This window comes from Hippopotamus amphibius, chromosome 1 (assembly GCF_030028045.1).
Source record: "Hippopotamus amphibius kiboko isolate mHipAmp2 chromosome 1, mHipAmp2.hap2, whole genome shotgun sequence".
Lineage (NCBI taxonomy): Eukaryota > Metazoa > Chordata > Mammalia > Artiodactyla > Hippopotamidae > Hippopotamus > Hippopotamus amphibius.
In genome coordinates, this window is record NC_080186.1 from 104,904,584 (window position 1) to 104,975,083 (window position 70,500).

General features: G+C 47.5%; 2 protein-coding genes across 3 annotated transcripts; one reads left to right on the plus strand and one right to left on the minus strand.

The window, feature by feature from the left end:
- Positions 1 to 2,717: 2,717 nt before the first annotated feature.
- On the plus strand, positions 2,718 to 33,674 carry PHGDH (phosphoglycerate dehydrogenase). Its single transcript, XM_057720764.1, has 12 exons — positions 2,718 to 2,994; positions 8,981 to 9,132; positions 11,710 to 11,775; positions 14,995 to 15,049; positions 15,138 to 15,236; positions 23,909 to 24,041; positions 24,546 to 24,694; positions 26,573 to 26,725; positions 29,953 to 30,085; positions 31,306 to 31,436; positions 32,311 to 32,548; positions 33,369 to 33,674. Exons 1-12 carry the CDS (start codon positions 2,857 to 2,859, stop codon positions 33,521 to 33,523), a joined length of 1,602 nt encoding a protein of 533 aa, XP_057576747.1. The 5' UTR covers positions 2,718 to 2,856; the 3' UTR covers positions 33,524 to 33,674.
- Positions 33,675 to 37,682: 4,008 nt separating this feature from the next.
- Positions 37,683 to 55,790, minus strand: HMGCS2 (3-hydroxy-3-methylglutaryl-CoA synthase 2). Of its 2 annotated transcripts, none has more exons than XM_057720779.1 (10): positions 55,637 to 55,790; positions 51,894 to 52,348; positions 47,854 to 47,979; positions 47,104 to 47,268; positions 45,571 to 45,736; positions 43,151 to 43,321; positions 41,970 to 42,076; positions 41,260 to 41,385; positions 39,915 to 40,026; positions 37,683 to 38,137 (listed from the first exon to the last, which is right to left on the minus strand). In XM_057720779.1, exons 1-9 carry the CDS (start codon positions 55,738 to 55,740, stop codon positions 39,920 to 39,922), a joined length of 1,527 nt encoding a protein of 508 aa, XP_057576762.1. In that variant the 5' UTR covers positions 55,741 to 55,790; the 3' UTR covers positions 37,683 to 38,137; positions 39,915 to 39,919. The 2 variants fall into 2 exon arrangements, with proteins under 2 accessions (XP_057576762.1, XP_057576755.1); XM_057720772.1 differs by having other exon boundaries at positions 39,918 to 40,026; positions 55,637 to 55,768.
- Between the last annotated feature and the right edge of the window lie 14,710 nt (positions 55,791 to 70,500).

Below are 70,500 nucleotides of genomic sequence, written 5' to 3' on the forward strand. Positions count from 1 at the left end.
GCAGTATTGAAGCTCAGCTCAGCGAGCTCATTTAATCATAGCCCTTCTAAAAATGGGCTCAGCACCTCTGTACTACCAAGTCAAGTTTAAACCTCTTCTCAGGACGAGGCCTTTCACTCCTGGCCCCTCTGTAGTCTCATCTGCTCCCCGGCACCTCCCATAGCCAGCGCCCCTGGAGAAGCCATTATGAACATCTTGTAATTCTTCACCTCTCTGGGCTTTTGTAAATGTTATTTCTCTTCTACCTGGATGCTCTCTGTTCTATACATCCTGTATGCTTTCAAGATTAGGTAATTGACCATGAGCAGCTTGAAGGCAGAATAGGTTGTACTCATCTCTGTATCTTTGGACCTCTCAGCATGGCTGCTTTCAATGAACACGGTGGTTAACTGGGCTGGATATGTCTATAACACTGAATTCAAAGTGTTAGCTCAAAGGCAACCTTTCTAGAATCCTACATGCTGCCCCTAGTTTGTGCTGGGGGGTCTCCTTCTTGCCCCCAAAGCACTTCAGCACATCTCTATCTATCTTTCCAATGCTACACTTTAAGTGTTGCTTTTTCTTTTTTTCTGGGGAAAGGGGTGTGACTTGTGCATCACTGCATCCCCAGTGTTAAGCTGCGGTACCTGGCACATAGTAGGTGCTTGATATAAATTAATTTTCAATGAAATGTCTTCTGAATCTCCAACATGGAAAGCACTGTGCTAGGCACTATTAGAGGCATATAAAGTTGTGTCTCTGATCCTGGGGGGAGAATGAGACACAGAATGTTCATATATATGTTGTACAAGGCACTGTGGGATAACTTGAGGATAATACTATAGAAATTTAAGGAGGAACATTTTGACTTGTTTTAGGGTAAAAATTATTACACACCCTCCTTTCTACCTGGAAATGGACTCTCATCTGTTGACTATTTTCCTTTTATTTTAAATAGTTTTTTAAAAATTTTATTTATTTATTTATTTATTGGCTCTGTTGGGTCTTTGTTGCTGCCAGCAAGGCTTTCTCTAGTTGTGGTGAGTGGGGGCAACTCTTAGTTGTGGTGTGCAGGCTTCTCAGTGCAGTGGCTTCTCTGGTTGTGGAGCATGGGCTCTAGGTGCGCAGGCTTCAGTAGTTGCAGCATGCAGGCTCAGTAGTTGTGGCTCTCGGGCTCTAGAACACAGGCTCAGTAGTTGTGGCACACGGGCTTAGTTGCTCCGAGGCACATGGGATCGAACCCGTGTCCCCTGCATTGGCAGGCGAATTCTTAACCACTGCGCCACCAGGGAAGTCCCTGTTGACTATTTTCTTAATGGGCTTAGAAGCATCTTTTGCATGTCATTTTGAAAGTATGTGGGGCATAAATAATAAAGGAAGAAAATAATCCCCAGGTGACAGGTGTGGAAGGGCCTCTGGTTGTGAGTTCAACACCATCTGAGAAGTTTGACTTGGGGTAAAGTGGTGGGGTTACCCTTTAGAGACACCAGGCTTTAGATTCTACACTGAATGGAAGCAGAGGGTGAGTCCTGGAAGTGGCTGAGTGAAAGTGGTAACCAAAATGGGTGCTTTCCACATCGCTTTGTTAGCCTCTGGGGCCAGATGGACTGTCTGCTCCCAGGACCCCCAAGGCTGCTGGGCACCTCCTGAGAGGAAGAGAAATGGAATACTCATGAGTGCTGGAATGTGGGACCAAGAAATCATCCAAACCAGTAAACAGGATAGCCAAATTATCTTATTCTCCACTGGGGGCATTTGGTCTAACTTCTGATTTGTGTCTAGGAATTATCTGTCCCAAGTTTCATTACATTAGAGTGTTGACGTTGCCTAGTTCTATAGGATAAGGATCTAGCGCTTTTGAGTTTTGTGAATGGTGCAGGACATAGAACACAAAGGTTAACTGGGCAGGATATGTCCTAACACTGAATTCTAATTTATCTGTGAGCATCCCTGATTCTGCTTCTGATCCTAGGTGGCCTTAAATAATCCAAAATGGAATTTTCCAATATTCTATAAGGTGGGGCATGGAAGAGCATGTTTGTTGTGGTGTTTAAACACAAAAGAGTTATGAGCTGGGAAGTGCCTCCTTGGTCAATATACAAATTAGGCCAGACTGACATCTCACTTTCCTTTTTTTCTTTTTTTATAATCAGAGAGGAAGTAGAGGAAGAGGAGAATATTGAACTTGAACAAACATTTTGGTTGGTCCAAATGCACCAGGCCCTTGCTCTCTTTTAAGGTCAAAATTCTCACTGCACCATTCATTTGGAATTAATCACTGCCTTGCCAGGTCTCAGAAATAATTTCCTATTGCTTTTCATTATTTAACTTTCCGCGTCTGTGTCTTTGGTATCGTCGATGTTAGGCCACCAGAGGAAAGGGGCTGCGTCTTTTTGATGTTCGAGCCCCTTCAGCATCCAGCATCCAGCCTTGCACATAGTAGGTGCGTTCAGTATACGCTTGTTAAGAAATTAGCGAAGGAGGAAAGAAGCGAAGATGAAACGTTTCTCTCACAGTGAGAATGAATAGTTCTCATTTTATTTCAGATATGAATCAGCTACTCAGCGTAAACTGTGCTTCTATATGCTCACCAGGTGTAGAGAAATGCTTTGACTGAGACAGAAGTTCATCTCCCTGGAGTAATGAAGTGGGCGTGGTCTGAAGGCGCCGAACCGCGAGGAGGGGGCGGAGCCACAGAGAGTTGGAGCGTTTCTGTCCAATCAAAAGGAGACGGTAGGAGCGGGAGGGGGAGATGAAGGAGGAGCGGGAGATCGCGAATCCTGCCCAGTTACACCAGCCCGCCAGCCGCAGCAGCCGCTTCTCGGTTTAGGTGTTTCTGCCCAGGGAAAGCTGCCGATTCCGAGGCCGACCCCAGCAATGGCCTTTGCAAATCTACGGAAAGTGCTTATCAGTGATAGCCTGGACCCTTGCTGCCGGAAGATCCTGCAAGATGGAGGGCTGCAGGTGGTGGAGAAGCAGAACCTGAGCAAAGAGGAGCTGATAGCCGAGCTGCAGGTTAGGCGAGCGCGAGAAAGACGAGGGTGCCTGGCTTCCTCCGCGGACACTAGATGGCCTCTCCTGGCCCAGGGCGCCCCGCCCCTACCCCCTCCCTGGTGTCAGTCAGTCTTGGGGTCTCCCGAGACTGGGGGCTGGGACGGCGGCTGGGGAGGGAGGAGAAGGAGGGAGGAACAAACGGCGGCGAGCTGCAGGATGCAAACTTTCCGCTCAGTTTGCAACCGCGTGTTTCACGTGGGCATGCCTCCCGCCAGCATTGCAAAGTGCATGCTGCTCTAACTCGTCCTGCAGGCTGCCTGCAGGATGCCAGCGCGGCTTCCCAGCGCCTCTGCGCCCCGTGGCCCTGGCAGCCTGGCGCCGCCTCTCCTCGCTTCGCGTGGGGGCGCCGGGGGAGGGGCGCCAAAGTGGCTTCCCTGCTTGGAACTCAGGGACCGGCAATCCTTCCTCTGCCAAGCCCTGGCTCGCCCAGCCAAGTCCTGCCTTCCCTGGGGGAGTGGGGGGAGCTGGCGGAGTCCCAGCCTGTCCCGTGGCTGCTGGCGAAGCAGCAGGGAAGGCGGCCCGGCTGGGGCGGCAAAGGCCATACCCGCCTTTCGTCTGATGCAAGACTGCTGAGAGTTTTCACCGCCCCTCGGCCGCCTGGGAGCGCTCGGAGGAAAGAGGAGCGGGCGCGGGCCGCCCGAGATCCCCGCGCCGCGGGCCACGGGCGCAGGCTTCGTCTCCATCAGTGACCTCGGCGGATGGCCTCATCTTTGGTCTTATTGTGGTCAGGAATGGCCAGATCCGACACGAATCCGATCCCAAAGCCCTCAGGAACCGTATATTTCTTAGCAAATCTTTCTCAGGAATGTATTCCCGTTTGTTGTGCTATATAATTAGTGCAGTCTACTTCAGATATTTACCTTGTTTCTAAAAATCCTGCGAGATTTGGTAGCCTCGTCCAGGCTTATAGCATTTATTTTGTGAACCTTCACTCCAGTTTCTGCACTTCTTGCTTCTGTACTGCACCCAGCTCCCAGGTGTCTCTACCCTACGCATCTGGATGTATTCTTCCCTATCCTCAACTCCCACACCCCGCAGTGTAGCCTCCCGCCAGCATCAACCAGCCTCAGCGCGAATCCACCCCCTCCACGCTTCTCTCCTCCGAGAGTCATTAAATCAAACCACGGAGGTGACTGCTGTTGCTGTAGCTGGGAGTCGATCGCATGGTCTTCATAACTGCCTTTGTACCTGCTGCCGTGTTTCTCCATGGAACCCCTGCCTGCTTCTCCCCCGTGGTACTGTCTCCAGCCCCTGTCCTGTACTCAGAGAAGTTTCTGGCTGGTCCCTGTCTTCAAGAAGCTTGTCAGCTAGTTAGGAAGCCTGGCCAACACACGGTGAGACAAGTGGCCAGATGACACAGTACTTGAGTGCTTAATGAGAACTCCAGCAGCCTAGCTGCTACCTGCTCTGCTGCGGCACAGGTGTAGAGAAGGGGTCGATCAGCCTGGACTCCAAGGGCCAAGAGCTTAGGACCTGATCCTTGGAGCATCCAGGACTGGATGGGAGGCAGGCGCCTCACACTTGTCACCTCCTCTTTTGTGCAGATGGTATCAATGGCATTGACTCTGGGTGGCCAGAGGGCAGTGGCCAGAAGGCAGTGGAGTGGTCTCTAGACTAGCTTCTGACCCTCACCTTCACCAGACCACTAGGTTGGGAAGAGTGGCCTGGACTTGGCTTTCCAGCTTTCTTATGAAAATTAAAATCCTATATCCCTGGGGGTAGGGTGGGGTGAAGAAGTGGTAAGTAAGTGCGGAATTGACAAGAATAGGAGGCTTTGGTCACTAGTGGAGGCGTTCCATGATGTTGGGAGGTTGGCTGGGTGGGTGCTGGGAATCTGGGGCTGGAACTTGGAGGTTGTTTTAAAGGCACTGAAATCTCCTGGCAGGAGAGGAGGGGTGTTTGTTGGCTACACTGTTGGGTGGTTTGGGAATTTCCAGTTTTCATGTCTGTCTTTGTGAAAAACACTGGGTTCAGAATGCTGGTTAGTGTCCTTGGGCCACTGGAGGGTCCTCGTATATGCACTGCCTCTTGTTATTCTGCATGGAGAGGTGTCTGGGTTAGTGCCCCTGCCTTCCCCTGTTTAAACCTTTTTATTTTTTTATAAATTTATTTATTTTATTTATTTATTGGCTGCATTGGGTCTTTGTTGCTGCTTGAGGGCTTTCTCTAGTTCTGGCAAGCATGTTCATTGTGGTGCGTGGGCTCCTCATTGTGGTGGCAACTCTTGTTGCAGAGCACAGGCTCTAGGCAAGCAAGCTTCAGTAGCTGTGGCACATGGGCTCAATAGTTGTGGCCCATGGGCTCTAAAGCGCAGGGTCAATAGTTGTGATGCACGGTGCTCTGTGGCATGGGGGATTTTCCTGGCTCAGGGATCGAACCCGTGTCCCCTGCATTGGCAGGCGGATTCTTAACCACTGCACCACCAGGGAAGTCCCTAAATCTCTTTAATACTGAAAGAAACTGGAGCACATTGCCTGAACCAGGCGCAGCCTCCGTCCCCACTGCTTGGTATTCTGGGCAGGCACAATTTACTCTTTCTCACTCTGTGGTCAGGAAGTACAATCATTCCCCAGAACCATGCTTTTCAGACTTGAAGCTCATTAGTGGGTAATGAAGTCCGTTTATTGGGTTGTGATTAGCATTTAAAAAAACGAAATAAGAAATATCAGAGAGCAGTGCAGATAGTAAGGCTAAATATTGTGTCACGAAATTTGTTTCAATTATGTGTGTGGTCGTGGTGTGTGTGGTATGTGAGTATAAAATCACAACTTAAACGTGTTTTTTACTGTGGGCCTTAGTCAAAAGCTTGGAAAACACGCTTGGAATAATAAAGCATCTTGTTTGGAACTCAACAAAACTCTCTCTTAGACTGTGTACCCCTCTTCTGTCAGCAGTTGTCACATCTTAAATAAACCTAATATGCAGGAACATTTAAATCTTAGCATGTATCAGTGGCTTTGAAGCTTTGACCGTGACCCACAATAGGAAATTCATTTCCCACCCTAATTCAGTGAACACACACATATGTGTACACACATACACTAAAGTTTCATGGAAGAATACCTTTACTGCATATGCTGCGTTCTGACATTTTCTTCTGTTTCATTAAACAGCAATGCTGGTCAGAATCCACGAAACGCTTGCTGGTAATGCATTTGATTTACCGAAGCACTTTTATATCTTTATCTCAGAATTTTAAGAAAGGAAAAGAAGGGAATAAATTTCCATGCAAGGAAGGCTCTTTAAAAATAGCAAATTTCCAGCCTTTACGCTAGGATTTGGTTTGCAAAAGTTAAGTAGCCATCTTCTTAATCAGGATCACTCATATCGTGCCACACAGTGCCTACCTGCATTCTCTATAGCTGGGGAACGTGATCTGGAGAGTCTCTTTGACTTCCCCTATGATGTAAGTCAGAGGCAAGAGCAATGCTAGAATCACTCCCGAGGCGAAGCCTGTCCTCCTTGGGAAAGGAAGCATGTGTGAACTTGAGGAATGCGAATGGGTTTCCACTGCTGAGCTGGCATAGTTTGTCCGGGACAGCCATAAGTCCAGCAGAACAGTGGCCTGCTGTTTTTCAGCTCTGAGGCAGCTGAGGGACTGGGAGTGGGAGGGAAACCAAGTGTAGCAAATGTCTGTTCCAGCCGGCACTCACACACAGACAGAGGACACACAGAGCAGAGAACAGTAGACAGCAGAGTGGGTGCAGTGTTGAGATTCCCACTGCGGCGGTGCCAGAGAGGACCTTGGGATGCTGCAGAAGAAAGTTATAATCCCAGCAAACTGCAGGGAGGAGGTGGGCGGATTTGCAAATGGGTAGTTTTCATAAGTAGAGGAGAGTCTCAGAAGGATGACATGGGGCCTGAGAAGGCGGTGCCTGGGAGTGCAGGGGTTTTGAAGGATCAGCAGGAGATAGGTTGGCACGCAGGCTCTCAGTAAATGTGTGCTGATTGAATGAATTCTCTCTCTCTTTTTTTTTTTTTTTTTTTTTTGGCCACACCGTGTGGCTTGCGGGATCTTAGTTCCCTGGCCAGGAATTGAACCCGTGCCCTCAGCAGTGAAAGTGCAGAGTCTTAACTACTGGACCACCAGGGAATTCCCTTGAATGAATTAATTGATGATGTGTTTGAATGAACAGAAACAGAGGTAGTTGAAGGTGTAAGAGGTCTTGAAAGCTCGTGAACTCTGGCCACAGGGATACCTGGATCGTGTGGGACCAGCGTCAGCTGAACGGGAGTCTGCAAAGGCAGAGTCCCACTTGGGATGGGCGAGCTCTGCATGTACATCTGTGCTGGTCTGACTGGAGGCTCCTCGGACTTCTTGGCTTCAAAGAAAGCTGGGACACACCCTTGGGGGAAAAGGAGAGAGAGACTGCAGAATAAATCTCCATAAGGGAGATTCTTCCGAGAGAGGCTGTGCTTGTTAAAGAAAAACTCCTTGCTGTTTCTGTGCTTGTCCTCAGGGTCTGCAGGAATGGGGTGGACTCCTGGAGAGTCTGCATCCTCTTCTGCAGCCAGTCTGTCCTGTGAGAAGGAGATTCCCAAGGTTTGGGGAAGGGCAGGCAGCTTTGGAGCGTGCATCCAAGGAGCATTCGATTTCAGAACCACAGACACAAAAGGGCTCAGAGTGGCCATGAAGGGTCCTCCATCCAGCTGTCTGTGGTCTGGCACAGTCCTCCTGCCAGGGGGGATGCATGAAGCCTCCACACCTCCAGAGAAGTAATTCTGCAGCCTCTCTTGGGCAATGGTCCCAGTGTTGAGACGCCCTCCAGATCTAACTGGGCTGCAGCGTAAGCTTCATTCCTCTTCTCCTGTCCGGTGGAGAGAAGATAACTCTCTGCTCTCTCTGCATGTGACTTGTCCAAACTCGTTCCAAGGCTCTGGGCTTGCTCACAGTAAACACAGTGTGGGCCCTCGCCCTAGGAGTCAGATGCCCACGGCCTTTCTCTGTCTCTGGAATCTGTGTGGTGGGGAGGGAAGAGAGAGGTTCTCATGGGATCCAGCTGAGTGCTCCACTGGGGAAGTGCAGTGTGACTTACGGGTGTCAGATCAGACATGGGAGGGATCCCAGGGGCCATCTGTTCCTATGCTCTTACGTTACAGAAGGAGACCGGGGCGGGGGTGACATGACTTGGCACAGGGACCTGACTTGTCATCGCCAGCCCTAGGCCTAGAAGCCCAGGCTCTTGCTGCATATGCAGGGACCCTTGCTGCTTGCACACCAGCCTGGGATGGCCAACTCGGGGCAGAGTGTACATTTGCTCACCTGCTCCATTTCCTGGGGATTCTCATTGGGTGTTTGGCAACAGCATCCTCATTCTGCAGAAGATGCAGCTGGATTCTGGATGAGCCGAAGGAAGATTGTCCTGGGGTCTGGCTTAGCCTGAGTAAAATGGCTATGATGAAGCCAGAAATTCTAATTTTTCACATATGTATATTTTTAGTCTAATATTGCTTGGTTCTCCGAGTAACTATGGACCAGTTTAATTATTCTCTCCCCTTACCCTTACTTTGGTTTCTATTTTAGGAAATTTTTTTTCTTTTAACAATTTGTCTTTTATGCGTTTATTTGTTTATTGAGTGCCTTCTGTGTACCAGGCATAGGGGCTTACAAAGCAGAATCAAGTCCCACCTCTCCCATCAGTAGCTCCATGTCCGATGGAGGAAGTGCTATCCATTGAGCTGCCAGATATCATGCCAGGGGTTGTACCTTCCTGTCTTGAGGAGGCCGAAGCTCAGAGTCATAGCTTGTTAGGGCTGGAGCTTGGATTTGAATCCAAGCCTGACTGATAGAGGAGACTTTCAGATGTGTGTGCATACACACGCCTTCCTTTCCTTGAATATATCCAAAGTCAGCTAGCCTGCAGGAACTCCCACTTTGGATAAAGGGGGCTCTACGAGGTCTCGAAGACCAACTCTGTGGATCCAGGTGTTTCTTCTTCTGCCTCAGGACTGCGAGGGCCTTATTGTCCGCTCGGCTACCAAGGTGACTTCTGACATCATCAACGCGGCCAAGAAGCTGCAGGTGGTGGGCAGGGCTGGCACGGGCGTGGACAACGTGGACCTGGAGGCCGCAACAAGGAAGGGCATCCTGGTCATGAAGTATGTCATGGAGGTGGTGGGGGTGGGTGGGTGTGGGGACTGAGCTCGAGGAGGGAGGAAACGCCTGTAGAAAAAGCCGGGTGAGAATGAGAAGGGCTTCCCAGAGGTCCCCTGCTGGTTCCCCGGGTTTTTGACACGGAGGCTCTCTTGGTCACCTCCAAATGCTTCACAAACCCGCCCTACAGATTCTCGCACACCTGCAGCCTGGCTGGGGAATCAGAAGGATGTTGGTGGATTTGTCTCAGTCCCTGCTGCAGCCCTGCCCTCCCCCACCAACTGCTCCACCTGGAAACAGGTTCTGTTGGTTCTGCATGACTGTGGTCTCCCTTGTGCAGATGCACAACCTTTGCTAGTAGACGGACTCTTCCAACTCTTTCTCTTCCTCACTTCCCTGCACCCTTCTGGGCCCGGGGCCCCAGTTTCGCTTTCACACTCCAGGGCAAGGAGAGAAAGGGTCCCCGTCACAGCTGTTTTTGCATAAACCCAGGGCAAACATCATGGCAGCTTGCCAGCGCTAGGCAACACTCATTTCTGGCTCCCGTCTGGCATGTAGATGGTGTGGCAAGGTTAACCTCGTCCACTTCTCTGTCCTCGAGCCTTTTCTCTTCCCTCGGGAGCCTCATTGTCCTGGAGACTCTCCCCTCCCTTCCCTCCACTTCCCTCTATAGGGTAGGGGTTAACTGACCGGATCTTCTGCCTGACGTCAATAGCCAACAGAAGAAATGTTAACCAGTATCCATCCTCCAATCTTGTCCTGGACCCAGAGGCAGCAGTCCCCTGGTCCCCACACCTCTTCCCGTATGCCGTATAGCCTGGGCATTCGCTGGGGGCCACAGGAAGCCAGGTGTTCTTATGGAAAGACAGACTCTGAGAATCCTTTCATTTTTCTGTTTAATTTTTTAAAAAATAGAATCTCTTAATCTTTTTTCTCCTCACAACCTTCATTTCCAGAGAAGAAAAGACCCAGTAGAGGGAAAGGAGGGTGAATACGTGTGTTAATAAGTTATTCCAAAAATAACAAGAAAAAGCCTTTAAGAAAAGAAAAATAGTTTCATGGGTTTTATCTCTGTTTTCCTTCCTGAAAGACGGGTAGAGTCAACATTGCCCTCTGATTTAACATGTGAGGATGCTTTCTCAGTGCAGAACTTGTTGAGAAATAGGAAGAGAAGTCAAACAGGAGGAGATAAAAATATTAGCTTTGTTACTAGTAAAAGCCAGGTTGGGCAACTTGATAAAGATCTGTGGGCAAAGTGCTGACCTCTGCATGTGTCACTGGTACAGCCTCTGGAAGACTGATGGCATGAAACTAACACAAGAGTGTAAATCAACTATACTCCAATAAAAATTAAAAAAAAAAAAAAGATTGATGGCGTGGAGCAGCAGGGATTTGTGCTTTCTGTAGGCAGATAGATCCTGAAGTAAGAGGAGGGAGAAAAGGGCTGAGCCACATGCCTCTCTCCCAGTCTAGTGAGATGCTTCTCTGCCTGTGCGGAAGTGAGTTTGGGGAGAGAGAGGCCAGGTGTGTTTCTCAAATGGAGGTCCCTCTGCAGGAAAACATAAAGCCAGGGAAAAGAGGTTTTCTTCCAGCCCTGGGGTCAGAGCAGGAGTCCATCAGAGGATCTAGGGCAGTGGCGTAGCATTAGGGGTTTGCATTAAGAACAGGTAAGTTCAAAATGTTGGTGAGGATGTGGAGAAACAGGAACCCGTATACACTGTTAGTGGGGACGTAAATTGGTGCAGCCACTGTGGAGAACAGTTACGGAGGTCCCTCACAAAACTGAAAATAGAACTACCACGTGACCCAGCAGTTTCACTCCTGCATATACATCTGAGAAAACAAAAACGCTAATTCGAAAAGATAGGTGCCCCCCCAGGGTTCATAGCAGCATTATTTACAATTACCAAGATACGGAAGCAATCTGAGTATCCATCGACAGATGACTGGATGAAGAAGACGTGATATGTATATACACAATGGAATACTACTCAGCCATAAAAAGAATGAAATTTTGCCATTTGTAGCAACATGGATGGTTTTGCAGGGCATTATGCTAAGTGAAATAAGCCAGACATAGAAAGACAAATGCTGTATGATATCACTTACATATGGAATCTAAAAAGTATAGCAAACTAGTAAATATGAGAAAAAAGAAACAGACTCACAGATGTAGAGGACAATCTAGTGGTTACCAGTGGGGAGGGAGAGGGGCGATATAGGGGTAGGAGGTTAAGAGGTACAAACTATTAGGTATGAAATAAGCTACAAGGATATATTGTACAACATGGAGAATATAGACAATATTTTGTAATAACTATAAATGGAGTATAACCTTTAAAAATTGTGAATCACTATATTGTACACCTGTAATTTATGTAATATTGTACAGCAACTATACTTCAATTTTAAAGAACGTAAAAAAGAAAAGAACCTATGAAACTACGTAAGACGAAAAAAAGAACGGGTAAGCTCACGGAGCAGGAGAGAGGGCACAGCATGCGCTAGAGGCTTTCCACTGGGACAGCAGTGGGAATCCTGGGTCTGGCCGACTGACGTCCCCCCTCTTCTTCCATCTTTAGCACCCCCAATGGGAATAGCCTCAGCGCCGCGGAGCTCACCTGTGGGATGATCATGTGCCTGGCCAGGTAAGTCCCTGACTTCTGAGCAGAGTCGCTCTCTGTGGTCTGTCAATTATTACAACTCCCTAAGCACACTGACCCCGAGAAACTTGGAAACACTTCAGTCTGGCAACATGCAGGCTAAGAACCTTCAAGGCCGTCAGTCCTCAACTGAACCTTCATTACGCTGATTCTGGCACACCGAGGTCGGGGGGCTTCTCAGGTTGTTTGCAAATGGGGAGAGGGGAGGTGTTACAGGGCTGCTGCTCGTTGCCTGGGAGCAGGCTCGCTGGGAGAATCAGTGTGTGTGTGATCTTCTGTTTCTCCTTACTCATTAGCACTCTCCACATCCATCCTCGGTGCTCGTCACAGCAGTCGGTTTCCACGCACATAATGTCTTCTTTAACCTCTAAGCCTCACAAATGCTGTTTCTGCTGCCTGGAGCATCCTTCCCCGTCATTCTTCAAGATTAAGCTCTAGTGTTAATTCATCCAAGAAGCTCTCTCTGGATTTCCCAGCTGGGCTGTGTCCCTCACTAATTCCCTTAGGGTTTACCTCTGTCACTGTCTTCGCAGATCTGTATGTAACAGAATGGAATAGAAAGCTGCCCTGGGATCCCTGTGCTGACCTGTGGGTTCATAACACAAGGGATCTCAAGTGGTCAAATCTCTTGAGGAGACGGGGCAGCCGAGGGGCCAATGGATATTGGATGGAATGTGCGTGAGTCTTTCTGTGTTGGGTGGTAAAGCGACTGTGTGAGCACTGCTGTTGAACAGGCAGTGGGTCAGTGGGGAGGGCAAGAAGTGAATGGACGGGTAGGGAGATGCTCTGGGTCTCTTTGCAGATCCACAGATTCTTAAACCAGGGAACCCGGGCGGCTAAGACCCCTTACTTCTCTACTCAGGCCTGAAACCTTCTGGGACTGAGAAATGACTCTTTTCCCTCCTCAAGACCTGTTCTCCCTCCTGCTGGGAGAGGATCTGGGGGAGTTCACCTTTGTTCTAACTCTTCCCCAAGGTTTCTACCTGAGATCTTAGGTATTCACTGATATTCACTGGTCAGTGAAGAGGAGAGGAGGTTGGAGGAAGGGAAAAACAGGGAGGATTGCACAGCAGAAGGGACCCAGCCCGGAAAGGGTCCCTGAGTTGGCTCTCTGAATTGCCTAGAACGTTTGGAGAAATGTTGAGGCCTGATGCCCTGGTGTCACTTGTGCTATTAAATTCGGTGATTTTTTTGGGGGTGGGGTGGGGTGAGGGAGGGGTCCCAGTGCAGCTTTCTAATTCTCTCACATTTTATCTGGAGGTGGTGTTTCCCTTGGGAGTCAGGTATAATTTTCCTCCTATTCCAATACCAGCTTTACTTAAAGGAGTAGGCAGAGTGGCATGATTTAGGGGAAGTGCCCTGTTGGCAACCACTCATCATGTCCTCACTCATCAAAGGTTCATCAACACTGAGAAATAAGCACCCTCTAGGAAGGAGTCACCAGTCTCTCATAGCCCACTGTGTGCTGGTGTAGTCAGTACAGGGGATGGGAGGTGTGGACGGTAAAGTTGAGATCACCGGGTAATATGGGTGGAGGACAGGTCTGAATGGGCCTCATGGTGGGGAACTGTGAACAGATGCCTGTTCCTGAGGTGCTGGAGAAGAACAAGGACATGGGAAGAAAGAGAGGAGAACACAACAAATGTAGATTTCACCGTTCTGCCTGCTTTACTCTCTCTTGTAAGTCAGGCTGGTCTCTTGGGAGGTCCCTTGCCCATGTCATGGTCCTCCCCAGACTGGCCTGGTGAGGACCCCAAAATGTTGAAACCTGGGCAGGTGCCATGGCCAGCTGGGCGGAGCACCCAGAGGGAGGGAGTGAGGGTTTCCTGTGCTCCGTGGTGCTACACACACACCTCTTAGACGGCACCATGCAGCCGGGTGGGCAGAGGTCGGGAGGTGAGAGGACAGAGAAGGAGGCAGGCAGGGGCTGTCTCACTTGGTCAGAGGCGTTTGATCAGGCTGGCTTTGCTGAGGAGGGGGCACTTTCTCAAGGCAACTCACTGTCCTCTGTGGCATCCCTGAAGTGAGGCCTGGTGGGCCAGAGCAGTGAGATGGAGCTTCTTCCATGAACTTGTTATGTAAGCTTTGCTGAGTTTATCCATGAGTTCATGGGACTCGGATCGTAGAACAGATTCCCTGTCACCTTACCCTTGGAGTCTGTGTCCTGGTAACGTGTAGACAGGAAAGATGCTTTTTATAAGTCAGTGAAGTGGAAATACAGGAACAGCTATCTTGGAATCTCTCTTTTCTCTCTCACACACGCAGACATACACACACCTCTGAATTTCGTGGCCGGCAGGAAAGCCTGCATTTAAATACTTAGGAGGCTGACTGGTGGGGATGTCTTCCTTGGCTTTTGAATCGATTCTGCTACTTCGAGTTGAGTGATGCTGGGCGAGGTGTTTAACCCCCAGTGGCCACCCCCAACCTTGTGAACGTTAAATGAGCTGAGGTTTAAACACTGTTCCCTATCTCTTCCTTTCTCGCTTCCGGAGCAGCCTGGAGGACCATGTCCCATATGACATATCTTGCCCTCCAACCTCTCATATTGCCCTAACGTCCTTTGTCCTCTCTGGAAAACACATAGAGACTCAGACCTCCGTGTTGACCAGGAGCAGATAGGCTGTGGAGTGTGTGTGTGTGGTGGTGGTGGTGGGACAGGAGGTGGTATGGATGCTGGAAGTGTCTGGACTACAGCACTTGCCTACCCCATTCTAACCTAACTCTCAAGAGAGAATAAGTATTTAGCTATCCCTTGATACAGTGGAAGATGTTGTAGGATGTGGGTCTGGATGAAATAGGAGAATAAAAATTTTTGAATTTCTGGAACATTTGATGTTATCAAAGTTCCCCAATACCCCATTTCATTATCCGTACAAACCCTGGAGGATTAGGTATTGCTTTTTCATGGCCAGAGTCCCTCAGGCTGATACTCCAGCAGCTGAGAGAATCCGAACCTCTTCTCAGACCCCTGGCTGGAGACAGAAATCCCATGGCTCCAAGTCAGGTCTTGCTGAGAGTTTCCCCCAGTACACTCCCTTGACCATCTTCTGTGTTTCCGAACCTGAGCCCCCAGACCCTACTGGAGCTTGGTTCCCTGGGGGGATGCCTGGCAGAAGTGGTGGCTGTGCAGCCCTCACATCTCACCTCCTTCCTGGGCTGGCGGGGTCTGGGTGGGCCCGCTGAATGTGTCTGTCCTTGCAGGCAGATTCCCCAGGCGACGGCGTCCATGAAGGATGGCAAATGGGAGCGAAAGAAGGTGAGCAGCCAGACATGCCTCACCCCACCTGGCTCGGTGCCTGAGGTCCACTCTGGGTGCTGACTTCGGCTTCTTTGTCTGTTTGCAGTTCATGGGAACCGAGCTGAATGGAAAGACCCTAGGAATTCTTGGCCTGGGCAGAATTGGGAGAGAGGTGGCCACCCGGATGCAATCCTTTGGGATGAAGGTGAGAGGTCACCAGACCACTTTGACGTGGGGCTTCCTGTAGCAATTTTGGAAGAGGCAGCTTTGCTTGAAAGAAGCTAAAGGCTTTGTCCTGGGAGGGTCTGACCCCCCTTTAGAGCCCGTGAGTAAATAGGTGGTGAAGCCAGGGAGGGAGGGAACATTGGTCCACTGAGCTAGACCCTTGAATTCAACATCTGTGAATACTTGGTGGAGGTCCTTCAACTGTGGGGTGAGTAATTGCCCTGAGTCTTCGTGGAGCCTAGAAGGGTCTTGTATCCTGCCCTTCCTTTCCTCCCCTTCTGCGAGGACCTTCTTGTTTTGCTGCTTCTGTCTTCTGTGATAATTCAGAAAACAGGAACAAATTTATAACCTTACAACAGAGCAATTGTCCATCCATCTTTTAGCTGCCCTGCATAGTCCAGAAGAGATTGAAAGGTGCCTGTCTTTACACTGTGAAATGATCATGGAGACCTCACACGTTTCTCAGAAATCATCCCTGACCCCCGCCCCCCACCAGGGCTCTGTCTTATCCTACGCTGGGAGCTCAGTAGTTCTTCTGGTTGGGGGAGGGTTGTCATCAGTAGCAGTGCCCCTCCTCCCGCCCCGGGACCATCCAGGAGACCTTCCAAGGGGCGGGGGGGCCCGTCAGCCAATAGAGGAAACCCGCAGGGGTGCCCAGATGAGCCAGAGAGATGTGGCAGCTGGGCGGGCTGGCGGACGTCTCCATGTTTACTGTGGCTGTTGAGGGAGGGATCGTGGGTTCAAACTGCAGCCAGGAAAGGAAAACTTTAGTTAAACATTAAGGAAAATGGTTTTGCAAACCAGATCATTTCAGCTGCAGAAAAATTTACATAGAGCTGCTATGGAATTTTCCCTTTCCCCTTGCTCCTTCCTTTCTGTATGTCCCTCCCACCTTCATCGCATTAGAAGGGACCTTATAGATTAACCCTTGATTTTATATCGACCTCTGGAGTTTGTAAGTTTTTGCTAAGGGCTCACAGCAAATGGATGGTGAACAAGAACCAGGTGGGCATCCCTTTGTACCACAAGCCACACCTTTTCCCCCTCTGCCTCTACTTCCTGGCGTATTGATTGAAGTCGACCAGACATCTTGGCTAAGCCTCAGCACTGGGAAGGAGCCGTGAGAGGTGGGTGTGGCCCAGCAGGATCCCTTGATCACGGAAACAAACCAAAGCCACTTCCTTTGCGCAGGGGTGGCCGGGGGTGGTCAGGTGCCATAGTCCACAGGGAGCGCTTTCTCCGTTTCCCTCATTTGTGAGGGATCAAGGTAAAGTTCAGCTCATGGAAAATTCTGATCATCTAAAAGCAGGGGTCGGGGGTTAAGTAAAACTCAGGGCACACGTAGCCTAACAGGTGAGCGTTTCATTGACGATACGGTGACTTTGGGATGGTTGCCAGGTCCAGTGGCTGTTCCGTTACCTAGGCTCCCCTACCAGGCTCTTCTAGCTCAGGAAGGCTCCTTGTCAAGGACTGGCAACTTCGGCAGTGACTTAAGCCAGACAAAAAGCCCCACCTCACTTCCTGAATAACTGAAGCGATTGGTAAGCGTGTCTGTTCCTTCGGCACCACTCAGCTACTTAACTGCTGCCGGGGCTGCTTTCCAGAGGCACGGAGGGGTGTAGGACCTTGAGCGTCAGCAGCGGGAGTGACTGACCGGACTCAGCTCAGAGATGTCCAGAGCCTGCTTATAAGCGCTAATCTGTGTCTTCGGGCATAGCACACACCACGTGCCCACGTGTTTTACTCCCAGTATGGTTTTAAGGGTGTGGGTGCCTTTTTGTGTTGCAGCACATAGCTGCTTCACTGGGGGTTTCTTCTGTCCAGATGTCTCTAGAGGGTCACTCTGGACCGTCTTGCTTCTGGAACATGGTCTTTGAAAACCCGAAACACACTTTTTAATGTCCCCCTGACATCGGCCCCTCGAGAGCAGCTTGGCTCTGGTCCTTTCCCGCTGACCCAAGTGGCCTGCCTTCATGCTCAGCTGCTCACTGTGACCCAGCTCCCTAACATGTTTCAGGGTCCCAACACATTCTGCATCTTGTCTCAGGGCAGAGAGTCACTGACCTGCATCACCTGAACCTTGGTTGATGTTTGAGCAGCTGTGGAGAGCAAGATTTTCTAAAGGCAAGGAAGGAAGATTCTTTTATATTTTTTAATTTTTTTTTATTTTTATATTTTTAAATTAAATTAAATTTTTTCCCTTTATTGGAGTGTAATAGTTTCACACAGTTGTGCCAGTTTCCGCTGTACAACAAAGCGAATCAGCTGTATTTATACATATATCCCCATATCCCCTCCCTCCTGAGCATCCTTCTCACCCTCCGTATCCTACCCCTCTAAGTCATCACCCATCATCGAGTTGATCTCCCTGTGTTAGGCAGTTGCTTCCCACTAGCTATCTATTTTACATTTGGTAGTATATAAATGTCAGTACTACTCTTTCACTTTGTCCCAGCTTCTCCTTCCCCACCTCCCCATGTCCTCAAGTCTGTTCTCTACCTCTGCATCTTTACAGGAAGGAAGATTCTTGAACAAATTGTAAAACAGACGATTTATCAGCATCCAGACAGGATGCTGTCTGATTAGTGTTTACTAAACACGGGTCATTTCAAACTAGTCTTGGTCTCTCTTTGGAAATCAATAATTAAACTGGTAATATCATGAAACTCCCTAGGTGTCAAATATCTTGACTATTTAATATTATATTCTAATCACATAATAAGTTAATGCATTCTCATAGAAATCTAAATATAGATAAAGGTCTCCTAGATGACCAGCCCAATCCAAGTGTCCTCACAGGTAACATCAGTTTGGCCTATGTAATCTTAGATTCTTTCTTATGCATTTTCATAGAATGCATACGGTTCTATGCCTCTATAGGAGTTCTGTTCCTAGAGAGACTAGGATATCGTGCATGTTGTTAAGATAAAAACATATGTCTTGGAATAAATAGATTTACCATGTTTTTAAACTGTTGCAAGGAATTCGGCAGTAGGGATAAATTGCTTTTATTTGGCCATTCCCTCAAAGATGAACATTTAGATTGCTTGCACATGTGGACTTTAGCAAGTGTTGCTGAGATCTTTCATGATACCTTTGGGGTTAAGATGGAGACCGTGAGCTTGGTGCTAAGGGCTTAGTAACTGGTTGAAGGATAGACCCGTCTCAATCTACAGGGAGATTGTACAGGATGGTGCAGGGTTCTGCCTTGTCCACCCTTCTCATCAACCGCCTGGATGATGTGTCACTTGTGGATGGCAGGAAGCAGGGAGAAGTGAATACTTAAAAGAACAGAATCAGGTCCTAAAAGACATAGGAAATCTAGAAGAGTTGGGCACCCTAACAGGCAATTTAGCTGGAATACATATCAGTGCCCTACATATGTGCCCCCAAAGCAACTAGGCTTGGGTGTAGAGGTGATTATAGAAGGCCCTTTCTAGGGGAGGAGGCCTTTGGTTAACATCAGTGCAGTGTGGTTAACAGTGACATGGTCAATAGAAAAGGTTATGTGGCTTTTGGCAGCATTAAAAGAAGTATGGCTTTCAGAGCAAGGGAGGTGACATTCTTCATGCTCTGTACTGGTCAGCCCCCGTGGAGTATTTGAATATTCAAGACCCCGTGTTCTGCAAGACTGTGAAAGCTTTGGAGACAGAAGGTGATCGTGAGGTGAGCTCATGTCTGTGCTTCCTAAGAAAGGGCTGAAGGCACTGGGGTCACTGAGCCCACCAAGATATGGAAGTCATAGTGGAGGCCTTCAAACAGCCAAAGGGAAGTCCTATGGAAGAGTCATGCTCTGTAAGAAGTAGATCTAGGGAGGACCACCACGTGCAAGCTGGAGTGGCAGAGCTACAGACAGAGCTGACTGCCAATGGAATGAGTGGTCTCAGGAGAGAGTGAGTCCCCCATCACTGCAGATACACCTGCAAGACCAGATAACCACCTGGCCTTGGCGAGCATGTGAAGAGGGGATGTGAGCATAGACGCAGATGCCCTTTGAGCCCTCACGTCTCTGAGCGTCCATCCTCCTAGTGGGCTACCAGTTTCATTAAACTGTGAAGTGGTCCTGGCATTGAGTTCCCCGTGTGGTCATAGGCAATGGTGTCAAAGTAAGGACTGGGTTTGTTACAGTATCTTGGGAGAACAACCTCATTAAAGATGTAGAGTGGACCAGGAGGCGTAGGGGACACGTAGTCCTGGTTGGGCAGGCTCGGGCGGAGCAGCCAAGCCTGTAAAGGTTACCCTTAGCATCCTCGCCTCTCCCCGGCACCTGGGCTCTTATCCTGTTCCTGGCCTGTTGCCCGGCTGTGATCCCTAATTACGCTGTTAACGGATGACTGTTATCTGACCCTCTCTAGGGTATCAGGTTTTAAGAGCTGACCCCTTCATATCACAGGAGTTGGAAGGAGAGACCTTCTTGGGCTCAGATGCTGGGGATGGACCACCTCTTTCCTTTCCTTTCTTTGTGACTCTCTGGTCACTTAGGGAAGGGGGAGCTTAGCCAGGTGGCTTCCCACCACCACCTGGTGTATGCGTGGGGATGGGTGGGGGAAGAGCCCACCTATGCTGCCACCCCCAGCCAGCACAGGCGTAGAAGGAGCCTTGGATGCCACCTGAGAGCAGCTGCTGACTTGCTTTGAGCCACAGGTACAGATGTGTGTTTCCGGATAATTCTGGCAGCCTGCAGCCTGCTGGTGTTCTGAATCATTTGGGTCTTACACTCTATAATGTTCTTTCTGCTTGAAACTTTTTCTCAATACTGTTGCTGGATAACAGGTTATAACTCTGGAGGCTCAACTCATTCAAGCTGGCCTGTCCCCTACAATGGGTTAACAGGCCCCAGCCAGCCAGGGGCTGAGCCTTGTACTTTCTTATCAAGGTTTTCTGAGAGGAGCAGACCAGCATCTCTTAACAGTTTCTTTGTGGCCAGTGTTGTGATGAGTCTGAAGTTAGCCCAGGTGGATGGACATGGAACCCGAGGCACCCGATTCCTTAGGGTCCTGCTGATATTTACTGAGATCTGTGTTAAATATCATGTTTACAGCGACCCTCTGGGGCCGATGTTATTATTCCAGATTTGCAGATAAGGAAACGGAGGCCCAGGAAGGTTACGTGTTAAGCTCAAGATAATAGGACGAGTAAGGAGTGGAGTCCAGCTCAGACTCTGGGCCTCCTGCATCCCATCCCAGTGCTCTTTGCCCTGCATCACCAGCGCTGTCTCTATCCCTGATCCCTGTTCATCAGTCCCTGCACACGTCCCTGTGCTCAGCCTTTCACAGCACAGGCAGCTGCCATCTCAGTCTGGTGCCTGGAATTCCTACTGCCCTAGAGCAGTGATTTTCAGATTCTTCGCAGAGCCTCAGGTTTAGACATGCAGTAAGGACGTGGGGTGTGGGCCCAGGAAGACAGCAGGTGGTGGGGCTCTGGGCCTTCGCTGTGCAGCTTTGAACTGATCGGGTTTTATACTGAGTCTCTGTTTAAGGTTTCATTGTGTAGGGAGAGAGCTTCAATGCGAAGCCCAAAGATTGGCTCTGGGGTAGAGAGCGGGCATGGCTGTTAGGCTCCTCTGCTGGAGCCCCTAACCTTGAAGGCCTCCTTGCCCTCCTTCATCCACGGGGAGCCAGGGGGACCAGAAGCAGCACGGTCAGCCTCCCAAGGCTGCCTTCTAGGGCAGCAGCTAGGAGGTCACCCTGGAGCACTGCTTGAAAAGCTATGGTTCCTCTCTTGCCCCAACATCAGCAGTCTGTCCTGGGGCTGGGATTGAGGTGGGGGACCCCTTTCTGTGTCTCCCCAAGATTCCTCTCTAGGAATAATAGATGGTGTGTATCTGAACATGCCCCAACCCCTGCACGTTAGGACATCTGACCTTTCCAGGCCACATCAGGACCCGACTCAGGATTGGTCTCCTGGGTCTGATGTCACCCTTTCTACTTCCCGCAACATGGTATCCTGATAGAAGAAAGCCAGTCCTAGTCGAGTTCAGCTCCTGTCTGCCCTGGGTATCTTGAGTGAAAAATGAGAACAGGATAGAATTCGTCCCCTGCAGCTGTCTGCAGATGAAGGAGGTACTGTCTCTCTATGAAAGAAAGCTGAGTCAGGGCCTGCCGACAGCTGTGACAGATGCTAACCCCCTGCCTCCCCAACCCGTCCACTCCCCTTTAGCTCCAGGCACCTGCAGCGGGGGCACCGGGCCAGGCTCAGCTTGCAGGACCCTTTCTCTCGGCAGCCCCACCCTGCGTCTTGGCTCCTGAGAGCCCAGAGGAGATAGAATTGTGTGAACTCCGTCAGGCCTGGCTCTGTGACCTCCGCTGGCGTCCCTGCCCTCTCCCCGCTCCACGTGAGCAAAAGTACATCTGGATTAGAGATGAACGGGGCTGTTGTTCCAGCCAGAGGACAAAGAAGACTTGTGAGAACAAGGGCAGGATCTTCTCTCCTCCCCTGGACATTTCATTCTCCCCACGAGAAGTGAGGAGGTTACTTCTGGGGAAAGGACCACGTGAGCCTGAGGTGGTCACGCGCTCACGATCCTGTAGGGCATAGGGCATTTGGGTTTCTCCCAAACCTCCACCAAAGGTTGGAGTGGGGCCCACTTGGCTTTTTTTTCCCACAAGGCTGGGGATGAAAAATGTGATCCTACAGCTACACGTCAGTTCATAACTGTTTTCCGTTTCTTCTCTAGGAGGGCTGACTTGATATAGCCATCTTCTGTGTCATTATTTTCTAAAATAACTTTTATAGTTCCATAATTTCAAAAGAAATTTATGATCGGGGTGGGGGGGGAAGTTAAAAGAGCATAGAAAAGCATAAAGGAGAAAAAAAAATTAATTCTACCCCTAGAGATAACCACTGTTGAAGTATTATATTTTGTGTTCTTTCTGTTTGTTTTGGTTTAATCCTGGGCCAACCCTGAACATTTTCTCAGGGTTTAAGGAGCTTTCTTTTCATGGAATATGGAACTGTTGGAAGTCAGAGCAGGGGGTGACTTTGAAATCATCCACCTGCTCCTTTACGTAGAGCTGAGGACCCAGGTCCGGAGGCGCTGACTTGCAGCTTGACACGCAGTTGACAGCGACTGAGGCAGGACTCAGGCCGGGCTCCTGGGTCAGAGTCCACACCTTGGGTCCTGCAGGCGCACCCAGCTCAGTTGGCTGTCCTGCCTTCTTGAGGACGTCCGTGCCTTTGAGACATGGACCGAGCCCATGGAGAGAGCCCTGGGAAGGTCTCCTGGGCAGACCAGGCAGGAAATGGGTAGGTCTTTGCTGTTGCAAGAGGGGCGTGCTTCTCACCTGGTCGCACGTGCTTCTCAGCTTCTTGTGCTGCTCTGGCCGCCTTTAAAGCACTGTGCCTGCTGAGGGGTGTGTGGCTGGCACCCAAGGGTCTTTCTTAGGTAGGAAAGATGTTTCCATCTCATTCTACCCCTGTTTTCTCAGGTGGGGCTGTGGGCTTCCCCACTCCATCCCTGATTAGAGGGCAGGCACTGGAGTGCTGGCCCCTGGGGTCAGAATCCCCGTGTCCCAGCAGTACCACGTGCTACTTTTATCACCTTGACTAAAGCGTTTAACCTCTGCCTTAGTTTCCTCATTGTAAGACAGGGACATAATAGTACCTAATCGGTCAGGTGTGAGACACGAGTAAATGCCAGAGATGTTGGCCCCTAACAGCTGTGAGGCTGCGTCCTCTCTCCCACCTCTCGAGCTCTGTCTTCTCCAGCTTTCCCTCTTGCTATCAGCATGTGATGACCTCAGGCTGATTTCCTGGGGTTGATGAAGTTTCCTGTCTGCCCGCATCTCCCAGAAGTCAGCCTGCCCTGCTTCTCCACGGCCTCAGGGAGGTGCCTCTGCTTTGAGGGCCCGCCCCCTCCCTGGCCAGCCCAGAACAGGGTTCTTTCTGGGTCCTTCCCCCACCCGCACGGTGCCTTTACGTCTCACTGTCCTCCTCTTGATGTCCTTCCCCACCCGTCAAACCTGCCTTGAAAGGATCTGTCATTAGTCGTTTGTACCTCTCTGTGCGATGAGTCACCAAGTTGTGCTTTCCAAGATGAGATGCACTTTAAGCCTTGTTAAAAGAACCTCCCAGAGAGGGGACCCTACTCTCGCCGCCGGTGTCCGCACGGCTGTCTCACCCCCTTCCCCCGTGGCGCGTCCCGTCTCGTCGGTAACCCCGCTGGGCGTCCCCCTCCTCTCTCACCTCTTCCTCACTCTGCTGAGGTGGGCAGTGCGACTGCCTGTCTTCTGGCCTGTGGGGTCTCCGGCTGCAGCCAGCTTCTCCCCTCCTTTCCCTCGTGCCCTCCGACCGCATCACTGCTCCCCACGGGACCGTCCTGCCTCAGTGGGCTCCCCGCTTTCCGAGGGCATCTGAGCTCCACAGGTCCAGCTGCTCCTGCACCCGTTCGTGGTTCAGAGCTTGGAGGAGGGCGAACCTCCCTTTGAACTCTGGCCCCACCCCCTCCAGTGTGTAAGCCCCACTTCCTTCCGCTCTAAAGGAGGAAGGAGAATTGTGCCAACCCCACCGTATTGTCGTGAAAGGTAAGCTGGTGTTGGGGAAGGCTTAACTGCAGTGCTTGGCACAGGGTCAGTGCTCTGTAAATGGTCACCATGATTAATAATACCAGTACTCACAGTTAATAATGACACTGCCCCTCTCTCTCTTCCCCAGACTGTAGGGTACGACCCCATCATTTCGCCAGAGGTCTCGGCCTCCTTTGGTGTGCAGCAGCTGCCCCTGGAGGAGATCTGGCCTCTCTGTGATTTTATCACTGTGCACACACCTCTCCTGCCCTCCACCACAGGTAGGTGTGTCCCTACCTGGTGGGTTGGCCACGGAAGCCACAGACCAGATGAGGCTGGGTCCTCAGTCTGGGCCTCCCGCCTCAGCTGGTGATGAGCTGTGGGGGACTGAGCCAGACCCTGTGAGCACGGATGCTTTGTTACACGGCCCTGCACCAGACCGAGGAGGGGCGAGCTAGCTGGAGACGCACAGGGTCTGGGTGAGCTGAGTCAACGTGCAGGACCCGTGATCCTGTGGATACTTCCTGGGGCCACCGCAGGAAGCATTCCCATCTCAGGGATATTTGGGACATTTCTAAACTGAGTCTGGTCCAAATCCGGAACGAGGACTCCTGCCCCAGAGCATCTGGGAAGGGAGCAGTGAGACCAGAGAGGCCGTGGTCCCCCAGGAAGGAGGCGTGTGGGGAAGAGCCAGGGGTGGGAAGGGAGGGCCTCTGAAGCTGGTGCAGAGAGCATGGGGGGATCCTTGCACCATCACCGCAGGAAAGCTCCTCTCTCCCTTCCAGGCCTGCTGAACGACAGCACCTTTGCCCAGTGCAAGAAGGGGGTGCGCGTGGTGAACTGTGCTCGGGGAGGGATCGTGGATGAAGGCGCCCTGCTCCGGGCCCTGCAGTCGGGCCAGTGCGCCGGAGCCGCGCTGGACGTGTTCACGGAGGTGAGTGCCTGCTCCGTGTTGGGGGGGAGGGGAGATCCGTGCAGAGGGGCTTGGGCTGGAAGTCCAGCTGGGCAGAGGCCTTGGGCTTAGTGTCTCTGGTGTCATTGGTCGTGGTAAATGGGAGAAATTGTGTCGCCCAAAATAACATGTTTGTGGTTTGCAGAGCCCATGCAGAGCCTGGTACAGTGGCAGCCGTGCTGTCTTCCGTAAAACTCAGATTTTAAATAGGACCCATTCCTGGTCCCAGGCTTCTGGACAGCTGCCCTGTTGATAATTTCAGGTGAAGACAGAGCAGCAAATTCGTTCTGAGGTGGAGGATTTGGGGCAGGGCGAGGGAGTTTAAGGTATTGACACAGGTCTCTGGTGAAATGAATTCCACTGCCAAGAAGACATTCTACCCAGTGTCCATTGGCTTCCCTTTCCCTTCCTCTCTTCCCGTGGGGAGAAGGAAGCCAAGGATCGTGGTTGGATGCATTGCCCCAGTCCCAGGGGCTGCCCTGCCCAGGTCTCTGTGCAGGAGCAGAGGCGCAGCGTCTGCTCATCCACCACCCCCATCCTGCCCTCACACCCGATGGAACAATGGCGAGCGCCTTTCCACTTGAGTCCTGTCCGCCTCTCTTAAAAATCCTGCCCCAGGGTAGCACAGTGGTTAAGAATCCGCCTGCCAATGCAGGGGATATGGGTTCGAGCCCTTGTCTGGGAAGATCCCACATGCCGCGCGGCTAAGCCTGTGCACCACAACTACTGAGCCTGCGCTCTAGAGCCCACAAGCCACAACTAATGAGCCCATGCTCCGCAACAAGAGAAGCCACCACCATGAGGAGCCCGTGCACCACGATGAAGCGTAGCCCCCGCTCGCTGCAACTAGAGAAAGCCTGTGCACAGCAATGAAGACCCAACGCAGCCAATAAATAAAAAATTAATTAGTTAATTAAAAAAAATATCCCACCCCAGCGTTGGAGATCCGGGGGAAAGAGCATGGGCTTTGGATTAGGCAGTGGGGGGTTGCTGGTTACCAGCTGTATGGCCTTGGCCAGACCCTGGTCCTCTGAGCCCCTGTAGCACTCAGTGTCTGTCCCCTGCCCAGGGCACACCGTGCATTGGGTTTGTGGACCTGGTCCTCTTTCTCAGCTGCATCGTCAGCGTGCCGGACCCTTGTTTATATCGCCATCTCCCTAACACGGCACCTTCCCCTGGCTCTCTTTGGCGCTTACTCCTCTGTGGCCGGCACTCACACACCTGTGTGGCCAAATCTAGCCCACAGAGTCCTGGGGAGAGTGACCAGAAGAGGGGAGGCCTGAGTAACATTTCCAAGGGCCATGCATTGTGCCCAGTGAGCGGAAGGGATGGAAGGGGCAGTGGAGGGTGGGGTAGGGGTGGCCGGGTGGGCCGCCTGTCCTGCTGAGAGCCAGGATGCAACACCCACGCGAAGTGCCCACCAAGAGCCTGCCTCTGTGCTAAGAGCCGACAGTAAGTGCTGCAGGGGTGGGCTGGACTGGGGGCAGTGGGGGGAGGGGGAAAAACCAGTAACAGTTGTAACAGCTACCACTGGTTGAGAACCTCCTGTATTACTGCATCGTCTCCACAGTAGTGTTAGGAGGTAGGTAGTATTAACCCATCTTATAGATAGGGAAACTGAGGCTCAGAGATTGGCCCAAAGGCACACAGGTAGTAAGTGGTGGAGCTGAGATTGGAATCCCATCTACGGCTGTGTCTACTCTGCTGGATGGAACATTCATGAAGAAGGTGGTTATTATTGAGTCCGGTAACCACCTGGACAAAACAGAAGTAGGAGGCGGCATCACACCTGCCCTCTTCCCCTCCAGCTCCCTGGGGCCGTCTGTAACAGCCCACCCAGCACGGTCTCTTTCTGGGCAGGAGCCACCCCGGGACCGGGCCTTGGTGGACCACGAGAATGTTATCAGCTGCCCACACCTGGGTGCCAGCACCAAGGAGGCCCAGAGCCGCTGTGGGGAGGAGATCGCCATCCAGTTCGTGGACATGGTGAAGGGGAAATCTCTGGCAGGGGTTGTAAGTATACCATGTGGGGCTGGGCCCAGAGTCAGGAGCGGGGGGGAGCCGGGGGAGGGCGTGTTGCTGCTGGGAATGGTGGCTGTGGGGCTGAGCAGTGGCCAGATTCAGCCCTGGGAGCTGAAGATAAGGGACTGCACTTGAGCCAGCGCTCTGGGCGGGGTATGGCAGGAGCTGCCCCTGCTTAGCCTTGAGAGCTGAGGCCCGGCAGCAGGGGCCAGCTTAGCGTGTTGCACTGTGGGCTCGCTGCTGAGATTGTGGTTTTCCCAGCGCCCTGCCTCTGGAGAAAGGCTCCTTTGTTCTCCACAGGCCTTGGGAGTGAAGGAGTGTGGCTGGCGTGATGGCGGATGCCCGAGGTGGGGGCGGGTGGGGGGACGGCCTATGGAGAAAGCCCTGATAGGGCGTTCTCACCTTGTAACTCGGAGCACTCGCCTTTCATCCCATCCCTCTTAGAACCCTGGGCAGGGATGCGCCCTGCCCTACGGCCTGCGCCCATCTTCCCCACGCCAGCTGGCGCCCCTACTTTCCCTACATCATGGCTTCTCGACTGTGCTCACAGTGGGCCTTCCCAGCGTGTGTTTCTCTTCCAAGCTGAACCTGACTGACTAATGCTTCAAGTCCTGTCTCATTCATTCAGTCTTTGGATGGTCCCTAAGCTCCAGTGGGTACCAGATACTGTCAGAGCCCTTTGGGGACACGGAGGTGAATAAGGAAGGCACAGGTCTCCTTCAAGGGGCTCACTTGCCACGCACCCCTTCACAAGGATTTGCTTGGCCTTTCTAGTAGCTCCATCCCAGCCCTTTTGCAATGAGGCACATTCTCTCCTGTTATTAAGGTTTCATGAGTTTATATCTTTTTAATTAAATTCTAAGTTCTCAGAGGAGAAAAAAAAAAAGCAAAACCCACCACCACCAAAACAAAAAGGATGCAAGCTTCTCAGCAGCTCCTGTGGCTCTTCCCAGAGCATTTAACCAATAATGAATGAGGGTGGGGGCGGGGCAGGGAGTGGTCCCTGACCCTCCTGGCTGACCCTCAGCACAGGGATTTTTCACTTCTGAGGACAGAACTGTGGCAGGAGAGACACAGGATGCTTTGTTCAGCCCTGCCAGCCCTGGTTTCAGAGCCCAGCTCTCCGGGCCACCATGGCCTCTATAGCCTGAGAAAGTAAGGAAGCCCACTTCTGCCCTGCAGGAGGGCGCAATCTTCACAGGTGTGACGGGCAGGCCCGGACAGCCTGGTAGCGGCCACAGCTCGGTGGTCAACAAAGACACGTGGCCCATCCACGTCTGCGCCCTCTCTCTGCGCTGTGTCTGTGGGCTGCTCAGGACAGGGCACGCTTTCTCATTCCCTTTGCATGCCGGGGGCTTCTGAGCTGCTCATTCCTCCCCCGTGAGGCTGGTGGGGACCCAGGCGAGCTTTGGGCTGCCGTGACCATTGCCACCCAGTCTGGGCTGGGCTCTTCCCTTTTCTGCCCACTCCCAAGGCAGGTGCAGCCCTATCAGTGATTCAGGTAGCCACTAGGGAGTGGTGCATTCCAGGCCTTTTCCAGAAGGGGACTCCTTAACACCAGCTCCCTCAAATGGACCCACAAAATGTCCCCTTCTTACTTACGAGGTCACATCTCTTGGTCAAATTGTGAAACTTAGGCAAATTGAACTCTCCAGCCACAACGGCTGGTGGGGTAGAGTTGCATTTTTCAGAAAGACGTATTTGTCACATAGGAAACCCCTCTGTCCCTCATTCTTTTTCTTGCTTTCTTTTTTAAACATTTATTTATTTGGCTGTGCTGGGTCTTCAGTTGTGGCATGCGGGATCTTCGTTGTGGCATATGGGATCTTTAGTTGTGGCATGCGGGATCTAGTTCCCTGACTAGGGATCAAACCCGGGCCCTCTGCATTGGGAGGGCAGAGTCTTTAACCGCTGGACCACCTGGAAGTCCCTGTCCCTCATGCTTTACTGGGTTCTCTCCAGTTCCATTCTGCTCTAACCTTAAGCACAGACGAGCACGAGGCTCTGGTTGATGCCCAAATGCACTGGCTTTCCCTGGAGCCTCCCGCGCATCTTCCGGAGAAGACAGACCTGCTCCTTTTACTCGGCAGCACCGCCCTGGCCCGCACAGGGACGGAACCAGGGGTGGCACCTGCCCTTGGGGCTCCTCGGCTGAGCCCTTTCCCTCTGCCTGCTGCTGGCTCTCAGCCCCCCGCTGTTGCCTGGCGCTTCACATCTACCTCCTGCAGCTCTGGGACTCACTGCCCTTTCTTTCTGTGCCCATTGGAGAGGATCAAAGGGGGCCTGGCTGCGGGGCATGATCATGTCAGGCAACCCCTTGCACAGGAGGGTCTGCTGGGGAGTCCTGTCTCCTTGGTCCTTTCTGTCATCATGACTCTCTTTTCTTTAATTCTCTGCCAGTTGTGTCTTTACGAAAACAGGAATAGAAGCGTCCATGTTTTCTTTTCATTACTTCTTATAGCTGCCTGACTGATTTGCATCCAACCCCAGGTTTCTAATGAAATCCTTCTTAGATGGTTCTCGGTGTAAGTGGCCAGATACTTCACTCAGCCAGAACAGCCTGAGCCACAAGATGGAAGAGACATTTTGACCCAGAACAAGCTGGCTTTTTTATCAAGCCCCTGGTGGGGGTCCAGCCGGCCAGACCCTAGACTTACGACGTCAGAAGAAGATGTGGCTTCTGCCTCCTTCAACTGCCCAGCAGGCCTGTGGTGGACTTCACGGGAGTCAACATTCAAAGAGTGATAGGATCATCAAAAGTATACGAATCCAGGGAATTCCCCGGTGGTCTAGTGGTTAGGATTCAGCGCTTTCACTGCCGTGATCCGGGTTCAGTCCCTGCTTGGGGAACTGAGATCCCGTAAGCTGTGTGGCACAGCCAAACAACAACAAAAATGTATAAATCCAGCCTTAAAAATGGTGATATTTGGACAGAGTGTTTTGTGACAACGTAAAAACACATTTAAAAAAAAAGTCAAGATAGAAAATTAAAATGAAGGCAAATTAGGAATGCCATCCCAGAGAGACCCACCACTTGAGGACCAAGGGATCTGTGACTCCCCATATGTTTTATGTCAAAGACCTGTCTTCCTTCCTCAGCACAGGAAAAACAAGTCTCCCGTGGAGTGGGTGGGGGGCTGGCACACGCAGGGAGATGTCCCTCTCCCCGTCTTCCTGCTCCCCTTCCTGACCTCTGCCCTGCTCCCCTTTCTCTGCAGGTAAACGCCCAGGCCCTTACCAGTGCCTTCTGTCCACACACCAAGCCTTGGATTGGTCTGGCGGAAGCCCTGGGGACGCTGATGCAAGCCTGGGCTGGGTCCCCCAAAGGGACCATCCAGGTGGTAACACAAGGTGAGCCGGGGACTCTGCAGAGGGAGGGGGAAGAGAGACGTGGACTCTGCACCCCGCTGGCTGTGTCTGCTGCAGGCCATGGACCAGTGAGGGGCTCAGAGGTGACCCTGGTCCTGTGACTCCATGTCTCACGTTTGGTCTCAGTATGGCTTGCTTGCTACCGAGTGGGGACGGGATTGGGGGGGGGGGGTTAGTATAAAAAGTCACTGGGGAAATATACTTAATTTTCATTAATCATGTTCATGCAGTGTTTTTAAGATGTGCATGTTTGGGGTGCAGGAGGCACCTCCACCAGATTCGGAGTTTCCCGGGAAAGGCGGTCGGGTTGGTGGAGGGATGCCGGGTAAAGTGACAAAACCTTGTATTCCGGTTTTGACCCGGTTGCTTACCTGCTGTGGGACTTTCCCTTCTCTGAACCGTGGGTTCTTCGCTTGAGAAGTGAGAACCCGGGGCGGGTGTGTCAGATGAGGCGGGTGGTGGGGACGTTTTGGGCTCTGTGACATTCTGAGGTGGGCTCTCAGGGAAGGCTGGCGTCCTCGGGGGCTCAGCCGGGGAGCGGGGAGGGGGGCAATGCCTGCAGCTGCCCCCCCACAGGCTCTGGCCGCCTTTGCAGTGGGTCCAGCCCTGTGCAGGCGCGGCTGAGGGACCAGGGAGGGCCCCGGGCTCCTGAACCCTGCAGAAGACGGTTCTCCCCATCGACTGCTGAGCATCTGCTCACCTGCGGAGAGACTGGAGTGGGGGTGGGGGGGCCCCGAGCATTGCCGGTACCAGGCAGGGGCAGAGCCGGGGGCCCCGCTGGCCGGGGTGCCCAGGCCCCGAGGAGACGAGGCAGGGAAGTGGGCCCCGGTGCTTCAGTCATCCCCTCTGCGCTTCCACTTCCTGAGGCCGGCAAGGGCATGAGTGCCGGGTAGAGGTGAGGGTAGGACATTTTTCAAGTGTCCCCTCGGCGAATGACAGGCAGACCGGGGTGGCCTGGCCAGGGGCAGGTGTGTGGGGCAGTGCAGCGGTGTCCTGGCCTGGACCCCCCGTGTGTCCTCCCCACCCCCCCCCACCCCGCCTCTTCATGCCCCAGAGGAAAGCAGGCTGCCTGGCAGGCTGGGGTTGGGCCCCCCGGGCCTTGAGGAGTCATGACCCAGAGCTCGGGGCCAGGAAACCCGTGTTGCCCGCTCCCGTGTTGTTCAACACACAGTGCCCTTATGGTGACCTCCCTGGGTCCCCAGGATCATCCCTGAAGAACTCTGGGAACGGCCTGGCCCCCGCCGTCATCGTCGGCCTCCTGAAGGACGCCTCCCGTCAGGCGGATGTGAACCTGGTGAACGCTGAGCTGCTGGTGAAAGAGGCCGGCCTCAGTGTGCGTACCCCTCCCCTCCCCTGCATCCTCTCCATCCCGGGTCTGCACCGCCTTTCTGCCCTGCGTTCAGCGCCTCTTGCGGCTCTGCTCACTGAGCCAGGGCCCTGGGCACCCGTCCTGCAGGTGACAGCATCTGCCCCTGAGAGGTAGATGCAATCCCTTCACCTGCAGAGTGGAGATACCACCGGCCCCAAGCATTGCTGCGAGCGAACGAATACTCCTGAAAGTGCTCTGTGAATGGGAGGGGCCGGGCCGGGAGCTTGGAGATAGGCTGGCGAGCTCGGCCTCCGACTCTCCATCCAGTACTCCCTTACCACTTCCCCCGGCGTCTTGGTTAGTCGCAAACTCCGGGAGCTCGCCACACATCCTCTTAGCCTCTGCGGCCCCTTGTGGCATCTTCCCTTCTTGTTCCCTGTTTAGACCGAAATCTGTGTTTCTCAGTGAGTGGAGCTGGCAGAAGCAGTGGGAAGAAGAGCTCCCACGTCCCCCTTCCTCTCCTCCCCGCTGCTCTCCTACACCCCAGGCAGACCACTGCTTCTGCGCAGGGAGCAGTAAGTCGTAGCAGGAGGGACCAGGCTGGATCAGACTCGGGTACCGGGCCTGCGCATCCCGGCCCTTCTCACAGTCCTGCCTCCCTCCGTCCCGCCTTCTCCTCACGTCCCACCCTCCCCTCCAAGCCTCTACCTGTACCAGGGAGGTCTCTGCCCGCCCTTTAGGGAGGAAGCTCACGCTCAGGGGCACGGGGCTTGCCCATCTGCCCTCTCCCCCCACCCTGAATTGCTGAGCGTGGTGGCCACGCTGAAGCCCTACAGATTGGCAGGGAGGCCGATGGCGGGGGTGGGCGTCACTGTGCCTCTCTGCCTTCTCTCTGCAGGTAACCACCGCCCACAAGCCTGCTGCACCAGGGGTGCAGGGCAGCGGGGAATGCCTCCTGACCGTGGCCCTGGCGGGTGCCCCCTACCAGGCTGTGGGCTTGGTCCAGGGCACTACGCCTGTGCTGCAGGCGCTCAACGGAGCTGTCTTCAGACCAGAAGTGCCTCTCCACCAGGGCCTGCCCCTGCTCGTGTTCCGGGCTCAGCCCTCCAACCCTGCGATGCTGCCGGCCACGATTGGTGAGGAGGGCCTGGAGGGCTGGCCGGTGCCCTCGAGGCAGGGACGGGCATGTGTGGAGGGCTGTGTCCTGGGGTTGGGCTCCACGGACTTTTCTGCCTCATTCCGCCCCTCTCCATGCCTGTGGGCATCACTGGGTCTGTAGCAGTTTCCAGAACCTGCGGGGAGTGGATACGGAGTTCCAAGGTTAAGTGCCTCATCTAAGGTCTCAGAGCGGTGTGGCAGTAGGACCCCAGAGCCCCTATTATTAGCCAGGCGCTCACCGCACTGAGGACACAATTTAGACCTGCCTGTAGAGCCGTTGAGTTGCAGGTTTCCTTCTGACTGCAGGCCCGGCGGTGGCCGGGGCCTCCCCTCCAGATGTCGTGGGCATCTTGGAGCTGCTGCAGGCCCCTGGCGCCCCGGCTGCGGGGGGTTCTGGAGCCCTTCCAAGCCTGGCAGAGAGTGAATGTGTTCACAGGCCTCCGAGGGGCTAATTTCACTGTCGTTGCCAGCTGCCCAGAGGAACCTCCCTCCGCTTTTCTCCCTTGCTAATGGTCTGGATAGGACTGGCAGCCAGCAAGTCCGGCTGGTTGCTCTGGCTCTTTGTGGCTGATGTTCCCTCCCCTGCTTTGCCCGATGGGCAGTGTTCCTAGAGCCTCCGGAAGAGTGAGGGAGTTGGGCAGAGTGCTTTGTTCCCTCTGTCTCAGCTCTTTGGTTCTGAGACCATCACCTCCATTGCAACGTTGATCTCAGGAATCCCAGACCTGGCCCGCTCCCAGCCTCTTGCTTCACCTTCCCCTGAGAAGCCCTGTGCCAACCAGGGGTCTCTTCTACTTCCAGGCCTCCTGGCGGAGGCAGGAGTGCAGCTGCTGTCCTACCAGACCTCAGTGGTGTCCGATGGCGAGACCTGGCACGTCATGGGCATCTCCTCCCTGCTGCCCAGCCTGGAGCCCTGGAAGCAGCACGTGACCGAGGCTTTCCAGTTCTGCTTCTAACCTGGGGCTCCCCTGTCCCACCCTCGCGGGATTTCCTGAAGAAACACACCCACTGGGAGAGGAGAGCCACGTTTCCGGGGCTGACACTGCTTGTGTCTCATCTGACCCCTGTGGTAAGGCAATAACCACCCAATAAAGAGCCTACCCCATACTCTGGGCGTTTTTGTGTTGTCCTTACCCTAAAGAGCCACCAGAGGGCATCTGCGGGCCGCCGTGGGGCTGGGTTTGGCTGCAGGAGGGTAGGACACGTAAAGGGAGACCCAGATGGGTGGACGGACTGCATGCCTGCCTGTGGGTGCTCTGAAGAGGACCCCTCTCCTGCCTCTCAAGTTCTCAAGAGGCATTTTTACAGAGCAAAACTCAAGGTATTTGAGCTAATTCCTGTGCTGTTTCAGATATCCCTTCCATCCTGGAATAGAGATGCACATTGAAAATATAATTCAACAAACATGGACAGCATTATGTGTCAGGCACTGGGTTAGAGGCTCTGCCTCGGGGAAGGGTTAAAGCTCAGACTGCCCTGGTAGAGGTCTCCACCTGTGGGGAGGACAGAGCACACAGGAGTCCCTGGAAGCAGGACAAAGTGCCACAACAGGTGTATATGAATTCTGCTGAGATCAGAGGAGGAAGTAATTTGAACTGAGGATGGTGGTTCCCAGGAGATGTTTGGAAAGATTTCACAAGGTGAGGAAAGTGTGCGTAAAGGCACGGGGCCCAAGGATATTTGGCGAGTTCACAAAGCCAGTTTCATATGGGATAGACAGTATATTACTTGATTTTAAGATGATTTTCATGAAACATGGCAGAATGGCACTCCCGTATCTTAAGGGTTTCATCTTTTGAGTGTTTTCCCCTCCATCAGTAAGGGATGATCCTTTCCTACCTTATGCCCAATAGCGTCTGTTTTGGAGATTTACACAGGCTAAGAAGGTCTGGCACAGGGCAGCTGATTGGCGATGGCAGGAGCAAACCCATCACTGGCCTCAGTTCTGTGTTTGAACCAAAGGTCGGTAGAAACTCCACCCATAGCTTCTCGCTGTGCTGACATCTGCCGTGATCTCATATGTTAGGGCCTTGCGGAAGCAGACCTGGAAAAGGATGGGCCCGGACATGAACAGCAAGGCGGCTCTGAGCTGCTTTGACCTTGGACACAGGGTTTAATTCCCCTAAGCCTTTGTTCCCTCATCAGTAAGAGGGGTAATGATGCCTCAGGATTGAATGGATTAAAAGGCAGTTTATGGGAAGTGCCCAAGGCACTTGGTTTCTTCATCCCTATGCCTCTTTTTAAGAGTAGACAAGCTGGTCTCACTCAGTCACTTACATAGAATTCCATGCACCAAAGGGCCCTCCCTTTGCCCCTGTGGTGATATTCTGCCACATCTGGACGCGGGGTGTCCTGACCTCAGACAGCCCGTTCCTTCCCACTGAGAAGAGATCAAGGAGCATATGGTGGGGTGGGGGTGAGCACTGGAGCCCCTCAGTAGCTAGAAAAACAGGCTGAGATTGATTTCACTAAGTTAAAACTTAGTTAAAAATTGAGCTCAATCTTCAGTCTCCCAGCCTTTTTCCTCAAAAGCCCCTAGACAAACCGTATTCTGTGCTCTAAGGTGGTCAAAACAACTCTAGAAACCCAGGTTACATGAGCACCCCCAAATATCTTACTAGACATGGGTGGCTTGTGAAGGACGCCCTCACTACATCACCCTGTCCTGTGGCTCTCCACCTAAACTTTCCTAAATTTAAAAAGGCAGGATTCTGTTTACTCCTTCGCGTTACTCTGTGGTTGGTGGCACAAACTGCACCACCTACCTTTAGAGTGGAATTTCCTTCTTGTGTATTGTGGCTGGGAAGCAGAAGATTTGTTGAAAGCTAAGTGATGCAGGCAGACAAATACTGGGACAGGAGGGAACTGGCCTCAGAATGCTTACTCCTGGAACTCTGAGATTTAGAGATGTGTGTGTGTGTGTGTGTGTGTGTGTGTGTTTACTATGTCCCCTGGAGACCGGAAGTTGCCTCACGGTCAGTGGGCTGGACCACTCTCCACATCTGTCTTGATGTAACATGTTGGTATTCTTGCTTGAGATGAGTATACCAGGCCGCGACACCCTTATCTAGTCATCACTCCATCCTCTTTCCTGCTGTAGGTTGTCCTGGGTGGTTTTTTTGCGCACATAGAGAAGTTCTTTGCCAACCTTAGGGTGAAAATGTAACCAGGCAACTGGAAAATCATTCGCTCACATGCTGACCTTGAGCAGGGGAGCAGGCTTTGCTCCAAGCCAGCAGGAGTCAGTGTTAATGAAGTGGATCCCAGGGCCACCAGAGGAAGTCCTAGGGCTTAGAGTAAAAGTAGTGAAGAGAGGGAGTGGGAGGGGCTGGGAACCTCTGTGCAGTGGTGACAGTGACCGGTGCCTTCCTGGGGGCTTTGCAGCTGAACCAGGGCTGACATTCTGCCCGCGTGCAGGGTATGGGCAGCACCTTCATAGCCTCGTTAAATATTTTTCATATCACCCCCACATAGTGCCCAAGTGACTCCTAAGCGAGGGCAGGCCTGGCTCTGGCATTGGGTGGCACAGAAGGTCCTGGTTGCTCTGGCCAATGGAGGCAGTTTCAGCACCAAGACCCCCCAGTGAACTATATGCATAGAAGGCAAGACCCGGAGTCTCCTGCTTCACGCACTCAGCTGATTATCATCCTAAGTGAAGTCAGTCAGAGAAAGACAAATATATGATATCACATACGCAGAATCTGAAAAGAAAATGATACAGATGAACTTATTTACAAAACAGAAACAGACTCACAGACTTAGAGGACGAATTTATGGTTACCAAGGGGGAAAGGATGAAGAGGAGGGATAGATTGGGCGTTTGGGATTGACATGTACACACTGCAATATCTAAAACAGATAACCAACAGGGACTTACTGTGTAGCACAGGGAACTCTGCTCAACATTCTGTAATAACCTAAGTGGGAAAAGAATTTGAAAAAGTATAGATACTTGTAGATGTATCACTGAATCACTTTGCTGTACACCTGAAACTAACACAACACTGTTAATCAACTATGCTCCAATATAAAATAAAAATTAAAAAACAAACAAACAAACAAATCAGGTGAATATGGGCTTTTCTCCGACGACTACAGACAGGACCCCAGAGATCCTAGGAAGAGCGTACATTGTCCTGACTGGGGTGCCGCCTAGAAGGAGGGCCCCCAAAGAGCTTGCTGAGAAGGAGTAGGCAAGGGGGGGCCGGCCCGTGGCGGCTGCGGGGCAGCAGCTGCAGCAGGTATAACAGGGCAGGGGTTCAGCCAGCACCTGGAGAGGGCCCGGGAAGGGAGTCAGCTGAGGCAGGATTAGTGCTCACGTGGGGGTTTCTCTCGGACTTTCTGGTGCCTGTTGTGAAACGAACAGGCTGGAGCAAGCAGTGAAGTGGGTGGGCCCAGCATCTCATTCCCCTGTGCCCAGTGTCCCGTCATCCCTAGGGCCGCCCGCCCACGCCAGCCCTCCTCTCCAGCGACAGAAACCATCCTCCCTCCTCCAAAGTGCCCCCTTCTCGCTGGGGTGGCAGAGGAAACTTCCTACAAGGAAATAACTTGATGTTTCCCACTCCACTCCTCAGCTCCCTCGCCACGCCCCTGAACCACTGCTATTGTACAAGAAGACCCTAGATAAAGCAGTGTCCTAACTCAAGAGAAACAAACAATCCTCTACTGGAAAAATTTCCTGCTAGGTATTGAAACATTTTTTGGTTTTGGCTGGAGGAGCCAAAAACATAACCTATTAACCTCTGCCCTGTGTTTATTTGCGCAGACAACACCGACAAGGCAGGAGACCAAGGAGCTTTGATCCTTAGCTCCTGAGGTCATCTCTGGCCCCTGTCTGCTGGCTCTGTAAGGTGTCTGTAAGGTGTCTTAAGATCTGGGAAGGAAGCTGGGGGTGGAGGCTGTGTTTCACCCTTTGTTTCCTCTGTACCTCTCAGAGAATGGAAATGGGAGGGAGAGAGGGAGGATGCGAGGTGAGTGCTCCGCACGTTTCCCTTGTCTGGGTACCTGCGGGTGGGGAGAGTGGGGCCTCCGAGCCAGGAGGTCCGGCAGGCTTCTCTGCCTGACAGCTGCTGTACTGTGTTGTGGTTTCCAAGAAACACAGGAGTCATTCCCTCTTTCTCTACTTTTTAATTGTGTTATATTAGCTTAGTACCACACATGAAATTTAGACATTCACGGAAAACCCTAAGAAACAGACACATAACAGCACAGAAGTTTAATAATAACGACAGCAAAGCTATAACGAATGAGAGGCAAGTTATCTGGATCTTGAAGAAGACAAGAGATCTGCCACATTTCTGGTCTGTGATTCAAGGCTGGGCCTTCCCTCCATCCCTCCATCTCCCTCTCTCACAAAGGGCTCTTGCAGCACCACAAGCCCATGACAATGATTGCAGCAGGGAATGGCATGAAGGACCCGCTAAGGATGGCCCCTCACTCCACAGGGCCAGTGCTTATGGGGGCTGCGGCGTCCAATCCAATCTATTTACCAGCTAAGAGTGGGGGGTTTGCACGATCGAGAGAGGGCAGACGTTCTACAGCATACTTTTCCCAGAAACCTCTCCACGTATCTGTAAAGTTTAAAGATACAAAAGGACATTCAATTATGAGTCTCACCCTGGGCATCCCCTGCTTCCCCATACCTGCTCCTCGCCCGAGGCAGGCTCTCCTAACTGCATCCCGAGGTCTGGGGGGTTCCGCCACCCCTCCAGCAACAAGCCTGGATGCCTGAGCACCCTGAGCCAGACACCATGGGAGCCAAGGCTGGGAAGTGGGCAGGGTCCCCATGACATGTCCTGTCTGTGATGGGAGAGCAGGCTGGGCAGTGCAGAGGCAGAGCTCTACAGAGCACTTTGCTGACATAAAATCTTTATTTTAGCGAACATCTCACTGGTGTGGGTTCATTGCTCCTGTGAGACAAAGATGGGTCCCAGCTTTTCTCTTTTTGGTACAGTGCTGCTTAAGCTTGTCGACCAGGAGAGGGAGGGAACCTGATTTGGAAACTCTCCCTTGAAAAATCCCAGTTCGCTCTCTGTCTTTCTCTGTCTCTTCTTTCTCCTCTCTCTCTTTCTCTCTCTCCCTCCCCACCTCTCTCTCTGCTTCTAATGACTGAACGAGCTTGACATGTTTAATGGCCCCCACTTTGCCACTGACTTGCCCTTAAGAACCATATTACAAACAAACAACAGATAAGCAAACAAACAGATGACTCCCTGGTGATGCCAAAGTCTGATGAGTCTGCTTACGGAGGCTGCTGTTTTCAACCATAGCCTGCAGCCTGACTTGTCACCCCCCCGCCTTGCCAACCTCACCTAGCCCCTAAGACCCTAGAGGCACACTTCAGTTGCCCCACAGGGCTCAGAAGGTTGGCAGTGGTTAGGAGTCAACAGAGGACACCACTTACCCTGCAGTTTTCCTGTTTTATCTGGGTATCTTGTTTACCCAGGACTTCCTCATCTCTCCCTGTTCCCTACCCTGTCCTTGGCAAACCTTTATAGTCTTCTCCCTTCATATACCAAAGTAGGGAAAAAAATGTAAAGAACAGAAAAATACAGATGAAGTATTTGTGCACAGGGACTGATCTATTGAGATTTATGGGTTGTGAAAGGAATTGCTTCTTACTCTTCCATTCTGCTTATCTTATCAAGTTGGAAGATAAATCTGGATCCATGCACTACAAGATTCTAATTCTGAATCTTTGATTTTCCTTTAGAAAGTACCGTGAAGAATTCTCCTACTTCTCTTCCTGACTCAGTCCTCTTCCATCAAACTCTTCTGTCTGTACGCCCCTCCCCACTTATTCCCCAAATCTCACTGCTTCTCCCCAGAAGGAATCCCAAGAAGGGAGGATTTGCTCATGGCCCCTTAGCCCAAGGCTCCCTCCAGCCAAGGCTTCTGGCTCTCCCAGAATCCCCAGCACCCTGTTTCCTGATGAATTCATCTCCGACACACTGGTGTGTCCCTCCTCTGACACTACTCATCTTTGTTACTGACTGTCCCCTTTGGAGTACCGAGTTCCATAGTTTCAGGTTCACGGCCTGCTTCCCGTTATGGGTGCTAGTTCAGTTTCTATCAAGCTTCTAGGGGAGCTTCCTATCATGAGCAGATCAGGTAAACAAGTTGACTCTTTTTTTCAGATTCAAGATTTAAGGACATGCCCCTCCCCCAGCTTTTGCCTTTTGTGGTCAAAGAGCCCCAGGAGTTTTATTTGGTCCTCATGGTACAAACTCCCCATCTCTGATCATTTTGGAAGCTACGAATCCTCTCCGGCCTGTTTACACGCCCATAACTGCATCTGTTTCCCAGAGGAAAAACATTAAGCCACCTACACTCCAAAATTTAACTCACCACCTTTAGACTGGACGCCGGGCATACTTTCGGCGATATAGCTCATCCACTCGCTCCAGGTACCAAGTGCCTGGGAAAAGGCTGTTTTTGTCACCAGGTGGTGAGAAATTCACTGTGGAATGAGAAGAGGCAATACTCACAAAGGGCTGCATGGGGTTGAGGAAGAGAAAATGGTAATAGGGACGCCCAGATCTTCACATGGTGTTCTCCTGGCTATGCTGCGAGGGCAGCAAGGTCACCTAGTCTACACCCAGTAGAGCACTGGGCCAGCAGAAGAACCAGAAGCAGCTCTCTTGGAGCTAGTACTTAAGACTTGTCTACTAGAAATTTTGTTATAGGAGTATGCTGTTTTCCTACAGTAAACGTGCCCTTCCTCCATTGAAATCATCACGTCCTTCTGCCAATGGTACCTAGCTCAAGGTGTGCATCAGAGCATCCTGTTTGCTAATAGGCACTTCCTTCCTAGCTCTAAGTTTTCCAAAGCTGATTCACTGTCGTACTTCAAAGCTTTGTCCATTCATGTTCATCTCAGAGGTCCTATTTTTATTTTGTCTTCCTTTTTGCTCTAACATGTCCCCTGTTCCAGATAAGATCAATGACTACTAGGTCTAGGTTTTCTGGAACATTCTCAGTTCCATAAGTTCAGTCTCCTTTTCAGTGCAAATCATGTGTCCCAAGTTTTGCTTGAAAAAATATGGTTACCCTGGTTTTAAAATCACCATCTGGTTTCTCCAGTCCTAACTTTAGCTTTGGTGTACTTTTTCTTTGTTGCTTTTTTGGGCACTATTTTGTTTTATGTTTGGTAAGGAAGCGGGGCAGCTGGAAGGAGACAGTAATATTTGTTGATAACTTATTTATCATTGATTAATAAATTCATTAATCTCTGGCAATTGTGCAATGTTAGAAATGAGGCAACTGAGAAAACTTCAATAATTTGCTCAAAGATAAAGAGCTAGTAGGTGTCACAGGTCAGTTTAGACTTGTATATCTGGCTTCAAAGTCCGGGCTTTTTCAACTGTTGCATAGATGGTATTTTCAAAGACCACGTATCTGGCTTCCACGGGACTTTGTCCCAATCCTGTTTTGGGTGGTTATCTACACCGTGGATTGGGAAGCCACATGCTACTTCCTACCTCTTTCCAACCCAGCCTTCTGCTTCCCCCCCCCCCCCCCCCAGTTCTTCCTCCTTTGCACCTAACAAACCTTCTCTGAATCATATCTCATAGAGGTCGGCACTCTCACCTGCTATATTCTAGATTCCTGATGAATCTTTTGGCTCTCAGCTACTGGCATATAATCTGAGAAAAATGGCCATCTCCTGCTCTCTTCCTGCCTTTTTTCTTACCCTTGTGGTAGAATTGTTCTCTTTGGTTCATTATTTCTGTGAACTCCTCAGGAGACACACGCTTTCGGGAGGCGAGACGTTTTGGCAGATCTGATGTACTAGATACCAGCTTCTCCAGGGGAGAGCCTGGGAAGCAAAGGAAAGACTCTTAAACTTACTTCATTGTCATTATCATTGCTACTAATCACAAGTCCATTGCAGAGTCAAGCTCGTGGGAGCCAGCTCCCGCCCCAGGGGAAAGCGCATTGTGTTTGGCTTAGCATGTCAAGAAACAATAAAGATCAGCAAACATAATGTCAGCCAAACATACAGGCAGACCTTCGTTTGGTGTATCCCCTTTAGTGCATAGATGTACGCACTTGACCACATCCATCATAAAGTAATCAGCAAATGTTTACTGGATATCTCAAATCCATCAACTCCTCTCTAACCAGTTGCAACCAAACCACCATCACCTCTTGCCTAGACTACTTGCTGGAACAATCTGACTGGTTTCCCCATATTCACCTTTGTTTCTCATCCGTGTGCGTAGTAGCCAGGGAAGTGCTTTGAATACATACATTAGACACTTACTCCGTTGCCTATATCCCTTCAGGGCTTTCCTTTGTTCTTAATTGCAACATAATTCTGTCAAGATGGGAGCCTCGGTAGTGGTAAAGCGGAAAGTTTCTTTTACCAGATGAAGTGCCTAATGAAAAGCCTAGACTCACCTGGAGAAGCATCCTGGGACACCAGAAATGAAAAGAAACTTGCTGCCAAGCCAGAGCCATAGGAGAAGGCACCAATCCTGGAGCCAGCCAACTCCTGGGCAGAGTGACTGCAAGGGAGGAAAGCAAAACCCAAAAGACACATCAACATTATATATATTCTGCCCTGCAAATAAACCACCAATCTAGTCAAACTCTTGCAACTAGAAATGGGTTCTGGGCACTCTACACAAAGAAGGACTTTGGGAAGACCCTGGGGGTAGGCCCAGAAGGAGGAAAACTTGCCAAGAGGAGAACAGCTAAAATCCAAGATACAGAAGTCACAGTGAGACGTAATTTCCAAGACGTAAAAGGAACTTCTCTCCGCCCGTGAAGACAAAATGAATTCAGTGAACTCTGAAGGTACTTCCAAGTGGAGGTCAGACCACTGGACTCACCTCAAGGCTCCCATGTTGACTGGCAATGCTTCAGCAGTTGTAACTTTCATTATTATTATTATTGTCTCTTCATTAGTAATATGTAATTTGAGCAAGTCCAATGATATACATATATAATTTTTCTTAGGTTATATGCATGTGCTATAGTACAAATATTTTCTTATAAAATCCACAAAATAGAACATCTATAAAAATAAAAACTAACATTTGGGCAGCTGCTGAGCATTACTGTTTTAACTGCTTTAGACATTTAATATTCATCAAAGCCTTAGACGGTAGGTATTGTTATTGTACATATTTTATAGTTGGGAAAAATAAGGCATGTAAAGGTTAAGCATTTTTCCAATGTCAAAGCTAATGAGTGGTAAAGAGATTTGAACACAGGTTGTGGGCTCTAAAGCTAGACTCTCTCAACCCCCATGCTTTACTGAGTACAGAGATTTTAAATGGACGAGGTAAAAATGTGCATAAAAGTTCTACTATTTTCCTGCTGCATCCAAATAGATCTTGCACGTCCCCCGGCATCATACGTGCACTTCACTTTGGAGACCACTGTTTAATACTGATGGCAAATCTGCCTACACGTACACCTTTGAAACACGTTTCTTTCATTCTCCTTCCTTCCTTCCTTCCTTCTCTTTCTCTCCGTTTTGAAAAAATTCTATACCAGAAGAGGAACAAAACTTGGTTGACCCTTCAGACCAGAGCCAGGGGTAAAAGGAGGTGGGGCCAGATGCAGATACTCACTGGAACAGAAGTGAGGCCAGGCATCCATACAGGGATGACGTGTACATATTCCCATTGCACATGGAGAGGTAGAGGGAAGGCTTGGTTTTCTTGTTGAATGTGTTCAGAGTGGCCTTTTGAAGTGCTTTGTCTACGTCCTTATTGGTGTAGGTGTCTTCCAGCTTTAGCCCCCTGTGAGCACCCAGAAGAATAGGCTAGGTGAGAAGCCACATGAGGGAAGGAAGGCAGCAAGGGGAAAAGTATAACAGCTACTGGAGAGCAGGCTTTGGGACACGTGGTTTTTTTTTTTCCTATAGAATATTTGGAAATACAGGAAACACAGAGGAGAGGTGTCACTAATAGTCTTACCATTCAGAGAGAGCACGTAGGTCATACTTTTCTTATGGAATCCATTCCTCCTTTTATACAGTTTATTGGAATATAAAATCATGCTATACATTCTGTTTGGCACGCTTCCTTAACTAATTTTCTCTATGACATTAAATCATCTTCTTTAACATTATTTTTAAAGGCTGCCAAGTGAACCATGATAGGATGTACCGTACTTTAACAAATCTCCCCATTTCTGTCCTCACTAGCTAAAATACTACAGTAAATAACTACATTTCTTTTTTCAGGAAACAAAGTTTTTTTTCATTAAAAAATTTTGATACAATTTTAAAAGGTTACTCTCCATTTACAGTTATTAAAAAGTGTTGGCTATATTCCCCATGATGTGCAATCCATCCTTGAGCCATTCTTACACCCCATAGTTTGTACCTCCCACGCCCTCCCCCTATGTTCCCCCTTCCCCTCCCGCCACTGGTAACCACTGGTTTGTTCTCTCTATCTGTGAGCCTGCTTCTTTTTTGTTATATTCACTAGTATGATGTCTTTTTTAGATTTCACATATAAGTAATTGCATACGGCATTTGTCTCTCTCTGTCTGGCTTATTTCACTTAGCATAATATTCTCCCAGTCCATCCATGTTGTTGCAAATGGCAACATTTTGTTCTTTTTTACGGCTGAGTAGTATTCCATTGCATATATATATACCACATCATCTTTATCCATTCATCCGTTGCTGGACACTTAGGTTGCTCCCACATCTTGGCAAATATAAGTAATGCTGCTCTGAACATGGGGTGCATGTAACTTTTCAAATTAGTGTTTTTGTGTTTTTGGTTTTCTTCGGATGTATACCCAGGAGTAGAATTGCTGGGTTATATGGTAGTTCTACTTTTAGTTTTTCAAGAAATAACTACAAGTTCTTTTAAACATGTGGAATTACTGAGCCAAAGATGTACCTCTTTAAACCTTTTGGTTCCTGTTTTCCTAATACTCCCCCCAAATCTTTGTAACAGTTTACCATTGCTCATTTTCTCATAGACTCAATTCTGGGCATTCAAAATTTTTGAATGCTATGTAAAGAAAACATTAACTTGTTTACATTTGTTACTAATAGGCATGCACATTTAAAAATATGATTATGTGCATTTCTTCCTTGAGGAAATTTCTTGTCCATATCCTTTGTTCAGTTTTCTACTTAGTGTGTGTATCTTATTATTATTGATGATGAGACTTAAGATATCTTTATATCTTTAATATATTGATAAGACATATATTTAAGATATTAAGCTATTATCTTTGGTATGTGTTAGAATTTTTTCCATGTGGCAGGTCTCAGAAGCAGTGTTTGTGCTAATTTTGATGATTTAGTTAGTGGCAGGGTTAGAAGCAGTAGTTAGAAACGAGCAGATGTTGGTAGAATACTCCGAAACTGGAAATGAATAGATACCAAGAAGAAAGCGAAGGATTCCCTTCCCAGTGAGAACTCTTTGTTTCTAAATGTCTTGCAGTACTGCATCAATAAACAGCATTCTCCCTGCTGGTGAGCTGGACTATATTTCATAGATGGGGGATTTGAGGCAACAAGCAAGACATTCATTAAGCCAATGGCAAGTGAGAATGAGACCAGACACTCCCCAAGTTGCCATCCTGCACTGTGAGTATTTGCTTCTAGGTGTTTCTTTCTGTACAGACTGTGAGATCCTCTAGGCAGGGATCACGGAGTCACATCCACTTTCATGTCCCTAGAGTTTAGTATGATGCTGACACATGGGTGATGTTCAAAGCATGTTTATTGCCTGAATGATTTAGCCACACTCCCTTTCCTCTCTTTCTTACTCTCTGAAGCTTCTTAGAGTCACTTGATCTAGAGGTGCTGTCAGGGTTCCTGTGCTCCCTGAGATACCGGCTGAGGACCCTATGTAGACAATAACCCGCTAAACCACATGAGGGCTTGGTGTCATTTCTAGTGTGTTGGAAGATTGTTGTTTTTTCCCCACAGGAGAGGCTGCTGGTCCAGATTCAAAGCACATGGAAGCCTCCTTCTTCTCACCCCTCAGGAGCCTCTAGCCTCCTCATCAAGAGGACTCACCTGAAGGCCTCCAGCCCCTTATAGAGGCCAGTCTGTGTGTCGCCGCTGGCTAACAGGAAGTCATTGAACATCAGGCGAGCCACAGATTTCTGGACCAACTTGCAGAAGGGTGTATGAAAGATCATAAACTGTAAATCGTCGAGAGTGAAAGGTTGATCGTTGCCAGCTGGAAGAAGAAGTGTGAAAACAAGGATGTGGCGTGATCCACTTAGATCTACTCCCCAAGATCTAACTGTGCTGAGGTCTCCCAGATGACTAGCTCCTACCTCCAGCAAACACACAGAGGTTTGTTCATTCATTTTACAAGCATTTTACTAAGCACTCTACTCATAAAGAAGGGAAAGAAACAAATATTTTCTTCCTATCTGCCATTGCCAACCTCTAGGACAGATAATTCCTCAAATCAACCTCGTATTGTACTATTTTCTCTATTTTCCAGGGGAGAAAACAGAAAACAGAATAGCTCCAAAATATGAAGCAAAGTCATGTGTTCAAGGTCACCCAGCTTGAAAACAGCTGGCTTTGGCTTTAGGTTCCAGTGTCTGACTCTACACTACAGACTCTCTCTCACTCCAAAGAGGAGGGCAATGCACCCTCTGTCCTTAGGAAGGTTTACAATTTGTGCTGAGATCCAAAGCAGCATTGATAAAATTGCATATGAGATTAAGGAGTAAAATTAGAATGTCATAAGAATTCAGAGGATGCCAAAGTAATTAACCAATACAAATTTTACAGTGGATGAGCAGAGGCAGAGAGGTCCAAGTCGACTCCTTTCCCATGGGGGCAGTCAGCATCCCATCCCGTGTAGTGGAGAGGGGCAAGGTGCTTTAGGCCATCCCTAAAGTATCCAAGCTCTGATGCTTCAGTATGTGCCTTTTCTCACATTGAAACCTGCCTTTTTTTAGATGCCCATCTTGGCATGGCTAAACAGGTAGGAACTCTTTTATTTTTCTAAGTAGGTGGGTTTCTCTGTATTTTTAAAATAAGATTTGTTTCTTTTCTGATTATGAAATTGGTACATTTATTTCAGCACAAAACTTCAGAAACTAAAGGTGAAAATAAAATCAACTTGCAACACTACCAAGTAGAGACAAAAAAAACCCACTGATAATACTTAAGTATACTGAAAATATAGGTAAGAACTTTCACCATCAACCAGACTTTAAAAAGTGGCAAACTATAAACCAAGAGTCAAATCACCCCTGACTTCAATAGAAATGAATCGCAGCCTCCACAGGACCTGGTCACTCTGATACACACAGTATCTCCCCAGGTGGCCGACACCCACTGGCTTCAGCTTTGGCCTTGGATTGTTTACCTTCTTTCATTTAACTCGTCAGAGGCAATTTCATACTTGACTTTGGATGACTTCCAAAGGGACTTTAGCACAGACCCGGGGAAGGGCGTAAGAGATGAAACAGTTCTCTTCAGGTCACTTGCAGAGGAGACAAGAGTCCTTGTCTTAAGAGCTTGGGACACACTCTTGACCTCATGTAAACAGAGTCCCCACCTTCTGCCCTCTGAGCTCCATACCTTGCTTCCACTTGTTCTGGATCTTTTGACGGTATAATGTGTAGCATCGGTCCAGGGCCCGTAAGTAGCACTGGATGGAGAGACTTCCATCCAGCAGCGGGTACTCTGAGGGCACATTTGGTTTGTAGAAGTCATATACATTCTCCATGTGGGTTCCTCTAAGCCCTGGCAAGGCACACAGAGGGATTCAGGGACTGCACAGTGCAGCCCACATAGAGCAGAGAAGGTGGGAGAACCACATAGAAGCAGTCTCCTGGTCTTTATCTGTCTCATGCCCAAGCCTGAGCCCACCAAACATGCCTCGTCTGTGAAAAGGGAGTTGATTAGATTGCTGCTTTTATATAAAAGAGATTTATATTTCATTTCCACACCGACATGGGCTTAAGAAATCTGGAATAGACACCAAAAGTCTCAAAGGAGAGCTCTCACTTTATACCCAGTTTTCCTCTTTCATTTTCAACTGTCAGTTTAGCTCCCAAAGGGTCCTCGTGGGCAGCATCAATGCCATCCATTCCACACATCATTATCCCACAGTGCGATGGTGCAGAAGAGGCAACCTTGCTGATCCCTCTCTTCCCTTCCTCCCTGCCCTCTGCTCCCCAGTCCAGTCTCTTGAAGGCAAGCAACATCATCCACAAATCCACACTTCAGCCCTGCGTAGTGGGTGTGCCAGCTTGGGATTAGGAGCTACGCATTTGGCTACACCATACACAGTCTCCTGGCACCGTGCATCCACAGTTTACTACAAACCTCTCTCGAGGGCCAGAGGGGCCTCGGGCCCAACCAGCATTGCCACAGCTCCAGCCCCGCCTGTGGCGCGAAGGTTACCATTGGGGTAGACTGCAATGTCTCCACAGACCACCAGTGCATAGCGACCTGTAATGAGAGACAAGAAATAATTATTATCACTTCCAAATCTCGAGTAGACTGAAAGAATCCTGTGTGCCAGGCACAATTTTAGGTACTGGCGATAGATAGCAGAACCAAAATAAAAATTCCTGCCCCATGGAACATATGTTCTGGTGAAATTCATCATGACACATTTGAAATACAATGTCAAAACAGTGTTCTCAGGGAGATCAACTCAATGATGGGAGATGACTCAGAGGGGTGGGATAGGGAGGGTGGGAAGGAGAGGGGACATGGGGATATATGTATAAATACAGCTGATTCACTTTGTTGTACAGCAGAAACTGGCACAACAGTGTAAAGCAATTATATTCCAATGAAGAGCTCAAAAAGCAAAACAAAACAATGTTCTGTGACTGCAGCTGTAAAATCTTCATTGATCCAGAATTCAGTTTCTTAATTCAATAAAAAATCTATAAACTGGCACTTCTGGAGATATTTGAAATTTGTACTGATCATCTTGAGCACTTCATAGTGCTATAGTAGAAATTCCATCCAAATCATAGAAGGCCAAGGGATGCAGAGGGCAACTCGTACTCGAAATCCTACATAGACACCAGTTATCTTCAAACAATCCTTAAAACAATCCAATGAGGCAGGTAATATCCACATTTACAGAGGAAGACACTGCCTCCAGAGAAATCAGGTAATTTGTCTAAGGTCGCCCACCTCGTGAATATGGAATTTTATATTCAGATCCAGTTCTGACTGGATCCTGAACCATGTGCTTTGAACAATCTGGTACCACTTTCATTGTGAGAAGAATTAATGTTGAGTAACCACATTTAATATAGATGATCCATGGTAACTACTTCTATAATAGGCAGATGATTATTCAAAAAATAATTGTTGTCTTTATTATTTGTTCCTCTTTCATCTGATAATACTGTCTGCCCCCAAACTTGGGTTTGTGGGAGACAGATGGCAGTAATTTTAGTATTCTACCTAACCTGGGAAGAAGCCCCTAGCATTTACCCCAGCACTGCACTGAGAGCCATATTTCTATTTAATTTAGTCCTCCTGATAAGTCTATCTGGCAGATACAGTTATCTCCTCTTTATAGACAAAGGAATTGAGGCCCAAAGAACTTGCCTAAAGCCACACAGCTAATAGATGGTAGGATAAGGATTCAGAGGCAGGATTCCAACCCAAATTCACTGAAACCCAAGAACTTTCTCTTAAGATTATATAGCAATTCAAACTCCTACCCCACCACAACAGCATTTTTTTCTCAGCAATTATATATATATATAAATACAAAAAATGTGAAATAAGTTTATAATAAACATATATATAATATATATATAAACAAAATTTATATATGTATATAAAATTTGGAAACTATAGAAGAGTATTTAGAAGCCATTAAGGAAAAGACCAGTAAATTTGACTACCTAAAAATTAAAACCTTCTATCGGAAACAAACTTGAAAGACAAACTGGGGAAGTATTTACAATACTTAAAGCCAACAAAAATTATTTTCTTTCATGTACAAAAGTCTCATAAGAGAGATTAGATATGTAATAAAAAATGGCCAATAAACGTCATAAAAATATCAAAGACCTCTTATAATAGCAAAGGAAAATCAATGATACTATTATTTTATTTATTAAACTGACAAAGATTAGAAAGTTTGATAACAGGTATTATAGGAACGTACTTTAGTACAACATGTTGAAGAGCAATTTGGCACATTCTATCAAACTTTTAAATTAAACTACGCTGCAATTCCACTTCCAGGACTCTGTTCTTACAACATATTATCATGAACATGCAAACCTATTGTACAATGTTCATTAAAACATTGTTTATAATTGTAAAAAACATATAGCAATCTAAATATCCATCTATATGGGACTAAGGTTTGGCATATCCATCAATAGACTATTACGTGGCTTTTAAAAGAATGTGGTAGACCTTACATATATCTATAGATATCTGTAGAATGACCTCTAAGACATCATAGAGATGAGGAATAATGTGTACAATGTTAAAAAATGAGTAGATAAGTGCATGCTTTTAGGTACATAGGAAATTTTTGGAAGAATACGTAGAAACTGTTAATGTTAAATTCTGGGAATTGGTAATGGGGTGTCAAAGGGAAATTTTTCTTTACTTTTTACCCTTCTGTGTGTGTGTGTGTGTGTGTGTGTGTGTTTGTGTATTTAACTGCTGGTTTCAATAACCTTCATTAAAAAAAAGTCAAGAAAAAATGAGGTTTCTCAGGCAATCTGGGCCAGTACCACTCTTTCCTTCCCTCATATCCTGCTGTCCCTCTGGAGTGATTCAGAATTTCTTGGTGAGTCCCAGAACCACCTCCTCTCATCTGAGGATCCACAGGTGGATGGTTGGCCAGAGTAGCAGCAGAGATCACATCTACACTGACCTTGTCTGGTTCTGGTGGTTGCCATTAGGCTCAAGTTTAAATACGCTTTTTGTTTTAATACAGACTAACAATTCACATCCTAACAGTTTGTTTAAATTTTTTTCCCCACCAAGACATCACATTAAAGAAGGATGCATTTGCAGCCCACTCCTGTGGAATACCTAACCATTCGGCAGAATCTTCTCATTTGAAATGACATGCTTGAAGCTGATAATGTCCCCAAATATAGGCTCTGACGTTTGGTTAAAGGCTGGTGAGTGTCCCTTGCCCTTCATTTCTACTCTCTAACTAAATGCTTGGTTAGACATATTGGTGGTGATGGTAGTAGGGGTTGCTGGAGAGGTAATAATACAAATGCCAAGCAGGAGAAGCACTGTAAGGACAGATCTGATGATGCAGAGACTGGAACATCCCAAATCAGTGGAACTGTTGGTGGTGAGGCTATGCAGGGAAGTTGCAAGAAACACTGAATGGGTGTATGGAATTGTGTACTGCCTTGCTGCATGAACAGAGACAAACCATTAAACTCTTCCTGGCCTCTTTTTAAAATGAAAAATAGCGGTTTAGATAGTTTCTAGGGTCCCTGCCAACATCAAGACTTCATAATTAATTTGATAGTTAATGTTTATTGTGGTTTCTAAAGTTTAAATTCTAGTTTCCAACTTAGCAAATGGAGGGTCTTGTCTGCCCAGGTACTGTTTTTTCACATCTCCATTGATATCTTGTTTAATCCTTTTATCATCCCTGGAAGGCAGATAGGCAGATAAAAACTCTGAGTCTCATAGAGGTTGAGGGACTTATCAATTATTGACAGAGCTAGGTTTCTAACTCTCAACTTGTACTGTTTCCCTTGGACCTTTTCTTGCCATGACAACAGAATTTCTTCCTCCCATATAGTCTTGAGGGAAGATATAAGTAAGATACAGGGTAATGTTAATATGTTAAGCAAAAAACAATTTTCTAGGGACCAGGCAAAGGAGGGAGAATAGAAACACTCTGTGTCACAGTCTATCCTGTGATTCTTAGGGTCTATTTTTTACCAGGGTGTTTTCTCCTTAACACCTAAACTTGTTTAAATCTTTTAATATCACCAATCTCTTTCCTGCTCAGAGACTTGGGAGAAACCTCAGAGAAGCAGAGACAGTAAAATGGGAAATATACCGCATCTGATTTGGTGTCTTGCTCCTGCACCACACTACATGTAAGATATTCGATGCTCCATTTTCTCATCCATAAATCAAGTATGACACCCACTTCCTAAGCTGTTGTGAGGACTACATGAATGGCTGTGTGAACATGCTCTCTAAGTAACTGTGCAAAGCTACACAAGTCTGAGTGGTCCTTATCATTGTGATTGTTAGATGATTGCAGCAGCTATCTGCATAAGGTGTCCTTCCCTCCCTGGATGAACCCACCCAGGGAACAAAGAAGCAAAACAGAGGATTCAGCCTCCGGCCCAGTTCCCTTCTTACATAAGGCCTTGGGCAGCACATACCGTCCCAAGAGCTGGACTCCATCCAGTTGGCAGCATTGAAGAGGGAGGCAGTGCCACCATAGCAGGCATTGGTGGTATCTATGCCCTCAATGTCAGTGTTGCCTGAATCCTGGAAGAGCTCCATGAGCACTGTTTTGACAGCCTTGGACTTGTCAATGATGGTCTCAGTGCCCACTTCCAGCCGGCCCACAGAGTCCCACGGGAGCTGTGTGCGCTCCATCAGCCGCTGCACCACCGTCAGGCACAGGGAGTTGATGTCCTCCTGGACTGAGCAGAAGCCCATCTGGCTTTGGCCCAAACCCACCGTGTACTTCCCTGCCCCCACATTGTTAAACTTCTCCAGGTCTGTTTGGTCCACATATTGGGCTGGGAAATAGACCTCCAGGGCAAGGATGCCCACATCCTTTGGCCAAGTATCTGTTTTGGCCAAGGGGACAGCAGGGAATGTAGAAAACCTGTAGATGAGAAAACAATCAAAATTCCACTTATGGTCTCTAGCTATCTTCCTCAAAAGACAATACAGCAATCATTTCATTCATTTTTAAAAAATATATTTGAGGATATCAGATGAATGCAAATTTAGGATTGTTGTATTTTTCTGTTGAATTTACCCTTTTATCCTCAGTTCATGTTCCTCTGGCATTTTTATAGCTAAATACATGTGGAACAAGAAAAGGCTGTGGGGCTACAGAAGGCTGAGAGGGCAGTTCTCAATGGGAGCAGAGAAAAAGTAGAGAAAAGTAACGAGGGAAGAAATAAACTATTTCTTTCCTGGACCCACCACCTCTCTTCCACCCTGACTCCTAATGCCCTCTGGAGAAGATCTGGAGTTTCTCCTTCTCGCTACAAGTAAAGAACTCACCAAGTCCATCTTCCATGTGTTCCACGTAAAAATACCTGAAAGCTGGTTAGTTTAGAGAGGTTCTTAATTTTCCAGAAGGCGAAAGCAAGGCACACATTGGTGAGGTGATGTGCTCGGGGTAACTTAGTGTCTCATGTGTTAGAAATATTCTGTCCTTTCACTCATGAGTGCCACCAAATTCTTTTGACTTGCATCTGGCTACAGAATTGCTGATCATGGAAAAGTCACAGGGTGGCTCTGCAGGCTTGTGAGTTTTGCTCTGTGCCACAGGAATGGTAGCTCAGATGGAACGTATCCATCAGTCATCCTCAGGAGTCTGGGCTTCTTGTAACCCCAGTTTTCCCATCACAAAGGTCACTTTGAAGGACTGCTCTGAGGCAGAAGTGGATCATGTGATCACAAGAAAATGAGGCAAAGTGATAAATGTTTATCCGTATCTGACAAAAGAGGACTGAAGTTTAGTTATCTGTCCTATTTATTTGGTGCCACTCAGATGATTGGAGTGTATACTCTGAGGTGTTTGTGGAGGAGCTTCCCAGTACCTAGAGCTAATGGCTAGCCAGAGCTTGGTCCTTTCTCTCATCCTTACTCTCCTTCTGTCTTCTCTAAGCTCACTTCATCCTTCTCTTTCCAGTTAGAAATCTCAAGACAGAAGGAAAGTTTCCAAGAATTAAGTCACTTGGTAACTTTTGTAACTGTCTTGGTAGGGGGTTATTACTTGGAAATGGATTCCAGAGCCTTGAAGAAAAGTTAACATGTAGAGGTTTCCAGGAACATCAGACCACTGGAGTTAAGCGTATCCGTCTAACCCTGTACTTTCTCTAAAGAATAATCGCTTTGTTTAAAACTGGTTTTGTTCTGGTGTGGCGTGGTTCAAGAACACGTATCAAGCTTTTATTTCTTTACTCCATCTCACCTTCTTCTCTTATGTTTCAAATGTAGCTATCACATGCCAGGCACCGGGTGAAGGGGACGGGTGAAGAAAGAAGGAGGTCAAGGTTCTTGGGGGCCTCCTCCACCAGTGGGAGGAATGAGATGAGCACATACACGCTATATAACCCAACCAAGAGTCAGACTGGGGCAAAGGCCACAAGAGGGATATGCGCCAAACCCCACAGGAGTTCAAAGGAAGCAGAGATTTCCTGTGTGTGGGAGGATCAGCAATGGCTTCAAGGAAGAGGCTACATTTGAGGTCAACCTTGGTGGAAAAGTGTAGCTTCTACTGATGAAGAACTGGAGGAGAGGGACTTCCCTGGTGGTCCAGTGGGTAAGACTCCGTGCTGCCAATGCAGGGGGCCCAAGTTTACTCCCTGGTTGGGGAACTAGATCCTGCATGCATGTTGCAACTAAGAGTCCTCATGCTGCAACTAAGGAGTTTGCATGCTGTAACTAAGAAGCTGCATGCTGCAATGAAGATTCCGCGTGCCTCAACTAAGACCCGGTGCAACCTAAATAAATAAATATATATTAAAAAAAAAAAGAATTGGGGGAGGGGGCTGCAGGGCCAGTGCCACAGCAGGGGGTGACTGAACAGGTAAGGGTACCTGGAGCGGAGAGTGAAGGGTAGCAGGGGGACAACACGTGAGAAAAGCAGGTGGGGACCATGAAGCAGAGGGCAAGGTTCTTCTTTAATTTCAAACGTGATTGAAGCACGTGGGGGTAAGAGCAGTCCTTACAGTAGATTAAGAGCTGATGCAGGTTGGGTTAGAGGGGATAGATGTTCAGAGAAAAGGAGAACCATAAAGAGGGCTCTTAATACCTGTCAGCCCACGGGAAATGGGATTAGCTGTGAGTACGCTGAAAGGGAAATGCGAACCATGATTCCAAGTGTCTGAACCAAGGACGTCAGAAGGAGGGACAGGTTGATGGGGTCTGAGGTTTATCTCTTGGAGGGCAGCCAACTGTTGCTTGTTGAAACAAGCAAATCCAGGTCAATCCCTTCCTCACAAATACAAAAACAGGTTAAATTCTGAGCTGGGATGTTTGGCCTGTATGCAGAGGGTGGGGGAGAGTGTGGATGGTGGCGGGAAGTCATGAAGAAAATAAGAAGGCTAGAGGGTGCATACCTCCCACCTGACATGTCCACACGCCCAGGTTCCCTGGGCACCAGGCGAGGGAAGACACTGGACCAAAGGCATTTTTCTAAATATTCATGGAACGCAGGGCAGAAATGGGAGGTAAGAAAGGGCTAGTCCTAAAAGTACAGTGGATGGTTCAGGAGTTCCGGGTGCTAGTGGTAGCTGTGTTACCCTCAATGCTGGGAGACTCTGAGCACCTGGGTCAGGTGGGGGCGGGGTGCTTGCAAAGAAAAGGAGTGTGTGTGCGCTTCTGTTCTTGAGCACATTGTACACACACACACACTCTCTCTCTCCCTCTCTTATCTTCACATGCCGTGTTCCCCTCTCATGAAAGCAGAGAGCCAAGAAACATACTTCTCATCCTCAGTCCGTTTTTAATCTGGCTGCAGTGACTGGAAGCAGCTGGTTTTACTAACACTGCAACTGGCACAGAATCCTGAAGGTCTCAGCAGGGGCTGGGGGCACAGGTGGGAACAGTGGTGGAGAGGAGAAGGCCGCGGACCCTGGTACTGCTATTTCCACTGCTGCGTGCCTCTGGGGGGGTAAAATGTGTCTTGTTGACATCAGCAAGTGTCCGAGGTTTGGGATCCCAGAATTCTGTAAACAGACCTGTTTAAACAGGGCTGTCTGTTTAGAAATGAGGTACCCGAGACTTTGAGACGTTAACTTGCTTCTCTAAGGCTGTGCCCAAGCCTTGTCAACTTGTGACTGGGATTCTAGTGAGCTGTCTGCCTATCTTTTATGGGCTCTGCACCACTTCTCAAAGGGTGACCCGTGCGGTTCCTGAGACCGGCGTGACTCACCTGGGGTGGACTGCTGGGAGAAGGCGAGCAGGCAGGAGGGACCCTTCCTGCATCACTCTCTTCACTTGCAACACCCGCCTCACTGGAGTCAACAGCCGCTGCATTTTCAGAGGAGCACGCAGGAAGCCAGCAGGTCACAGGCCTTGGGGGAGATGCCCAGGGGTGTCCGGTCGGGCTTTATTTATCCCGTGGACTCCTGCCTCCGGAAGCCCTGCCCCTGCTTATTGAGGCTCTGTGGCTTCTAAAACCAGGCAAAAGGTCTCACTGAGAACATGGGAGAGTCAAAGAAAAACATCACCTCTCCAACATGTACATGGCTGCCCTATTTCTGGGTGTGTGTGGGAAAGGATGGGACGGATCCCTCCTGTCTTGGGCTCTTATGGCAGCCTTGTTTATGCTCAGCCACCTCAGGAGGTTATGGTGTTCCTTGTAACACATCCTAAGGTAACCCTACCTGGTCTGTCTTGGACCCTTGTCTGAGTTACTTTCACCTGGTGGTCCAGAAAGCTCTCTGTCGGGTTAGCTGTTATTAACGTATTGCGATGATAAGAAAAATCTTTCAAAACCGAAGGGAACGAATCTTTTCATAGTAGCCCTTTAAGTACTTGGGAGTGGGTACTGGCACATAGGCAAAGGGATATTAGAGAGGATATGGAACCTGCTCTATTTCTTCTATTTTTATTGTCACTCTTGTGTTTGTAAGCGCTACGCAATTTCCAAGCGCAATGCAATAAGTACTGCAATAAAAATACAGGAGTCCCAGAGAGATGATTGTCAACGAAGCGCAACATCTCCCGAGGAGGAAAAGTCTACTTTACTGACAAGGCTAGTGATACGTGGACAGGTGGTCTGGTTTTCCCAAAGACCTACAGCTAGTCAGTGGCAGGTTGGCACTCAATTCTGTCTTTTGACTCCAGATTCTGCTCTTTCCACTTTGGTCTTCTACTTCACAAGGAAAAGGTTCCTGCCGTCTGATCTTCCAGTGAATCGCCCCCTCCATCCCTCTCTCATGGCACCAGTCTCCCTCTGTCTTTTACAAGAGTCATGCATTCATTCATTAGTTCTCTCAGTTAACCCCTCTGTCTAACATAGCTCTGTGGCGGGCATGGAGAAGAGCCAGAGCGGTTCCTGCTTGGGGGGAGACAGAGGCAACTTCATTCTCCTGAAGGCAGAGAAACTCCAGGTGCCCCCAGATGTCCAAGTCTCCTAGGTCTTCCACCATCTTTAGATTCTTGCCTTCATACGTCTTGGTGCTACTCTAATCTCCCCCCTTGCTCTGTCACCCCATGCCCTTCCACTGAGCTGTCGGCAAAGTTCTGTCATCAACTGAAAATTCCTTATCTCCAATGGTTTTTCTGAAAATGCTCTTTGCCTCTTCCTCTGTCTCAGATGGCAGCTCTCACACAGTGGTGGTGCTCTTTGTTTTCCACAGTATGTGCCCTCTGGCCACTGGAATCCAATGCATGGCAGTGCTTGGAATAAGGCATGTGTCCTCTTTGCTCTCCACTCATACCTCCAGAGGATTTTTCCTCTCCCTCCTCTCAAAAGCACATAACTAGTGCCCTTCATTCTTGCACCCCACCATCAATCTTGTTCCACTGCCCTCATTCAAGAACATGGGAGCACCTGGATCACTGCCTTCCTTTCCACCCTCAATCCTCTCAGCATTCTTGGAGATGTCAGTGTCCACATAGACAATTTATCCATGCTGACCTCTCACTTAAGTTCCCACTTCCATGGTTTTGTCCTCCACTTGACCTCAGCCTCCCATTCCACACTCATGCTCTATATTTAAAAATTGAAGCACAGTTAATTTACAGTGTTGTGCTAGTTTATATATATATATATGTATGTATATATATATATTCTTTTTCATATTCTTTCCCCTTATATGTTATTACAAAATATTGAGTACAGTTCCCTATGCTATACAGTAGGTCCTTGTTGGTTATCTATTTTGTATATAGCAGTGTGTGTATGCTAATCCTAAACTAATTTATCCCCCTCACTTCCCCCTTTGGTAACCATAAGTTTGTTTTCTATGTCTGTGGGTCTATTTCTGTTTTGTATATAAGTTCATTTGTATAATTTTTTTTTTAAGATTCCACACATAAACACTATCATATATTTGTCTTTCTCTGTCTGGCTTACTTGACCTTGTCAGTACAGAATCTATACAACCTCCAAAATTTTAATTTCACGCAGCCCAACTCTAATAACCTCTCTCTCCAGCTTACTTTTAAAGTACCCTCACTTTTTTCTTCCACTGGGCCCACCATTGACTCCTCCACTTTTGCACCATTCAGCATCTTTATGACCTCTTTTCTGTCTTTTCTCAGCTCAGATTACCAACCTAGCATTACTGCAAACAGTCCCTTGCACACACCTTGCTGTTTATTCTTTCTGTCAGACTGGCCAAGCAAACCTTCAACGTGGGTTAAACCCACCCTTGGTATAGTCTATGCCTGTATATGAGCAGCTAACTGAGGCTGAGGAAAAACACAGTTTGGTATTGACTGGTTAGCTTTACATCTACAACCACACGTCTCAAATGGATCCTCAGCACAGCCTGGCGATTCTATTGCATTTTTCTAGTTCATTCGCTCTCCCAGTCCCAAAAGACTAGCCACACCTCCTCTTCTGTCTTCGGTCCATCTCTTCTCATTCTCAGCTGATTACTTTGACTCCTATTTCACTGAGACAATAGAAACATTCCAAAGGGAACTACTCCATCTTTTATTAGCAAATTCAGCAAATTGCCTGCGTTTATACCCTGTCCTCTACCTTCTTACAATTCCTATCTGGAGGAGCATACCCTGCTCTGGTTTAAGTCTGATGTTACAGCTTGTGCACTGATTGTATTGCCTCTGCTCTGTGTGATGACTGTGGTCCTGCAATTGTCCCCTCTCCTCTTCCTGATTATTTCCCCTTTCTACTAGATTGCTTCTATCAGTACAATCCCATCTTTAAAACACGCTTTTGAACCTGTATGTCTTACCGAGTTTGCCGTCAAAGCTATGCTCCCTGCTATAGCAAAAGCCATTAAAGTATTGTCTGTTCTGTGTTTCACACCCTTACTTCTCACTCTGTCTTTTTTTTTTTTTTTTTTTTTTATTATTTTATTTTATTTTTTTTGGGGGGTACACCAGGTTCAATCAACTGTTTTTATACACATATCCCCGTATTCCCTCCCTTCCTTGACGCCCCCCCTCGATTCCCCCCCACCCTCCCTGCCCCAGTCCTCTAAGGCATCTTCCATCCTCGAGTTGGACTCCCTTTGTTATACAACTTCCCACTGACTATTTTACAGTTGGTAGTATATATATGTCTGTACTACTCTCCCGCTTCTTCTCAGTTTCCCCTTCACCCCCCACCCCCTCCCATACCTCGAGTTCTCCAGTCCATTCTCTGTATCTGCTTCCCTGTTCTTGTCACTGAGTTCATCAGTACCATTTTTAGTCACTCTGTCTTTAATTGACCCATTTAGGCTTTTGTCTCCTGCATTGCATTGAAATTCCTTTTGTCAAGGTCATAGGTGACTTCCTTTTTTGTCAAACCCAGTGGTTGGTCCTGAACCTGCAGCTTACTGGACCTCTCAGGAACACATGGTACATCGTCTCACTCCCTCTTTCTTCAAATACTTTTTTTCATTTGGCTTACAGAACCAGACAATCCCAGGGTCTTCCTCCAAATCACTGGCCACTCCTCACAGCTGCTCCTCCTCTCTCTGACCTCTAAAATTTGGAGTGCTCCAGGTCGTTCCCACACATTGCTTAATTCACTGAAAAAATAGATGGAACTGAATAGGAACATTATGTTGTTGGACCAAAACATCCAATATTCACACAGAGTTACGGACACATAATAGATCATTTTGATAAAACTTAAGACCAAAACCAGTCAATCCAGTAAAAACTTTATTTAGTATATATAAGAGATTAAGCACTGTGCTAAGCAGAGCGAATACAGGTGGATGAATCATTTTCAGCATGTACTAAGCAATTACTTTGTGCCAGGTACTATGCTAAGCGCTTTTTGCACATCATCTCACTTAATTTTTGAAACTGAGATTGGTACTATTATTACATCCATTTTACAGATGAGGAAACTGAGGTTTAGAAAAATTATATACCCATCTGTGGTTTTAGACCTTGCAAGTGACTGAAATGGGCTTTGAATCTAGGCTGTCTGGATCTGTGCATAATCTGAGCCAATCTTCAACCACTTTTTATCTGAAAAAAGGCAATGCCATGTGGTTTAATCTAATATTTGGTTGTTTCTTTGGTGGAATAAGGGGAACTTGTAGGTTGAGGAAGTACCAGGAATATATTATATAAAGTATAATTTGGGGAAATAGTAGCATAACACCATCGGGTGTTAGCTTTCCATAATGGACAGACTTTAGTTGACTTAGTCAAGCAATTGTAGTCAAGCACAATAAACTAATTGGTTTTTCTATTAATTGTACAAAGTATTGAAGAAAAGAGAGTACTAACATCTGGCTGTTAAACACCTCTCAAACACTTACGTGAACTTACATTTTGATACTTTCTAAATGAAGACAGACATTTTTATTCTTGCAGCCCTTTAGCTGAACTGTTGATGAAAGAGAGTGTTGATTAATCAAGAGTGTGTCAGGTGCTAGACAAACACTAAGAATCAGAAAATTGATTATTATGGATTAAAAGTTTAGACATCTAGAGCGAATCTTGCAAAAATAATGTTTGTTTCTTAAGCAATTCTGACAAGAAAGCTGGTTTAGGAGAGCAAAATTGTAAACAAGTTTCCCAGGCATCTAGATTTACCATGTTTAGCTACATCTGCCTTTTCTATATCAGAAACTCACAGTCCTCATTTCAACAAATGCCCTGAAAAAGCATTTAGCCAAGGTTCCTTTGACTGATAATTGAAGTGGATCCCTGCATTTATGCTTTATATCTCAATAAAAAGGAAAGGAGCTCTCAGATTTCTAGGCATTGGGAAGTGTGTAGGAAAGTTGTTTCTACAGGAAGTGTAGACTTAGGGACAAGTCTTTATGTTTGGGAGATGAACCCTATTTATTTAATAATAATACTAATTCAATACAAGCATATCTGGTACTTCATCAGTTTCGAAATGCTTTCACCTGCAATCTGTACTCACAACAGTTCTAAGAAGTTGATTTGGACATTGAAGCTTCCAGAGATGAAGTGTCCTGGCTTGTGGGTGTGTGACTAGATCATGGCAATGGCTGGGGGTAGATATCTCTGCTGTATCTCCAAATTTAGGACTCTTTCATCACATCTAAGTGTGGGTTCTGCTATGGAAGGGGAGGAGTCAGTGCTGCTTATCATTTTGTTACTGGTTAGCCAATCTCTCCTTTGCCAGGTCTTGCCTTTTGTGATTGGCTGGGGTGACATTTAGACCTTTGATTCTAAAGCTTCCAGAGTTTTGTGAGGGAGGACTACTGGGGCCTGTAGGAAGTGTGCATGGATTCCCACCTAATCAGGTGAGAGGTCCTGAGAAATGTAAAGGAAAGGGCCTGGAGTCTGATGAGATTTCTCAGAAGAAAAACATTGAGCACTGGTGTTTGTTGTTTTGTTTGAGTTACACTCTTCCAGGAGTTACCTTGCATTTGCTATATCATCAATGGAGCAAACCTAGCAAGATGATGTCCTGTCTCAAGAGGGAAAGATTCAGTATTTTCACAGGGAAGACATAGTGTAGTGATGGTAGAGTTGCCCATGAGTCTCAACAAGCAAAGCCTGGAATCATCTGTCATTCCTTCCCTGGCATTTATGACCCAGGCTTCATCATCTCAGACACTTAAACAGTTTGGAAAACAACAACAACAACATACGTTCCCACAGTCATTTTATGTCAATAACAAATAATATGTCACAAAATAACCAATGTGCATAAGTAATCTCCTTTTCTTTTCTGAGCTCTCAGAATTTTGTTGTTAGATAATTATCATGTATTTGTCTTAATTATCATAATTTATATGCTCATAGCATTTTATCAAGTCCAATTTTTCTCTACTTGGCAACATGACAAACATCACAGGTTGTTGAATGCCTCTTCCTAAATCTACCTGGAAAACTTTAGAAAAATGAGTAAAGCATAAATTTGAAGAATAATTTAGGAAAAAAAGCTGTGAGAAATCCCTGAGGATTCTGAAGCATGTCCTGGACCAAGGCATGAGGGAGAGAGACAGGGGTGAGGTTGGGTGAGGGCTGGAGCCTGGAGGGGAAGGATGGCTGGAGGTGGCATGGGGAGGAGGAACACTGAAAAAGCCCTATCCTGGTGCTGCGTTCATGAAAACAGTTACAAACTGACCAATCATACACTGACAATTACTCTAATAAACCTCCATTCTCAAACCTCACACTGGTGGCCCAGTAATATTTTCTCCAGGTGCTGTTTTTTCCCAACAGTTTAATCGTGCAGCCTTGGTCAGGAGAGTCTCCTGGTGTAGTGGCAGTAAACAGGGTGGTCACTGGTGGTTCTGTGATGTCTGGGGCTTATCCCCACCCCTCACTTGAAATATGCCTTGAAGAACACAGACTGGAGCCAGACCTTCAGTGCTTCCCCAACACACCGCGCTAGCCAGACCTTCAGTGCTTCCCCAACACACCGCACTAGAGAGTATCCATTACCCCCAGGGGGCATGAACTGATATGCCAAAATAAGGATACACTGAGTTCTGTAAAAGGAAGCTATCACACTGAACAGAAGTTCTGAAACAGACAGACCAAGAATTTAAAATAATCATCCTACGTGGCCTTAAGAAGGGAAATGAAGATTTTGTACTATAGGGCACTAATAAGAACCACAACAAAGAATTACACATTTAACTAAGTCTATATAATGCTGAAAAAAGAATACAGTAGATGAGAAATATTATAGCAGGGAACTTAGCTTAAAAAAATTAGTGAATAGGTATATTCAATTGAGGAATTCTCAAAAAAGGCCAACAAGAAAGAACAAAAAGAGAAACTATATATATATATATATATATATATATATATTTTTTTTTTTTTTTAAAAAGCTAAGAGATTGGAAGAATAGATGTAGAAATAGCAACATTTGAATAATAGGAATCCCCAAAGGAGAAACATTGGAAGAAATAATAAAGATATATTTTCCATTGTTAAAGATGACACATCTCTGGAAAAAACTTATCAAGAAAAGAGCAAGAGAATTAAGGAGAAAATGTATCCAGAGCACATATAGACAAAGAGGACATTCTAAAAACTTCTAAGAAAGATCACCTGAAAAGAAACAAAAGTCAAATGGCATTGCACTCAATAGCAACACTGGACTCACTAAGACAATGAAGTAATATTTTTAAAGAAGTAAAGAAATGATACAGCAAATTGTCATTCAAATGTAGGGCATAACAAGTATGTTCTCAGCTACTCAAAGACACATAATTAAAATAAATTTGGAGGAAGTAGCAAATGAAAAGAGAAATAAATTCAAGACGATACAGAACTAGGTACAGAAAAAAAGTAAGAGTGATCAAATAGTTTGGTAAATGTATTTTTGTCTATGGAAAAGCTCAAACCAAAATAAAGAAAATGAGAAAGCACAACTATAATAACATTAATTTAAAAATCTAGATATATCTACATGATGGGGGAATGGGTAAGAAAGACCAAAGGAACAAGAGATCTGTCTTAAAGCAAAGATTTAGATGTTGATAAAGTTAGGAAAACAATTGAATAAATAAACTAAGTGTTGGTCTTAAGGCAACCACCATAAGAACAAAAACAGAACATGTAATTTAACAATCAGAATAAAAGTTAATCTAATTGAAAGCAGGAAAGGATTTTAAAAAATGAAATGAAATGAAAATATGAAATAAGTTGTCTGAAATAATAACATGATAGTAAATATAATAAATTCAAATGGGTTAAACTTAATCAAAAAACATAAAGTATCTTATTGGAATAAAAAATGATTTGACAATATGCCACCTACAAAAGATACCTGCTTTACACAATGGCACACAAAAGTTGAAAATGAATGGTTGGAATAAAATATACTACACAAATACAAATCAAGAGAAAGTTGAGGTAGCAATATTACTATCTGAAAAATGGGGAAAGGATAGATTATATAATGGTTAATGTACTTTGTGGAGAAAAATAAAACTGAACTGATATGAAAGTCGGAGGTAATTTGGGTGTCCATCATTGGCGAGAGAATCGGTAAAATTTGGTTGGAAGTACAACCCAGAGTGCTATGAAATGGTTAGAAACAGCAGATTAAATGCACAAATAGAAGCATGGATGCATCTTAAAGGCAATGCTAAAGTAATGCAAAGTAACATTTATGTAAGTTTAAACGAACTACTAGAAAACCAAAAGTACATATTTTATAAAAACAGATACAGATAGAAATGGTTGCCAAGGTGGGGTGAGGGAGGGAGCTGAGAGTGGAAGAATAAATAATGGTAAAACCACAAATTACATATCCACGGCTACATGATCTTATAGTACAGAGGTATTAACACAGACTTTGGTATCAGGCAGATCCGGATTTGAATCTTAACTTTTCCGTATCCTACTTGAATAACTTGAGATAGTTGCTTAAAATTTCTTAGAATCAGTTTTTTATCAGTTTCTCCACTTGTTAGGGGTAGAGAATAACAGTTCCTGCATGATTGGGTTGTGGCAATGGTTAAGTGGGATAGTGCATGTAAGGCACTGAACACAGTAAGTGTTTAATAAATGAATATTGTTATTATTATCCCTGCGTATTGAGAAAGGATGAGAAAATGAACCAGTACCTACAGGCTGAAAAGGACCTGTAGATAACACTGGGCTTCATCTGAAGCTTCCTCTCATTGCACGCTATCACATTTCTTCCTACCAAAGAACCTGCGCATCTTATTTGATGCGTGCTGGCTAGACCCTGGAAACTCAAGGGAAATTCTGCTTGTGTGAATGCTGTTAACCTTTCAAGAGATGAGAGGAAGAATCATTGGAAGGAATTTGGCAAAGAAATGTAAAGAAGGAACTTGGCAGCCTGCAACTTTGCTGGGACCCAAATCTAGGACATCAAACTACAATCATCATACCTGCAGCTCATTTTTTACTGTAACTCGATGAGATAAAGGATTTTCTCTGTATAGTAACTGGGTTAGTCTCGCTGACCTGCAAGCCCAGGATGACAGGGCAGAATAAATTTCCTCTTGTGCCCAATGGAAACTTCTCCCCTTTCATTTAGAAATCAGTTCATGTTTGGTTATGAGGTGATAGGCTCTAGATGAAAAGTCAGGTATTAAAGCCATTCAACAGAGTAAACAGGCTCAGAAAAATGAAATGCTCTGTTCAAGTGATGATGCCAAGGACTTAGGACTCCTATTCCTGTGAAAACTCTGATGCCTGAAAATTGTTGTTAAATACCTGGAATTCTTAGTAAAAACATCTAAACAGCAAATGTGAATTTTTTTCCCACAGAGGAAGTTTCCTTGATTGTTCTCTTCTTAATATGAAGACAAAACTCAATTCTGAAAAATTATAGTAAGCAAACAGAAAACATACCATGATTCCATCACATGCATGGGTAACACCTTCACATGTATCCTTATGGATGGTTTCTGAACAGATATATGAAAGGTGAAAAAATATACCATCAATAGAGGAAACGCTGAGCACCTTCCACTGGTAGTGGGTAAGTGAATACACTTCAAATACCCCCATCCCCATGCTGGTTTTCTTTTATTCTAATTTAAAAGTCACTTTCCCCACTTTACTTTCTATTTGTACACAAGTATGCTGTTTATGGTGTACTCCCCAAAGAAATGTTCTTCCCACATCTCTCATCTGTGCGAGGTCACCCATTCTCCATACCCTGACTCACCCCCACTAGACACTTCCCAGACTGTTCTCCACAGCTAAAGCTGGTCTCTCTTCACTTCTAGAATTGACTAATCTAGGCAGAACTATATTCCCCAGTAGCCCCCTAGTCCCAGTGGACCCATTCCAAGACTCCACCTGACGGCTTTTCAAACAGCATCATCTTGCCCATACCTCCTGCGGAGATGCTGGCACAGGATGGGATGGGAGGATGATCGGAAACTCTCTCACTTCTTACCGTATCAGAAACTTTCATTCATCCTTTATTGGGTCAACAGCTACAAATCAAATGTTGCTATGTAGAAATAAATATATAAAAAGGTATTTTGCTAATGTGAAGTAAGTTTGGCTAATTTCTTGAGGCAATCATTTGTGATGGGTGGAAGAAAGAAAACAAAAAAAAAGGAAAAGAAGGAAGGAAGGAAGGGAGGGAGGAAGGAAGGGAGGGAAGGAGGAAAGGAAGGAGAGGAAAACAGAAAGGAAGGTATAAAATCCTAGATTTGGATCCTCGTGTGGTATTTACTCACTATGAGACCTCAGTCAATATCTTTCACATCTCAACCTTTAATTTCTTCATCTGTAAAACTGGAATAATAAAGTATTTTAGGGCTTGTTGTGAGGATTAAATGAGATAATTTGTAAGTAATTAATACTTGGAAAACAAGTACTCAATAAATGTAATTGTGACGGCTAGTTTTACATGTCAACTTGAGTGGCCCACAGGATGCCCAGATATTTGGCTAAACATTGTCCTGAGTGTTTCTGTGAGGGTATTTTTGAATGAGTTTAACATTTAAATCAGTGTTTAGACTGAGTAAAGCAGATTGCTCTCCCTGATGTGGAGAGCCTATTCATAATCAGTTGAAGGTCTGAAGAGAACAAAAAGGCCGACCTGCCCCTGAATAAGAGGCAGTTCCTCCTGCCTGACTACCTTCAAGCCAGGATATTGTTTTTTGCCTACCTTCAGAGTTAAAATGAAACATCAGCTCTTCCTGGGGTTTAAGCCTGCTACCCCTTGGACTAGACTGGAACTACGCCATCAGTTCTCCTGTGTCTTCAGCTTGCTCACTGCAGATCTCGAGATTTCTCAGCCTCCATAACTTCATGAGCCAATTCCTTAGAATAAATCTCTCTCCCTCCCTCCCTCTCAATCTCTCTCTCTCTCTCCCCCTCACAATCTCTCTCTCGTTCTCCCCCTCTCAATCTCTCTCTCTCTCCCCCAACAATCTCTCTCTCTCTCCCCCTAACAATCTCTCTCTCTCTCCCCCCTCAATCTCTCTCTCTCCCTCCCTTTCTCTCTCGCTCTCTGTACCTCTCAATCTCTCTCTCTCTCGCTCAATCTCTCCCTCTCCCTCCCTCTCAACCTCTCTCTCTCTCTCCCTCTCAATCTCTCTCTCTCTCCCTCTCTCCCTCTCAATTTTTCTTTCTCTCTCTCCCTCTCAATCGCTCTCTCTCCCTCCCTCTCAATCTCTCTCTCCCTCCCTCTCAATCTCTCCCTCTCTCTCCCTCTCAAGCTCTCTCTCTCCCTTCCTCTCAATCTCTCTCTCTCTCTCAATCTCTCTCTCTCTCTCCCTCTCAATCTCTCTCTCTTTCCCTCTCAATCTCTCTCTCTTTCCCTCTCAATCTCTCTCTCTCTCTCCCTCTCAATCTTTCTCTCTCTCTCTCCCTCTCAATCTCTCTCTCCATCCCTCTCAATCTCTCTCTCTCTCCCCCTCTCACTCTCTCTCTCTCCATTCTGATTCTGTTTTTCTGGAGAACTCTGACTAACAGAGTAAGTAATAAGTAACATTATTATTTAAAAGTTAGATCTCACATATCTTTCCACAATGTTCAAGGTAACTTTACTCCTTTCTTCAGTACAGTCCTGTGGAAAATTATGTTATTTGACAAATGAGGAAGTGATATTAAGTCTGAGAAGATATTTCCTGACCATGAGTCCTGGAATCTTCTTTCCTGGAGGAGGCAGTTCCAGAAAAGTAGCTGTCCATGAGGGGAGTAAAGATTTCAAACTTGCTTTTGTTTTGTTTTGTTACTTTGGCATCTGACGAGTTCAATGGTGACCACGAAGCTGGAGGAACTGCAGAGTCTGTGTGAAGCAGGTAAAAGGTCATCAAGCTCAAAAGAGGAAGCTTGGCTTGGTAGCCAACAAGAGGATCTTCTATGAAAGCTTCTGCTGAGAGTGATCAACAGCCCTCCAGCCCGTACCCCCAGGAGGGCTTTGGGGCTTTCATGGGAGGCCAGTGACAGATCTGGGTCCAATTCACTGTTTCACAAAGGAGTTTTCAGTGATTTGAACCCAGATAATTTCAAAGCTAGAACGAGTCTTGGAAGTCATCCAACCTGTAGATTCTGGGAATATAGTGGTGGCATTGTCTTGGAATTTCTGAATCCTCACATAAAAACAGAGGAAAATCAAAATCTCATAAACATTTGCAATAAAACTAAGTGATAGTGAATCCCTGTGATCCCCAAAATACAAGTGGATGAGGATAAACCAACAGTCATAAAACCTGTGGTTCACATTTGTGAGGGAGAAAGCAATGGGCAGCAGGGGGGTGTCTGAGGAATCTGAGAACAGGAAAGCCTCTAAACAGCCAGTGAGAAACTGCAGGAGAGCAGGCGGACCAATTCAGAAGCACTAGCTCAAAATGGGAGTCGTTCTACCCACCCCAGTGCCAGTGAGTGCAGGCTCCAATTCCCAACTCCCCAGTAAGATCTCAAGGGCCAGAGCAGCACAGCCAGTGGTGTGCTGGTAACTATTTAAGAGCCCAATTTGTGGTGCTTGTTGATTTCCATGGTATGTATACTCCTGCCATGGTCAACTGGAAACTACTAGCATGAGTACAAAGTTGGGAAGAGATGTGCATAGTTGATTCCTGCAAAGAGGAAGCCAAATGTGAACTCTGGGAAGAACTGGGGCACTTTTCCAGGACTGGAGGGACACTGAATAGAAACTGTTTGGGAGTGGAATGAAAACTGAGTAGACAAGAACAACAGCCACGAAGGAAAGAGAAGGGCAAGGTAAACACTGGGGAGTGGAACAGAGCCAGGAAATCTCAGAGAGCCAGATGCCATATTTCTGAACACTGCACAAAAACAAAAGAAGGGAGAGCTCAGTAAAGTTAGAAAATCTGCCCCGAACCACACTACCTTTTAAAAGTTCAGGAAACTAATCTCATGTAAAAATGAGCAATAGCGAGGTAAAACCTAATGCAAAGTTATTACAAGAAGTTATTTAACTCTAAACCTACTGCACATGAGAATCCTTGGGGGAAATAAAACAAAAACAAAATCAGAAAACATTCTTTCTGGGCCATTTGTTCTGGATAGGAGGCCACCTCCTGACTACCTACAATAAGTTAGAGTGGCCTAACCAATGATGTTGACAATGCAGTGGTGCCTTGATATCCTTAGGGGATTGATTCCAGGAACCCCACGAACACCAAAATCTGCAGATGCTTGAGTCCCTTATATAAAAGGGCATAGTGTTTATATACAACTTATGCAATTGGCTTATATAGTAGCATAGACATATATATACTACCAACTGTAAAATAGATAGCCAGTGGGAAGTTGCTGTATAACAAAGGGAGTTCAACTCGAGGATGGATGATGCCTTAGAGGACTGGGACGGGGAGGGTGGGGGGGAGTCGAGGGAGGGAGGGAATACGGGGATATGTGTATAAAAACAGATGATTGAACTTGGTGTACCCCCCCAAAAATAATAAATAAATAAATAAAATGGAAAAAAATCATCTCTAGATTACTGATAATACCCAATAAAATGTAAATGTTATGTCAGTAGCTGTAAATACAATGTAAACACTATGTATACATTTGCCAGAGCCGGAGAAATTCAAGTTTTGCTTTTTTGGAGCTTTCTGGAATTCTTTTCTGAATATTTTTGGTCCAAGGTGGGTTGAATTTGTGGATGTGGAGCCTGTAGATATGGAGGACACCATCGGTAGTTGTCTCCAACAGCTTCCTTCCACTCAGCTGACAACTACCTATGCCCTCATACCTTTCCCCCAGTTGCCCAGAGATTTTCACCTGGAGGGGTGTCATGTGCAAAACTGGCTCATTCTAACTCAAACTATCCATTCTATATTCTATCCCTTCATGAGGGAATGATAAATGAGAACTGATAAATCTATGACAACTAATGTTTTAGTAATTAATTTTAGCTTATTAGAGATTCCCTCCCCAGTACTTTCATACAACAGTTGTGGTATTGCATCTAGTTTCACTGTAGACCCTCAAGGAATCACTAACTTGAAAATTTCAAAAAATTTTAGGTAGGCATGTAGGGGAGAGCTTTTAGGTCAGAAGAGCTTCAACAGTTCAGGTTCTTTGGTGGCAATCAAAAGAACTCTAAAGCAGACTAGAAAGAAGGGCTACTTATGGTCTTGAGAAGGAGAGGAACCAGGGACTCTTTGGGAATCACAGAAACATGAATTCACAAGGCTTCTGTTAGGTGTACGTTAGGTAACTCAATTCCAAACAAATTTCAGTTCTCAAGATTCAAATTCCAGAGAAAAAAACTTTAAGTGGTTTTTGTTGGGTCACATGTCCATTCCCTTAAATACATAAGTGGAATTTTAAAACTAGCAGCACCAAACTATATGGAATTTCTCAAGAAGGGACAAAAGAAGAAAAAATATGACAGATTTCCACTAGAGACCCCTCTCTAGATCTGCCTGGTTCTGGTTAGCCTGCCTAAGTGACTTGAATGCACTTTTGTTGAATGAATTTTAAACGAGTAATTCAAGATATCAAAAAAAAAAAAAAAATCAACCTGATGTGGCTGGTTCTCATGTGGCTCCTGTTTTACCCCACACTGTCCCTGACTTTGGACCTGACAGTTCTTTGCATTCACTTTAAAGAAGCCCCTCATATCACACATCATTGATTGAAGATTGTGTGCTGAGACAGAGAAGAGGGTTGTATCTTACACCACAAAAACATGAACTAAATCACTTCAAGCAACTACTCTAGTGCCCATCATCAGTAGAACGG

Excerpts from the sequence above, each read along its gene's own strand:
- PHGDH (XM_057720764.1), top strand. The coding sequence starts at position 2,857 with ATGGCCTTTGCAAATCTACGGAAAGTGCTTATCAGTGATAGCCTGGAC. Across the intron at positions 9,133-11,709 it reads AAGGGCATCCTGGTCATGAA|CACCCCCAATGGGAATAGCC; the intron begins GTATGTCATGGA and ends TTCCATCTTTAG. Across the intron at positions 15,050-15,137 it reads GCAAATGGGAGCGAAAGAAG|TTCATGGGAACCGAGCTGAA; the intron begins GTGAGCAGCCAG and ends GTCTGTTTGCAG.
- HMGCS2 (XM_057720779.1), bottom strand. The coding sequence starts at position 55,740 with ATGCAGCGGCTGTTGACTCCAGTGAGGCGGGTGTTGCAAGTGAAGAGA. Across the intron at positions 47,269-47,853 it reads CCCTCTGGCCCTCGAGAGAG|GGCTTAGAGGAACCCACATG; the intron begins GTTTGTAGTAAA and ends GTGCCTTGCCAG. Across the intron at positions 41,386-41,969 it reads GTCCCAGGATGCTTCTCCAG|GCTCTCCCCTGGAGAAGCTG; the intron begins GTGAGTCTAGGC and ends TTTGCTTCCCAG.